Here is a 70,910-nt window from a genome sequence, read left to right on the forward strand (position 1 = left end):
CATACATGAATGTTTAGTGCTCTTTATTACTTTCAGTGAAAATTGAATGATTTTTATACAATCTTGGTATGCCCCAATCCATGCGGTTGTGGAATCAGTATAGGTCTATGGATCTAATCAGGCCAAAGGCCTTGATACCTGTCTTTAGTACCAAAAAAAAAGAAGATGAAATAGAAGAAACAATAGTAAACATGTGGTGTATGATACTCTTTCTATTTTTATCTAATCAATGTATATTTAGGTTCATATAACAAATAAATAAATAAACAATAATAATAACATGCCCAATCTTTCAACCTTATCTGGAGCAAGATTTCATCCGAAGTTTTTTTTTTGGGGGGATGGAAATTCCATCCGAAGTTGAGACAAGAGTTTAAAAGCTCAGTAGAATTTGTTTATACAAGCCGCAAGCTACTAAAAACAAACTCAAAACAAAATAAAACAAAACAAGAATTGATTCTATTGTCAATGAAAATGAGATGCATTACTTTCATTGACAATTCCACATGCTATTTGATAGTGTTGGGAGGTTTCACTGAGGTAAAGGCCAATTCTTCTTCTTTTTTTTTTTTAATATTTAGAGGGTGCAAATTCAATCCAATATTCATGTAATAAAATATGAAGGGATTTTCTTATTTACACTTCTAAAGGTGTCAAACAATTTATAACCTTAGTTTTCGCCTTTATAATGTCACACAATTTCTTTTTTCATGGGGGTAAATCTTGCATGTCATTTCACATAAGTGCTCGAAAAATGTTAAAAATAATGATGACTTTTGATAATGATGTAATGATAGAATGATTTCAAATTATTTTAAGAACATTTTTTTTTACCCTTGACTAAAAGAAAAAACAAGATGCAATCAAAAGAAGGTTACAAGTTCTAAATATACCTATATTCCCAAATATAAAGATAGTTATTTCCATGATATTTATTTTGTCACTATGTCACGTCTTATGAAAAATCTAATTGCAATAAAAAAAAAAAAAGGCTGATATAATGATTGAAAGTGACTTCCAATTTTGTAAAAATACATGAACATAAATTTCATTGTAATAAAATTTAGGGGAAAATGTAACTTCATGGCCTCAAGATAAGTTTCTTTTGATGGTTTATAAAATTTTCATATAACTGAATGACGGGTTTGGCTACATGGATCGTGAGTTGGCTTTATCCATGCCTGGTCTTGGATCCATGTAGCCACACCATTTAAGTTGGCGAAACGCTTGGTGGTTGTTGTTGTTGTTGTTGTTGTTGAATGATGTGGGAATTATTGGATAGATAATGGATGGTTTAAATAGGTCACTTGTCAAATTTGGAACTCAAATTTAATCAAATATTTCCGTGTGTGCTGTGGATTTTGTCATAGTCTTGGATTTTAATGCTCCATTTTATCATGATAGAAAACTTTGTTTGAGTTGAAACTCTACTTTTGAGTAGAAAACATAGGTTTCTAACATCTAAAAAGACTAGAAAATGGTATTTATATAAAGGAAAAAGGTTGGGCATACCTAGGTGCCCAACATGTATCATCATCTCTTCTCTTCCTTTGGATAAGACCCTCTTCCCTTCCTATGTTCGGCCCTATGATTGATGCAATACCATGTGATTGATGTATACTGCTAAGCTTATCGAAATTTGACGACTTGCCCAACCCTCTCCGTTATATAAATTTTGGGCAAGAGAACACTACCCACTTGGCAGTCACTGCACTAACACACAAATCAATATGAAGCCACACTGAGGCATCTTCAATGCAAGGGGGTTAGCGCAGTCTTTTTGCGCTAGTCTATATCTTTGCGTAGACATAGGCAAGCTAATAGCTTTCTTTTTCTCATAAAGTTTATTACTTTGATGAGTCACCTTAAGACACTTTCCCTCCTTTAAAAAAAAATCACCTTTAACACTTAACCAATAAGATGAGTATATGGAGGACTAATTCATGTTTATTGATGTTGCAAGTGGTGATAGAATATCATCACCCCTAATATCTTTTGGAGGTAGTTTTCGTACACTCACAAAGTTAGCATCTAAGGCTGTGTTTGATAGTCAAGAGAAGAAAAGAAAAAAAATACAATTTTTGTATTTTTTTCCTTGGGTTAAGAATTTTTCTTTGCACTTGGTATGTCTTCACCCATGAGAAGATTCCCCTTTTCAAATTCAAAATTTCCCTTGGGAATTGTGAAATTTTCTTTTGCTCCCTCAAAAATTTTCTTGCCAAAAATACAAGAAAACATAGTATGAAAACAAATGAATGATTTCAAAATGATTTCCTATGTGTCTATCTCTCTCTTAAAATTCAATTTTTTTTGAATTCTTTTATTTTATTTTATTTTCTTCTCTTGGTAACCAAATATACACTCTTTTTATTTTCTCACAATTTCTTCTCTTTTCTTTTCTAGATTATTTTTTCTTTTCTCTTCTTCTCTTGGCTACCAAACATAGCCTAAGTGTTTTGGGAAAGGCAACCAAACAATGGGGAGGATACCATATAACTTTAGATGGATATACTTTTCCTTCACCCACGTTGGAGGAAACTCTCTCATATAACTTTTATCAGTTATCATGAATAAATCCAAACCCTGAAAACCCTAGTTTTGATGGATATTCTCAATCCTATTTTCTGAAAATGAAACCACGGAAAGAGAAGGGCTAACCAAGCCCTTGGAGCCATGCCCATCATGGCGTATTTGCCCTTGTCCTGTGGCAGGTCACTGTTAGTTGCCCTTGGTCCCCAGTTTCCAAAACCTCCATTTGGCCAATTTCCTAAAGATTTCACATTTCATTTTCATCTCTAGTTGCATGTCATGTATGTCCACTTCACATTTCACATTCCACAAAGACTCGGGCAATACGCTTCTTCCACTAATCTCAATCCTAGGCTCCTAATCAGTCACACGTGGCAGCCCAGCTAGTGAGGCAAAGGCAGATGGGAGAGAAACTAAGAAAGGGAGAGAGGAACTTTCCTGGAAGGGAACCCTTTATTTACAGGTAGCATATGAAGACATTCATTTAGAGAGGCCCATTTATCAAGAAGCTTGGTTTCCTTCTTATGTCACCATCCATGGCTCCTGATAATGAGCAAGGTGGTCAGGAAGAGGATGAGCTTCTATTATCCAGTGATAAGAGATTCGCCGCACACGGCGAAGCAATGATGCTTGTTCTAGTTCTTTTCTTTTCTCTTTTCCTTTCTTTTCTTCTCTTATTTTACTGTCTCAGGTGGCGCAGAAATAATCCAGATTCAGAAAACAGAAACCCACCACAGGAGAAATATCCTCTTTCTGTGTTTGGAGGAGAAAGAGATCCAAAGCCTGAGTTGTTGCGTCACCCAAAAGATAGAATTCCTGACTTATAAACCAAAGAGGAAAGAACTGTGAGGCTCCTCCATGAACCAGTCATAGAGTTTGGAAACCTGGGAATCTATTGCGACAAGGAGAAGAGAAGAAGGAAAAGAAAAGAAAATCTGACTTTTGGGTTGTAAGTTGTGAAGGAATTCCATTGTGTTCGTTTCTTGTTAGTGTGTGTGTATAATAATTCATCTGTGTATGTGTTTTTGCTGTCTTTTCCCTTTTGGAGGGGTTATCTGTGTAACGATTTGAGACTGAGTTGTGACTTTCTTTGCAGCTATATCTATTATCTCACTCTCCTTCCATGCTTCAATTCTATGTTTGTAGAAAGTTGGGAAGAATCCAAACTCAGATCAACTAAAAATAGAGATGCTATAGCCGCCAATAAGGGACCTTAGACGAAAGAATAAAAACAGCAACCCAGTACACTACAGACTACACGAGGCTCTCGCTACCGTAGGGTTTGGGAGTGGTAAACGTACGGTAAAATAGGTAAATGTACAGTAAAATATCTGCCAAAGTTTGTGGTGGTATTATGTGAATCACACCTTCATCTTATAGTCCTGAATCTCGTGATGTAAGTTTCAACTTGAAAATGTTACACTACTTTGAAAGAGCAGATCATCTGCTCGTACGAGCAGTTTAAATCTTATAGTCTTGGTGTAAGTTTCAACTTGAAAATATTACACTACTTTGAGAGAGTAGATTATCTGCTCGTACGAGCAGTTTAAATCATCTGTTTATATGGTAAATAGGTGCCATGTATCCAACCTCTTTACGGAGGTAATCTTCCGTTATTTTTGTTATTCAAAATTTTAAATCTTTTTTTTTTTTCTATTTTTGAGGAATTTGAAATTATTCAATTTTATTAACCTTTTTTTATCTCCTTTATTTGTCGAGAGTTTCAAATCGTGAATACCTTTCACGTTTCTCTCTCTTATTAAGATTCTCGACCATCACTTTGTTGATCATGTGTGAGTACATGTATGACTGAAAATCATTACAAGCATAAATATAGTAATCGAACTCATCAATCCATCTGAGTATAGGAGATTGATGGTAAATTCCAATAATAAATCCCTTTGAATATTTTCTTCCTTTTTGATTTTATTGGATTTGTTTTGCAACTTCAATTTTAAGTTTTTGGATATGTCTTTGCCCATCCATAAACATATATTTGTGGCTAGAAATAAACTTATAGATGATCTTCATCCATAGAGACAATGATCAGCACTCGACGGTGATCAGCACTCAAAGAAAACGAAGAAAAACAATACTTCAGTTACTAAAATAGGTTTGAAATTGGAGAAAAACGAAGAGAGAGAGAGAGAGAGAGAGAGACGTGGAGGATACTACTCCATTTGAGATTTTTGGACATAAAATTGAATATATATATATATATATAATGAAAATCAGTAATAGTTTATCTTAAGAGATTGTTTTTGTAATGTTCAATTCCAATTAAAGTGGGGCAAATGAGGAGAGATGGGTTGGTGAGTCCGATTACTATAACATTGCTTGTAATGATTTTCAATCACACATGATTAACAAAGTGATGATTGGGATATATATAAAGAGACGTGGAAGATATCCACGATTTGAAACTCCCCGCAAATAGAGGAGATAAAAAAGGTTAATAAAATTAAAATAATTTCAAATTCCTCAAAATAGGGAAAATAAAAAAGATTTAAAATTTTGAATAAAAAAATTAATGGAGGTTTTTGAATAAAAAAATTAACGGAAGGTTACCTCCATAAGGAAGTTGGACACATGGCACTTATTTACCGTACGAGCAGTTTGAATCATTTGCTCGTACCTCTCTCCTACTTTGAAGGGTCCAACAACATAAAACCTTTTTTTTTTTTTGGTTAACCAAGGTGTTCGGGCCAGCTTATGCGCACCTCGACTAATCCTTAGGGAGACTAACACAGTAATCCACTGCTACGGTCTCCACTTAAATCGCAGATGCATAGATGAAGAATCGAACCTGAGACCATGCGCCTATCCACACAATCCCCAATTCGCCCTAACCATCTGAGCAACCCACGGATGGGTAACAACTTCAAACCCTAAGGCCCTGCTTGTTTGACGGATAAAATGGGGTGAAAGACTATGTTTTGGGTTGAGTTTACAAAGAAAGAAAAGAAAATAATTAAATATGTAATTTTTATTGGGACCCACCTCTATGGGAAAGAGAAGAAAAAGAAATGAGGTAGAATTCTATGGGAAAGAGAGGAAATATGAGGAAGAGAGATAAACACAATAACTTTTCCATGAAGTCCTACCAAAATTGGTAGGAAAAGTTAACTACCACCTCAGCTTGAGGAGAAGTTCATAATTCTCCCAACCCTTTTTTTTCTTTTTCCTCTTCTCCGTCAAACAAACTGGGCCTAAGGCATTGGGTTGAGATAATTCCTAAGTATATGATGCACAAAACACTCAACAATGTAAAATATTCTCTAGGTCAATGTATGAAAAACGATATCAGAATATTAAAAAACACATTTATTTTGGTTGTTGAGCCATAGATATTTGAACCACGAACTTGTAGGGAACTTGTAACACAAAATGTTAGTAAAATAGACGGGCTAAGTCATGCCACTTGACAGTGTCCTTAAGACTGAAGATGCCCTCAATGGTGCAACTAGATGAAATATTGTATATCGCCCTCCAAGATGGAACAGTCCAATAGAACCCCTAGTAGTTGTGCACTCAACTGCTAAACGCCTTTGAATTGTGTTCAAACTAAAAGTAAAAACACTTAAAATAAAATTTAGTAGAGATACTAAAAAACAACAGTAAAACATGATCTCAATCCTCACAAAAGTGACTACACATTGACTTGAGTGAACTTGGTAATTGGTAATTGGTAGTTGGTGTGGACAATGCCAAAAAGTCTCTCTATTTATAGAGGAAGAGAAACTTCTAGAAAATACATGAAGATACAAAGTTATTCAAAAAGAGGAAGAGATAAAGTCTCTCAAATTAAAGAGACAAAAACTCGAATATTTCAAGAAGAGAAAAGATAAAGTCCATTAAATTGAAAAGACAAAAACTCTAATCTCTCAAGAAGAAGAAGAGATAAAAGTCTGTTAAATTGAAAATACAAATACTCTCATAAAGTTAAAGTAAAAGAGTCTTAAAGATAAAGAGACAAAGTCATAAATATGAAGAGAATAAATTAAGTGTCCTTTATAAATACATGAAAGGTCATTCAGAATACAAAAAGATAAACATATGAGAAGTCTTAAAAGAAGATGAAAAAATAGACACATGAAGTAAAAAGGCACAAGAAACCAAAAAGTAATTTGAATCTCCCATTAACTTAAATAAGGATTGATTTCAATCAAATAATTAATTCTGAAGGAAAGATCTGAGTAGAGAAAAAAAAAATTTAACGATGGCGATTATACGATTGATTTTGGCTTTGAAACTTGATATATACTAAATCCACATAATTTTATATTCATCTAATAAAACCCTAAAATAATTAATTTCATAATGAATTAGAGCAATTCTGTTAGATTTTCTATGTAATAAGGTATGGTTGAGTGGCATATGAAATTTGACATAGGTTGAAATTTGAGCTTTTCAAAAGTTGTTTTATATATATATATATATATCCAATATCTGAATCATGCAAATAAGGCCTCATGTGGTTAAGAAATTACTGATTCTATCAATCCCCCACACCCCCACCCCCCAAAAAAAAAAAAAAAGAAAAGGAAAAAAGAAGAAGAATAGAAGTGTCAAATTATGGTTAGTTTAGGCCATGAGAAAATTCTTGAGTAGGACCAATCATCCAATGCTATTAGAGATCATAAGCCATCACATTTTCCTAAAATTTTAAAGTACTTAAGAAAATTAACTTATTATTCAAACTAAAATGTTTTCCAAGTAAAAGGAGAGGTTTTATGGACAGTCATGCACAAAGCCGTTGGATATAATAGGAGTGCATTGTAACCCTTCCTCATCCACCGTTTCTCCCAGTTGTCAAGCCTAGGGTATTCATATCTTTTCGCACCTTGCTGAAAGTTGATTTATGAGTTGTAAAGAACTTATGTCCCTCGAAGATCGTACTTGCTAGTAGGTACAATAATTCATACATATATGTTCCTGTCTTTGCCCTTTGGAGACATTCTCTATGTAACAACTTGATAGCACGTGAACATGCTGGGATGTTATATAAATGTTTGAAACTAATGTTTCTTTTTTTTTTTTGGTAAAATAATAATAATGCTTCTTTCATTGTTTGGGACTGTGATATGTTCAAGTACCATCATATTGTCTCTCTTTTTCTTGCCTCTATTCTCTATTATTAGAAAATCCAAACTCGAATATGATAATTGTTTTCTGTAAAAATGATAGACATCATCTTCCAATGGTACCGTGGTAAGTTTTAACCTGAAAATGTTATACCAAACGGCACATACAATGGGCCAGCAATCTTGTCAAAGATTTGGACGATTTAAAAAAATAATAATGGTGGACCATATAATTGAATTTGGCTTTAGAACTTATGGTGAATCTTCAAATTAGTTTGACAATTATATTCATAATAAACAAGAGAAATTTTGTTAGATTGTTGATGATATGGTATGATTGTAGTGGTACGTCCATGAAATTTGACATGTGCGCTATTTAAAAGGTGCTTCTATATAATCAAGGTATGTTTTTTTTTTTGGTAAAATTATATATCCAACATTTGAATCATGCAAAAAAGGGTTCCATGGGATTAGGAAATTGTGGACTCTATAGAGAGGATAGAGCTTCTCTCCAATGATTGCACCCTCCAACGACCATCCTGGGAGGGGACCTCCTAACACTTGCCAACACCTGGAGATGTGTGTCTAAGCCTTCTCCAAGCCTTCGAAGCCCTTGGATGGGTTGTTAGAGAGTTGCTAGTGTTGAAGAGGATCCCAATCCTATGGAAGCCTTTCCGAATGAGATTGTGATAATTGTAATAATTATTAACTAGAATAAATTTAACAAATTATATAAAAAATAAACACATATGACTAGTCATTGATTGAATTAATTGATTATTGAACATCATACATCCATGAAACCCTCCCCCACCCCCTACCAAAAAAAAGTTGAATGTTAAATGATATCAAGGAGAGTGGAAGATTAAGCAACGATTTTACTGTTGCTTATCAATCCCTTGTACACGTATTACGTTTGAGTCCAAATTCAACTGTTGATTATAAAACAAAGTAAAGAAATAAAATGTTAACACAAACCTCTAGAGATGAAGCAGGATAAAAAACCGCAGCAGAAGGGATGGAGGATAAAGGAGGTGCGGTCAAATTCGAAAGATCTTTATAGACTTCTAACTGATCTAACGACCAATTCATGGCCTTTGAGCGTAATTCTCTTTTCTTGAATGTCTGCAATACTATAATTAACCATTGGAAAAATAATAAAGAAAAGACATGAACAATAAAAAAAAATATATATTTATTATCATTAAAAAAAGGGTAGCTGTATAGGAATGCTAGCGGGATACAAAGGTATTAGGAATGCTAGCGAGATACTAGCCGTAGGATTTGTTCATCCTAAATATAACCGTGGGATTGAAAGAAGAGGTCTAAACCTTCAATCCACCGTTGCTACATGCACCTTAACTCTTCCCTAATTCTAAATCCACCCTCAGTTTGACGATTCAAGCCACGTTGGAATGCTGTCGGAACGCTGCTTCAGCCATGCCGAAATGCTGTCGAAAGCTGTCAGAACGTTGCTTCAGCCACACCAGAAAGCAGCGCTCATAGGGTTTCAGGGTTTCGGAACGCTGCTTCAACCACGCCGGAAAGCAGCATTCATAGGGTTTCAGGGTTTTGGATGTCTTTAGCTTTCATAGGGTTTCAGATGTTTTGAGATCACATGATTCATATATTAGATCCACAGGTAGAAAGTAAAAAGTAGAAACTATACCAATCTTGGTTATGTTTGTATTTTTGTGTCCCTAAATGATGTAAGCAATGCCCCAACCATCCAAAGAATCAAGGGAATTGCCCCACCTCTTGACTTTATGAGGATCGACATGGAATGGGGGCTGCATTGCAAGCATTGCAGAGCTAAATTTTAGGCAACTCAATTTTCTTTACAATCTTGATGCCTGAAATAATTTGTGGAACTGATGAACAACCCGAGTCCTCCTTGCGATCTAATTCTTCTAATTTATCTTTGTCTCTGTCCAACTCTCATTCATGTTGAAGGGTTTGATTTTCTAATTCAGCTCCCTTAGTTTCGTGAGACTAGAAACCAAGTCAGCAATGGAGGAGTTGTTTAAATGTTCAATTTTGGAGCGAAAGGGGATGATATTAATAACAATACCAAGGTAGGCCAAAGAACTCAAAGCTCTGTAAATCTTTTTAAATCAATGTCTCAACTCAATCCTTTATGGTCGTTTAGTTTCGATACTTTGTGTGTGTAATGTAATACCATGTCTCAGAATTCCGTTAAAAAGAAAAACCCTCTTCCCCATCTTTGAAAAGTACAAGATAATGATTAAAGAAGGAAACCAAATGCTTCTTAAATTGTTCACTTGCAAAACCCAATCTACATTACGGAGTTGCATTCTAAGATATGTGTTTGGGAGGACACAATCACATGGAGTGTGTATTGGATGCAATTGGGGTTGCCAACGAACTCAGGACACAGTTTCTTGAAATCCAAGGGTAAAATTCCATTTTATTATCACTTTCTCTAAATTAACCCCTTTAAATTAATTGTCAATCTCAACTTTCTGGGTAGCACGAGAGACAAAGACAGAGAGGAAGAAGAAGAAGGGAAAGAAAATGAGTTGCAAAAAAACAGCATCTATAGATTAGATACACACTATATTTAATCAATGACATAGATCTGATCTATTTAATCTAACGATCAATAAATACTAACATTTCTAAGACCTTTGTATCCCCCAACATTCTTTTATTTTTCCTTCATAAAAAATATGTAAGTACAGCCGGACATGAAAATACCTAACACACATGAGGCAAATTAAATTATGGTATCTCCTGATGTACTTTCATATAAGCATGCCCATTGTATGAAAAAGGCATGCTCCGTTTGAAAGCTCCCACATTTCCAACCTCGCATAACGACGAGAGCCTTACGAAGAACGGGCCAATCCGTAGTCGGGGCAGTGCCGTACACGGCTAACGCCAAGGTTGCCTTAACGGAACAATACTACAATGGTGAGATGACCATTGAATACTTCCCTGCGACACAAACGTAACATATCTCAAGTGGGTCCTCTCCCATGTAACAACAAGATCCCAGCCGTTTATTTTTCCGGTAAATCATTTACGGGATCAAATTTCTGCCGTCGCCGTCGCTGTCGCTGTTATTATAGTCACGGTGGCGACACGCAAGCAACGTAATAGTTCTCCCGGCGATTCAAGAATCGGATTTTCCGGAACGGCAACGTCGGATTCATTGGACATTTATTACGTATTAGTTAGAGAGAGAGAGAGAGAGAGAGAGAGAGAGAGAGGGGGTTTTGGTTACTCAATTTTGACTATCCCTTAACCTAATCCTAACTTTCGACCGCGTACCGGTAGTGCTGGTGACGTTATCGTCGATCAGATGAACTGCCGACGGCTCTCTTCTGCACCTCTCACCCATTTGGTGGGGACGGTACCCGATGCTTGTCCCTTCCACCCCGTTCTAATTCTCTCCTTCGCTTCCGGCGTACCTTAGCCATCCGTACACCACCACTGTTCGAATTCCGTGTCACTTTTTGAATTCCCACACGTCACCACCACCGGTGAGGTTTTCATATTCAACAGCTCATGAAGGAGGAGGCTATGGAAGATCAGGGTGCGCACGCTACTACCAGGTCTCACCACCACCGCCACCCGTTTCCTCATAGTGGCGGTGGAGGTGGCGGTCGAGAAGATTGCTGGAGTGAAGGAGGTACTGCTACCCTAATTGAAGCCTGGGGCGATCGTTATCTCCGTCTCAGTCGCGGTAATCTCCGTCAAAAAGATTGGAAGGAGGTTGCCGATGCAGTGAACGGCCGTCAGGGCGGCATCAAGCCCCGGAAAACTGATATCCAATGTAAGAACCGGATCGACACCTTAAAGAAGAAATTTAAGCTCGAGAAGTCTAAGCCTGGCACTTCCGAATGGCCCTTCTACTCTCGTCTCGATCTGCTCATTGGCACCTCCCCCAATCCGAACTCCAACCCCAATCCTAACAAGAAGCGTTTGCCCCAGCCTCTTTTGTTACCGCCGCCATTATTTCATAAGGCTCCTTCCGTTTCCTTCACCATCAAGCATTGCAAGGATAATCTTAACCCTAACCCTAACCCCAACCCTAACGCCATCGTCTATTCCGGTGGCTCTTCGTCTAAGTCCAGGCTCAACTCCGCTGGTTCCTCTGAGAGCTCTCGTGGTGGTTTGGGAGACGATCGAGATGATGATTTTGTGTTTAATGGTGGAATTCGGAAACGTCGGAGGACAGACAGAGAAGGTTCTTCGTCTGATGCGGTTGCGATTAGGGAGTTGGCCAGAGCGATTCTTAAGTTTGGGGAGATTTATGAGAGGATTGAGAGCTCTAAACAGGATCAGTTGATGGAGTTGGAAAGGCAGAGGATGGAGTTCACTAAAGATCTGGAGTTCCAGAGGATGCAGATGTTTATGGAAGCTCAGCTTGAGCTTGAGAAGGTGAAGCGCCCCAAGTATGCATCTAGTACAGGTGAGCTCCAAATGCTATTTTCTCTTCGTTTTTTTAGAAGGATTGTTCTGTGACAAATCCGTTATCATTGTTGCTGAATTGGTTGACCTCTTTGTCTCTTGATCATTGGATTCTTTACTGTTACCGTGTACGACAGCAGTGACTTAATTGGAGTTGTCTTGTGAGCAATGTTAAAGTGCAAGAATGACTCTATCTATGGCATTTTGGACAAGAACGCCCATTTTCTTGAATCTCTCTACTCCGTTTCTTTCAACTTCCTCAACTTTAAACACCAAAGAATGATTTAAGGAGCTGCAGGGTTGTAATCATGAGTAAAGTCTCCTTCTATTTATGGACCATATTTTCCTCAATTTTCAGCAAATACCATGCCCAATCTGTGACATGTCTTGAACAAGGCAATACAATTATACAACAACAGCAATTCAACTTTATCCCAACTAATGGGGTCGGCTACATGGATCCTTATCCTCGATTTAGCTCTTTCGAAGTCATACTTTATATAAGTCCTAAGTTATGCGTGTCTTTCCTCACCACTTCACCTAGAGTCATTTTAGGTTTGCCCCCAGCTCTTTTAGCTCCTTCAATTTGAATCAAATCACTCCTCCATACTGGAGCATCTAAAGGCCTCTGTTGAAAATGGCCATGCCACCTCAAGCAACTTTCTTGTAGCTTATCATGTATTGCAGTTGAATAATACAATATACAGTTTTCCTTAAAAGACTTTGTTAGGTGTTTATTATGAATGCAATTCATTGTTCTTGTGCATCTTCTTTGTTCTTGTGCACCTTCTTTTCTATTAGACAAAAGATGGGAAATCTGTTCTCGAGGTTAGGGTCCAGAAAAATCTGAAGGGCGTTACAAGAATCAAATTGAGAGGGGCAGTGTTTTGAAAAATTGGATCAGATGGGCGAAGGCCAATCTGATTCCGGCAGATCTGGATCGGATCAATCATGTATGGAAAATAGGGTTTAAGGTTTTTTAATCAAATTTCCATTGATTCTGGGCCGATTCTAATCGATTCTGATCCAATCCGGATCGGAAACGGCAGGGATCGATCTGGATCCCGATTCTTGGTTTTTAAACCTTGGAGAGGAGTGTATACCTTGTGGATATGAAAAAGTTTGCTTAGGGTATTTAAGGAACTTCATGAAACAATTGTGAGTAGTTGGCTCCACTACTAGGCCCCTTGCAAGATTCTTGTGACTAGGAATCCATGTACCAGTTTCGCTTATGGGAGGAAGGAGTCCCTTATCCAGGATTAATATATTGTAGTGAGGGTTTATGCTGCTATTGTTAGAAAGGTTACCCAACCTTGTGTTGAACTGAGATGACCGCTAAAAGGGGGAGGGGGGGGGTGCACAAAAACTCAACCCAACTCGTTATTTTCCTCTACTCGCTCATAGGCGTCACTGACACTTAGCACACAAACACATGTAATAGTCACAAACCACCCATCACCTTGGAACACACATACAAGTACCAATAACTGATTGGTTGGCGCTGACCTTTTTGCAAACTACTTATACATATAGTCGTGTGATACACTTTGCCTCTCAACCACAAGCACACACGACTATGTTGCAAGGTCTACCCTGTATGCACACCCATCCTGTAGAAGAGACTCCATATATATCTACACATACAATCCATAATCACCCACACACATGATTTTTACTTGGTTCGGCAGTGTGCCTACATCCATGAAGCATTGCCCTCACTGGGCACAACATTATGCTTAACACTCTTTAGCAGCTACTAATGTAAGGAGCTACAACCCTGGTTTACACATCTACAATATTGAAGGTGCTACAACACCTGCCTTTAGACAACCACAACTGTTAAGGAGCTACAACTCCTGGTTTACACAGCTACAACTGTGAAGGTGCTACAGCACCCCTCTATCCAATGCTCACTTGACACCCAGATTACAATCAAATGGACTTGTAACAATGTCCCAATTTACAGCTCAAACTAGGCTAGGCATTTCATTAAAACATTGCCTATGCCTAGTACATGTGAATGGAATACAACAATAACGGGCACCTCCAATCTATGTCGATTCCCTCTTGTGCGGCTCACTCTCTTGTCGAGTCTTCATCATCACCGGAGCTTCAACCAAGTCATCCCATTCTCATTCCCATGCCACATGCCACACCACAACAAGCCTTTGCAGTGGCTTTGAGCCTCTGACACTCTGTTTGCTGCTATACCATCTGCTCAACAGATTGCCCACTGCACTGTGGATAAGAGTCTTCCTCATGCATTTGCTCATAACAGTTTTCCTCATGTATTTGCTCATGACAGCCATGATGCTGACTACATGCCACACCATCAACATGTTTTGACTGTCAACCAAGCTCAACCATCAGCCCATACTATCCAATTTTGCTCAGCTCTTCTCTTCTCTTCCACAATAGTCTTCCCTTGAGCCTAGAAGCTTCCATCTGTCCAACTAACCTTCATTAAGCTGCTCACCTCACACTAGTAAACCACTCAATGCTCTTGCATGCTTGGCCAACTCACTTCACCGCTCGCTCAGTCAAACTTGTTCACAGTCTGCTCTTGACTGAGTGTGTTAACAACAATGACAACACTATTACACTAGCACAAAGCATCCTGTGCTCAACACTTAGTGAAACTTACTGTGGGATAGTTTTCTGACATTTTAGAATCTTAGATAGGGGTAGTTGCTCCTCTAAAGAGTGTACAATCCTTGATTGATTAAAGTTAAGCATCATTTTACATCTCAATTCTTAAGTATCTAATGGATTACAATCAACAAATAGAGTTTTTGATTGGGGGATTGGGTCATAGTTGTCAAGGTGACACAGAGTTGGAGGGGTGCCTAAGCACTTAGGCGACAAGGCACCTGCCTAGGCAACGCGACCAAGTGTAATTTTTTTTATTTATCCTATTTTCAAATAGTATTTAGTATGCTACAATATACACCTTATAACATCAAAATTCAACATTAAACAACATCAAGTCATCAAAAATCAACATCAAACCACATCAAATCATAAATTATCAACATCAAACCACATCATGTCATCAAAAATCAACATTAAGTCACATCATGTCATCAAAAATCAACATTAAGCCACACCAAGTCATTAAAAATCAACATAGAACTAGAAGACAACAGAACTGAAGAAGCAAGCTATTGAAAGTTTGAAACTATCAAAACATACATTTGGTGTGTACAGTTCTTGGAAATGATCATTGTCTTGGTATATTCAATCTTTCATTTGGTTTATACTGTTATTGTAAAATATGTTCTTATCTGTAAGTAATTAAACTGCTCTCGATTTAGAGAAATGTTTTTGTTTTCTAATAAGTTTGACTAGTCCAATGATTTTATTTTTACATGAGACTTTTTGTATTAGGTAGAGCCAAGGTTCAAGGTATCGGATTTCGACCAGGTTTCGAGCCTTGGGGAGACCGAAATTTCAGTCGAAACCTGGGAAATTTTGAGGAAACCAAGGAATTTTTTCCGGTTTGGTGGAAACTTAGGTTTCAACCCTCAAACAATGTTTTTTTTTCCTATTTTTTGTGTACATCCTATTTTAGACATTTCTAACACATTCACATAATTAGTTTCATAAAATAAGAAAAAAAAAGCACATAAAGTCATACTTGTGTGGTGAACCAAAGGTTCGGTAATCATTACGTTGAGTTGTTGATTGAAATATGTTATAGGTAAATGCATTTTCAAAAAAAAAAAAGCGTTAACATGCAACAAAAAATTCGGCCACCGTGAATGCGTAGATCGGGTCCTCCTAAGTAACATATAAAAACTTTACATGATTCTATTCTATTTACAAATATATTCTATAAAAAAGAAAAAAAAAAAAAGATTTTTGGGGAAGTTGGGACTTACCTTTTTTGTCCAAGCTGTCTTTCTTATGTAGATGAAGTAAGAACCGTCCTTAGATTCAACTTTGTTAGGAAAAAAATGGAAATCTCCATTGTTTCCCCAAGTTTCACACTCCTAAGAGAAAAAAAAAAACTAAAAAGAGGGTCGAATTCTGCTAAAGAAGGCTTGGGTTTCTTTTCAAACTAACTTATATAGGATCTGGTTCAAGACCAGGTAGTTTGGTCGTTTCCCATGAAATTTCGTCGAAACATGGTCGAAACCTGTGACTTTTAAAAGTTACAGGACATATCGTTTAGACCCAATTTCGCAGGTTTCGACCGAGTTCTTGAACCATGGGTAGAGCACAAAACTAGCTTTCCAATAAATCGAAGATTGTTTAAATCTGATTTATATTGAAGGAGTTATGTTCTGGTCAATTTGGTGTATGTGAATGCTATTTAAAATCGCCCTGAATGGAATTAATTTTTTAGACGTCAAAACAAAATATTATTTTGCCACTCTTTTGGTTTTTAGTGATGTTTTATCACATTAAGATTTATGAAATTTTCAGATTCGAGAAAAAAAAAAAAACCCTAGCATTTGAAAGTTGAAATTCGCTCCTACAACCGAAAGTTTAATTTTTGTTCTTGAACTAGGGGGTTGACTTCTTATTTTTTAGGAATTTGATTTTTTAACTATTATGATCGGATTCAAATCGGGGTATTTTCTTATTTATGAAACAATATCGTAAGTAAATGAAATAACAATTATAAAACCATTTCTTCATTGGGCCGGTTTGGAAGAGTTTTACAACCTTGTGGTTCCAAGGTTCCTGAATGTTAAGAACTTTCAACACATAAAAGACCTGTGCTAGTATAAGGCGATAGCTTGGATATGTTCCTTACCTATTAGGTTGTTTGGACAGATTAGGGAACTTCCAAACATAGTCTACAAATGAGCGGAAGTTTCCTTTTCTGAAGTTTTTGGTCAGTTTAGAGTTCCTCCATGTAGGCTGATATGCAGATGAGGTTCCTAAAATTCAGGAACCTTGGAACAGCAAGGTTGTAAAACTCTTCCAAAGTGGCCCCACGAATTAAATAAACCTTATCTGGTTCTGTGAATCAGATTGAGCCAAAGAAATGGTTCTAACCATGAACTGCAGCCTGATCTGGTTCAGAAAACTGACCCAAGTTGGACCAGGTTGAACAGAAAAGTTTAGGATTTGCATTAGAACTGTAACCTAACTTCTGAGATTTCTCTGTTTCTGGTTTATATTGTCTGTTATGTGATTGATGCAGTTCAAGGAAGAATACTGTTCGCACAGCACTTCTCATGTGACACTGTTCATGTGGCACTGTTCATGAAGATCTTTTGTGGGCCCATGTGAACAGGTGATGTGGGAAAGATATGGAGCTGCTAAGATCCTTTGTGTTTCTAATTTTCTATCTAGTTGCTATTTTTATTAGTTTATAGTTTCCTTGTAATGCTATAGAATTAATAGCTAGGCTAAGGGCTGTTTTGGTATGATTTCTATTTCAATTTCATGGGGTGATTTTGATTTCGGAAGTTGTTTGGTTTGATTTTTGCACGTTATTTCAGTGAAATAGAAGTCAAAATTCACTGAAGTTCTGAAATAGGTGAGAATTTCAGTGAAATTTATAACACAACCAGCAGAAAGATTTGTTGTAGTAAATAAGAACGAAATCAATTTGTTTTAATAAAAAGGGGGAGATTAAGAAACAAAAGTACCAGCTAACTTTAGGATACCAGCAACAGCAATAGAAATAGATTGCACAGAAACATGTACATTGATCGCAGCTGAGTTAATGATTTGCCTACAAGGTTCATAAACCCAAAAGTTTTAAAACTGTATGACATTGCCCCTGGTGGCCGTATTTTTAACATCTTCCTGTTGGATTTTTGAAGGTAAGAAAGTAGTAGAAAACAACAATTGAAAACTTGAACTACCTGTAACCCTATTGGACTGATTCTTAATAATTTAGTTTCTGGTCACTAAGGCTATTCTTCTTTAAGTGCTAAAAGAACCGCATGACTCTGGCTCCTGGAAAGCTTATATGACTTTTAAGTAATTCAAATGAATTTCTAAGTTATGGTTTTTGAAGTCCAATACAACAAAGGCCCAAGACAAAAAGTCAATTCAACTTTAATAGGGGGGTGGGGTTTTGGGACTGAATATATTAAACTGAAGTACTCCATCCTCGAGATATCCTCAATTTACTTCAACGAAGAATGAATCCTGAGGGTATTATGTGCCATCTGCTGGATAGCTCCACTACCTTCTAGAGCCAGTTGACCCAAAACTGGTACCTTGTGAATCGCCTTTTTCTGAAGAAAACACATTCAGACTTTCAACTTGTGGGCTTTATAGCTCAGTGCTAATTCTTAAACCCTGTCCAATGATAGGATAAATTGGGAAAAAGAACTATCATGAAACTGAATTTATTACAGTGAAGCACTCAGATCCTCAAGATCCTCTGAATTTGCACTTCAGATGCTGAACTGAGTTTGAAAGACCTTTAAAACTATCAGTTGGAGAGGTCCACTACTTTCTAAAAAGTGACAGATGGGAGTTTGGAACATATGGGCGCTAAGTTCTTGAAAGTACTAAGCACTTGGTCTTCTCAACTGCTCTCATATTGCACCACTAGATGTTCAACGACTGAACCAATAGGGGATTTGTACTTGTATCTACGATTCTACAGGCTCTTGGGGAGAATATGGTTAGCATACAGCTTTGTGTGGCAATTTGTCATTATTAATAGAATAAGTTCTTGGGAAGTGCCAGGAATATGAGCTTTGAATGCTCTTTACCTTCAGTGACACTCAGCGGGACTTTGATCCATATAGGCTCCATTGAAAAATGGATCATAGCCAATTGTGAATGCTTGTGATGGTCATGGCAATCTGTTAGCTTTTATTGCACTGTTTGTTGAATGTAATGTTGCCAATATTTTAGGTGCAATTAGCCAATTATTGATAAATATATATTAATTAACTAAAATTTTAGATTCTGTTAAGTGATTGGGACATATGGCCCTGTTTTTCTCGAGAATGCCATATGCTGTTACAGACACAAGGCACTTCCTGCAAAATTAGTTGAATACACATTCTTTTTAATCTTATCCATAACCATCATAGGTTTTATCTAACCATCATATTTTGTGAAAATACATTAAAAAAGGAGATTAAATTTTATCCTATAGGACCTATACATGGCAATGGTTGTGTTTACCCGGGTTTCACATAATGCCTTACCTTTCAGAAAATATTTTACATCAAAGCAAAGGGAGCAGCGACCCAAAAAAGAAAAGAAAAGGAGCCAAAGATGTAAATTGAATCTAGTCCTTCCCCTATTCAAGTAGATAAGAACTACAGAAGTAATATAGAAGAAAGAAGAATTGGTATGTTAGTGCCGAGGAAAATAAAAAAGCAAGCCTACTGATGAGTGCTAAGTGTCAAATATATGTCCAAGCAAATGAGTGTGCTAGGGAAGCCTTTAACCTTGCAAACTTTTGGATTAATGGATGCAGAATTTTGAAATAGATCATAGTTTTATACAAGGCAGCTGTTTAAACTGAACATGATCAATTTTTAAATAGAAATGAACTCATTTATCAGTTGAAACCTTCGTTGTGCTTGTTTTCCTTTTCATTTTTTTAGGTTGGGGTGCGCACCGCCCCAACAACAACAACTCAGCTTTTTCCTAACTAAATTGGGGGGCGGGGTGCGCATTGCCCCACGGTCTCTTAACTGTATTTCGCTGCAGCATTTGATTCCATTACTGCATCTTTCTTCTTCTTTTGTTTTGTAAAGCATCTTACTCTCTTTCATTAGTTTCTGGGTTGTTGCTTTTTTTTAGAGGGATCATTGTTTTGTAGTTTTAAGTACCTGGTCAGATGATTTGCTTCGCCTTCAATCCCCTCCCCCCTCCCCCTTTTTAATAATCACTGATGGGACTTTGGAGGATGTACTAAGCTATTCTTCCATATATTATATAAATCTTTGCAATTGCAAGATGAGATCATGAGGACAATATCCTATTATGTTATATTGCCGCTTCTTATCCTGAATGTCCACTAAGAGGCTAATAAGCATTTTCTTGTACTCTTGACATAAATTTGACAGGGAAGAAGTTGTAGTTGGAGATAGCTTGAGATTCACCATCTTTGAAGATGAAGATGAAGATGACATGCAGGTCTTACATGAAAAAAGTCTCTTAAGGTAGACCTTAACCCTGCAGTATAGAGTTGGATGGGATATTATCTGTAGATTTTGAGTTACTTGAGACAACATGCCTTTATGGTGGTACTTGTACATTCGTCTTTATCACCATTTGGGTCTCTCTGTTTTTTTTGAGTGCAAGTTTTGTATTGCTACTTGGTGTCAATTTGATGATACATCAATGTCAACCCTATAAGAAGCCTGATGATGTTGTGGTAACATTTTGTCCCTAAGTTGTTTTACTAACGGGAATATTAAGTTGTAATTTGCAGCATTGTTGGAACTGCTTCAGACACCAGTAATCACTCCATCTTTGTTTTTTTTGGGGGGGAAGGAGGGGTGGGGTGTGTTTAGTTGGGCCTTCGTACCTATAAGTCTATAACCTATCTACTGTAGTAACTTATGAACAGTCAAATCAGTTTCCAGTGTTTTATTTTAGGGAGAGAGGGTTTTCCGAGCAAGCAGCATAGAGAATTGCATCAACTGAAGTGCGACAAATGGTATCATATATGGGATGGCAGTGAGGTCATTTCACGTTAGAAGGAGAGATATACATGGAAGTGCTTGTGTATCCTGTCCCAGTGGTTCAAAGAACCCTTTCCCTTTATTTTATTTGATTAGATGTTTTCTTATTTGGTATGTTAGGTAGCCTTTAATATGTTAAATTGCAACTGTTTTTCCTTGTCATTTCTCTATTGGTAAATTTGGTATTACACTTTCATGACGAGGTTAGAGAAACATAGAGTAGATGAATCAGTAGGGTTTGTCATTTGATGTAGAACCCTGTTTAGGCAATAAGTGGGCACACCCTAATGAGAAGCTTGTGCTTCCTTATTATTTTTATTTTTATTTTTGGTTGCCCAAGATTGGTCTCCCTTGTTTATGCACCCCGGGGGAAGATGATCTACTTAAATTCCAGCAAAATATGTACACATTACTGGTGGTTTGTATAGCGTTCTCACATTCTCTCTCTTCTTGACATGTTTTCTCTTCCCTCACTTGTGGGGTTCCTTTTTGATGAACCATTGTGAATCTGTGATGTCCCTTCCAATGCCCTCATTGGTTGGACGTAGAGATTCCATCACTTCCCAGCTGCATGTAGACCTCTCCCATAAATCTTAGGATTGAGGGTGTTATGTTAATCTTTTCTATTAGTTGTTGTGCCTGAATCATTACATTCATGTGGGGAGAGAGAGAGAGATCTGCAGGAAAAACTAATTAGCTGTCCAGTGGTCATGATTAGGCCACGTTGTGGGGTGAAACCGAAGACCATCTCCTTCCATGTAATCCAAAAGCTCCTCAAGGTCGTTTTGCTTGGAAATTTTCGATCTTTTATGTTACCGGAATTTGATTAGTTATTATCCTGAGGTTTGCTCAACATCCTCACCCCCTCCCCAATTTTACAGCCTGTGACTTGCTTCTTGGTAGTTGGTTTGCTTCTATGTTAGTGTCAAGGAAGTTTCCATTTCAACAGAAAAAAGAGAGTCGAAGGAAGTTCCCTCTCTCTATTTCCTAGTATAGAACTTTCATAAGAAATGGTTTTCTGAGTCGAAGGAAGTTCCCTCTCTCTATTTCCTAGTATAGAACTTTCATAAGAAATGGTTTTCTTTCTCAGTCATTATATCTTGTAAAGTATAACATTTCACTATTTTCCATTTGACAGTACTTGAGTTAGTTCATGTTCTAGAGGATCTCATATACATCTCGATAAACAAATTTTAGTTCAAAATATACAAGGAAAGTTGTTCAAAACTCTAACTTGAAGTTTTAGTAAAATTATCAAAATATAATCAAATAGAGATGGATAGAAGGATATAAAATGACATCTTTTGTAATTTTATGTATTTTCTTTACTCATTTTAAGCTGAAATTGTACTATTAAAATGCTTACCTAGCCTTCTATCACATTAACTAATCTATGTATTATTATGTGGCAAGTAATGAAAATGTTATACTTGCTAGACATTATGATGCTTAGAAGGATCCAAGAAGGAATATCTTTCCAAGAAACAAAATTCAACTTTCAAAGGGATCATTGTAATATTGTAATATAGAAACTAAATTACAATTGCTCGTTGCAATGTTCTCCAATGTCCTATGTGCATCGTTTGGTTGGGTGGACCTAGGGATGTGTGAGAATTCTTCCAACAGTCTGATGCGCGTTGAAGATCTGGATCCTTAGATTCCTAGTTACTGGTGGTACAGATGTTGACTGAGTTCTTACTCTTTTTTTTTTTTTTTTTTTTGGCTAAACGAGATCTGACTACCTGAGGGTAGCAAACATTATATAAATCCAAGTACTAAACATGATTAACAAAAAGTGGAGGGGATTGATTCCAGATGAAAAGACGGGGGTGGGGGCAATGGTTCTTAGCACCAAAAGTGGCTAATTTGATCACTGCTATCCTATTAGCCTGCCGACAAATATGTACGGATTTCAAAGAAATAACAAGACCATACAAATCAAAACAGTTAGTGATGATTGCTCGAAGCTACAAAGGATCCCAAGCAATATATGTAAAGTATTGATAGTAGTTTGCTTTTGGTTCTGGTCGTAGTAATTGAGGGCAAGATTCTTAGTAGCTTCAAAAAGAACTTATAACTGAGTGGGATTCTTTGTGGTTGGATTCATTTAGGAAGGTTGGTAGCAGCATTAAGATTGAGCCTAAGCTGCCAAATGATGATCCAGTCAACTGGATTCAAAGAGAGCAGGTATACTGAAGAGACTAAAAATTCCATTTACTGTAGGGACCAGATAAAAAGGAGTTTTCAATGTCACTGAGGGGTAAGGGAATAGATAAAATAGCCAATGCTATGTCATCAGGCCACTAATGATGAATGATGTCAACTCACCAAGTGCTTGTAGGAAAGTGAATAAGATCAGCAACCGTTAAGGGAGTCTGTTGCTGTAAAGGAATAGAAGCTGCTGAAGGTACGATCAACTTAAGAGGTAAAATGGTTAGAGTGAATTGGGAATTGTGGATAGACACATGGTCCCAAGTTCGATTTCCATCTGTGCATTTGCGATTGAATCATGTAAAATTTACAATGTTTATTTATCCTTCCTATTAAAAAAAATAAAATAAAATAAAATAGGCATCCCATTGATACAATTTCAGCTTAAAATGAGTAGAAGAAGTAGTTAAAATTATAAAAACTGTTATTTTGTATTTTATTCATTTCAAATATTATGGCATTTTGGTAATTTTAATGAAAATTTCTTTGCTCATTTTGGATTAAAACTTTACTATTGAGATGTGGGTCTTTTGTCACATGGATTAATCCATGTATTACTAAGTGAAAATGGTGAAATATTATACTTCACTAGGCATAGTGACGCATAGAAGAACCCATTAATCTTGGCTATCGATGTAGAGAATGTCCATTTTCACAAGTTCCCAATATGGGTACACCAGAGAGGCAAACTTGGGAGTCATACTTGGAAAAAGATTGTCTTCAACATGTTGGATGCCACACTGGGGCAGCCAACAATTAGGAGGACCTTGACAAGATGAGGGCCCAAAGAACCCAATGCCTTGGAGAAGAGCCGGATCCTTGTACTAGTCCTAGAACATCTCCTATGATCTACCTCTAGGCATTATTAATAGATTAGTGTGAGCAGACAATAGTCTTGCCCACCTCACTATAAGAATGTCAGAGAAATTTATTTAGGCCATCTAGGGTTGGGGTTTCCAATTAGGTCTAATGGCGGTTGAGGAAGAATAAGAAGGAAGAAGAGTGTCTTAAGGAATGCGGTTGGGCTCTCGCTTCTCCTCTTATGTGGGTGGTAGTATATCTCTGTTCTCTATTATTTTGAGTTTCATCATTTTAACATCAGTACTTGTGAGACTTGGATCCTGAACAGCACCAGCTTAGAGTTGGTACCATGTAGCTGTTCTATTTAGGTTGCTATAGAGAGTTAATAGTGTAATGTTAGAGGCCCCAGAATGGAAAGTTATAGAAACTATAATTAGAACAGGACCCACCTACCTTCAGATGCGTTCTTTCTTCCTGAACCTTCCTTCATTGGATGCCCTGTGGCAGAGAGAGAGAGAGAGAGATGCCTTAAATGATTTACCAAAGCACTCTTTCATTACGTTTACCAAATTATCCATGACCAACTGACCAGCCAATTAAAAATTACCATTATTGATGGAATGGAAAAATCAATTGTTTTGCCATCCTCTTGTGAGGGAGATACTTTGAATGACATTTAAGACAGTTTGATTAAATTTCACTCTTTTCCTTCGAACATCGACTACTTTATGTTTATTATCTAAAAAGAAAAATGAAAAAAAAAAAAGAAGAAGCAGAAGAAGAGGAATGCAAGAATTTTTCTTTAAATTTAAATATCCCTTCAATTTCACAGAATTGATCTTTGATGAACAAGGGATAAGCCCATTAACCCAAACAATGTGAGCGCGAGAGAGAGAGAGAGAGAGAGAGAGAGAGAGAGAGTAAATAACTAATGAGGTGGTCATTGAAGAAGATGAAGAGGACCATGGCATTGAAATTCCGAGGAAGAATTCCGATCAAAACGAACTCTGCTATCAGTTGTGGTCTCCTGATCAAGCATTAGATAATCCGGGAGAGGATCTGGTGGAGGAGGAAGTGGAAGAGGAGGAGGAAGATAGTGAGTGTAGAGGGCAAGACGAGCTCTAGCAATGGCGAGGTCGTGTTGGAGCTGAAGCATTTGGTTTTGTAAGATAGCAATGGCACCAATGCAACCGTAGACAGGGTCTCTAAGCCTCAATTCTGCTTCGTATGCCAAGGAATTTACGGTGTCGGCACGCTGCAACTCCGGCACCTCTGCGAGGATTTTGCTAACGTTGCTGGCTCCAAACACCTTGTGGACTCTGGCAAACTTACGTGACTCGTCGGCCCTGAAGTAGGGAGCGAAGATACAAGTCGGACTACATTTCCTCTTTAGGAACTTGCAGGCTGCGCATGAAGAGCTTGATCTCAACTCACCCTTCATATTCATATGCTCTCACCTCTCCTGTCCTTTTCTTCCTACCTCTTAGCGGTCACCACCACTCATCTTTCTTTCATATATTTGTACACCACATTTCCAAATCATCACCACTTCCACTTTTATTTTTATTATATTCTCTTCTATGTTTCTTGATTAATATCATAAATTATGATTACAATGTTCATCTGGCCTATTAGCTCAGTTGGTTAGAGCGTCGTGCTAATAACGCGAAGGTCGCAGGTTCGAGACCTGCATGGGCCATTTTTCTTTTGCCATTTTTTTTTTCTATAATCGAGCTTTGTCTGGCATCGTGACTTTTACTAATCAGTCACTTCGATATTTTGTTTTTTCTTTTGCCTTTTTTTTTTTGGTATAATTGAGTTTTTCCTAACATTGGGCTTTTACTAATCACTCATTTTGATATCTTCAATTTTTCTTTCGCCTGTTTTTTTGCTATAATCGAGCATTGTCTAGCATCGTGACTTTTACTTATCAATCACTTCGATATCGAGATTTAACTAGTCGAGTTTACTAGTGCGGGCTTAGATTTGACAAACTTATTTATAATGATACTAAAACAAGGGTTAGCTTTAATAGTGTACCTTATCTAGGGTTTTCTTGGATTACCTTGAGTTAGGTCGTAGGATCCAGACCTCAATGGATGATAATTTGTTTTATATTCTTCAAAATTTTTTTTTCTTTTTCATTTTCCTATCACTTCACTAGAAAAGTTGACACTATAAAATGGGCTTGGTTTCATCTATAGGGTTTTCATGGGATCCATACCTATTGCCATGTGACAAGTCGAATGGAGCTGAAATTTTGTTGGATAGGTACACCTCAAAGTCCCTTGTTCACATGTCAAGTCTCAGCCTAAGCAAAATTGACAAGTGACCAAATAAAGAATAAAAATTTTAAGATTACCTAGAGGGGGCATGCCAATATTTGGACTAGAGTGCATCCCAATATATGATGAGCTATATGACTAACTTCGAATATAAAATTCAATGCGTGACTAATCCAAACCATTTCATAGATATCAAATTATCAAAATAACTATATCATCTTCCATATGGTAGAATGAAGTGGACACTCACAAACTGCACAAACCAATAATCCTCTATCTAGGCAATAAAAAAAAAAATACAAAAACTAGTCAAACACATAAAAAGCCAAAAGGAAATAGGGATTGCATAGGGAGAAAAGGAGAGAGAAAGAAAGCAAAATGGTAATCTGAGGTTATAGACAAGAGCTGGTGGAAGAATCTAAAGAATCCAAAGTAGAACCCACTTGAGGGTGAAGAAGTGGTTGGGAGGTGAGGGATCAAAGGGTGGTGTCGTTTTCCAACAGCATTGCAAAAAAGAGAGGTAAGGAAGAAGCAGCCATGATTACCATACAATCACATAACATCCATTAATGGAGATTGCTCCTCCTCTTGCTTTCGGTGACCTCACATAACACTTAACCATTAAACAGAGATGGCTCCTCCTGTTGCTTTCGGTGAATGTGTTAATGTGTTGGCAATGGAACTTGTTAATAGTGTTTCTTAACTGTACCAGTGTAACTTGACTTTCGGTGGAACAGTATCAACTTTGGCGTTTCTGGTCTGTAGGACAATTCACTCCTACATCATCTTATATAGTTATATAACTTTATTTGGTGGCAAAAGTTGATTGGGACTGGTCATCCTAATATGCTTATCAAGGTGGCCCATAAAATTTTGGTCATGTGACATGATGGTTTAGCTTTTCTGACAAATGGATAGAAAGTTATTGCGATTGAATTGGTCACATATCAAATTTCAGCACCTAATTCAGTTAAATATCTTTTCGTGTATTGACATGTATACTATATTTTCGAGTAGTTCTTATATTCATGTAGTTTCTTATTGTCATTAGATTTTCATAGTTTTATTTTTTAACATGATAAATTCTATTTGGGCTCGAACTTAACACATGTAGGAGAATAGAGGTCTGTCTGCTTACGAAATATGGGTTCCATCCAATTCTACCATATGGCAGAAACTTGAGTTGAGAAGCTTATCAACCATCAATCTTGTGACTAAATGCAATATAGGTGTTAGTTGGGATCGAATCCCACCTTAATTTTATGATTATTCCACTCAGCAGTGAATTTACCTCATCTATTTTATTTTATTTTTTGTTATCCTTGCTTGAATCCTTAGGTGGCATATGACTTAATTATTATTTGGGCAAGAGAACACTATCTCTTGGCAAAAGTACACACTAGTGGGCATTGACCAATGGGATGACATGCGTGAGCATCTTTAACATGGGACAATGGCAATCTCTTTGCACCCACTGTGTCTAAGCGTAGACACACACCGGGAGGTAGCATTCTTTCTTTCTTATTATATTTTGTAGGGTAAGACTTCATACATTATAAGTCTCCCCAGGCTGAACCCTACAAAGGCAAGAGCCTTGTGCACTGGGTACCTCTCTCTCTCTCTCTCTCTCCCTTTTGATGTACTTGAACCTGCTTGCTCTTTTATCTTGTGGCTGCATGGTTACCTTTGGGGGTGGGGGAATGGTTTAGGTAAAAACACTGATGGGAGTATATTGATCAGTCATCTAAGGTCGAAAAAAGTGACATGATCTGTCGCTGCTGCCAACATCTCAAAAAGGACAAGGCATCTCCTCTCCAGAAGCAAATATTTTTGTCTACATTTTATTGTCTCGTGTCAAGGATCGAAACTTGTCTAGTGAGAAGTCCAAATTTTCCCCTATCCTCATCAGGTAGTTTAGCTGGCAAAGACCAACGAATCACAATTAAGAGATAATAAGTTCAACTCTTTTGGGGCTTACCCACAAAAAATAAACTTCATATTCCAGTTCAGAGAATGTGTGACTCTACTCTCTTAAGATAAACAAAAGACCATAGCCTGGTATAAGTTTTGTTCTCAAATGCTCTGGTGCGGGATGAATTGAAGGTCCTCACCTTAGTCAATTCTTGCATAAAGTGACCCTGTGTCTAGCGCAGGGGTCTCTCACGGACAGAAAATACTAACCTTTTTTTTGGTGGGAGGCCTGGGGGGGTGGTTCATTGATGTTTTACAAGAGCTGGACCAAAACGCACCATAATTTCCCTAGTCCATCCTGATTCCTGATGCATGAAGATTTGGGCATCAAAGACAATTTTGCAAAAGCAAATTCAATTACACTTACTGTACAGTGACACAGGAATGCATTTTAAAATTACACGGGAATTTCGGGAACTCCATTTCAAATGGACCAGATTCCCATTTTCCTTGCTCCGAGCATCAGAAAACAAGGTTGCCAATCAATACTGATGTCAAAGGGACTGTGAGGTTGTCATCCAGCTCTGAACTTATTGGAAGTGATTCCACTACTGCTGTGAGTAGAGACACGATGAGAAAGCCAAAAACCATTTCCCAACTTCTGTGAACCAACCCAAACAAGGAAAAGTAGTGCATATACCTGTAGCAAAGTTCATCATAAACAACCCAAATATCACTCAATCGCCATATAAAAATGGAATGAACTAAGTTGTAGAATACTGTAAATCACACAAGAAAATTACATGATAGAAGCTATGAAACCAGCAGATGCCATTGCAATGCTCCCAGCAAAGGACTTGTTCCTGTTATAGGGAAGCTTCAGGCTTCCAAACCGCCTGCCCACAATGTCCGCTAAACCTGAAATGGAAGAAACCCAGAAGTTCTGCATAAGTCAACAAAGGCGAGTCATAAGCAATATCAATGGTAAACCCAAAATGGTCAACAAATCCAAAAGCTTTGCATCAACTCAACAAACGCAAGAGTGCCAGCTTAGTTTTATGGACAGACAACTATATGCAAAAGATATGCATACTATTACTATTCACAACACCATAAAATAGATCCTAGCTACCCACTGAAACATAATCAGTTGGTCTTCAAAAGTTTATTTTGTGTAGTTGACCATCCTTGAAGGAAATTATAGCTACAAGAGATACTTTCAGGGTAAGCTGCCAGCTATGATAATAATTAGAACAGAAAAGAAAAAAAAATAATAATAATCTACTCAGCTCCTTCCATAGACACCACACCATGAGGCTACCATCTTCAACAAAAAATATTAAGCTCAGAACCGGGAGGGGCCATGTGACGGAGGACCCTACATCCATCTCAGAAAGTCAAGTTCAAGCCCAGAAAGGTAAAGTAAAGTAACTTAAAATGAGTTTACACTTCAAAGTAATAAAAATTATAGAAATGGCACTCTTGAAACTTGGAAATTGGCATTCAAGCCCAATGGTTAAGTTGCACTATTGCAACATGTTGCTCACAGGTTCGAAACTTGGAAACAGCAAACCTGCGAAGCAGGGGGTAAGGCTGCGTACACTTGCCCCTCCCAGACCCTGCAGTAAGGGGAGCCTCGTGCACTGGGTCGCTCTTTTTTTAGAATTAGCCAACTTAGAGCTTTGGACATGAAGAAGGTAGGCAGGTTCAGGTACCTAAGGTCAATGAGGCAGGAGTTCCAGAAATTTAATAAAGAGATAAATACAAGACTATTTGGCTCATAAAAATCAAATACAAGTGGCAGATTTACAAAACCTGCGGCTAACGGGCCCAACTAGAAGAGAGAAGATAGAAGGCTTGCAAATTAGGAATAAATTTAGGGTTTCATCACCCCCTAATTATCTACATGAGTGTGATTTTTTGACTCTTACTAGAATTCCTAATTTGATTGTAATTCTGATTTTAGAAACTCCAATGAATGCTTAACCCCTCTCCTAAATAAACAAAATACTAATCTAAGAAAAAAACTCAAAATAAGACAACAATTTAAGTAGAATTTGAAAATAGTAATCCCATCACAAACACACACTAAATTAAAATGTTGGAAAGGTAACTCAATAACCTTTAAAACAACACCAAAATCACACTAAAAGAATGAACTTTGACCTTCCAAAAATAATCCTAAAGAAAAGTGACAGTAACTAATTTCTTGTGATGCAATATTCCCAATCACCAAAAACTAAACCATGTTTTAGGAAATGATTCTTCATTAAGGGATGTCCCCGCATCATTCCCAAATTTTTGTAGGCTATAATATGCATTAGCCACATAATCTGCTGCTTCCTTCTTATGCCTTTTGGAATGGCAGGTTGCTGTTAGCTTGTTATATTGGTAGGGAGCTCACTAGATAGCTTATTTAATGAATCATTCATAGATCCCTATCATCAAATGTAAAATATCTTGCTCCTTTAGTCAAATGCCTGTTTACTTTGGTAGCCTTATCCTTCAGTTTATTAATGTGGAAATGATTTGAACACCACCTATGGTCAAATCTGTTACAACTTACAATATTGAAAAGATAAGTCCAACAACTATGGTTTTAGAGCAGCACATATCTATATCTTGACTTTTTTAGTCTTCCCTCATTCTTCCACAAATGTGCAAACTAACTGAAATTCTAGCCAAGTTGTCAACACAATTAAACTTACAAGGAGTTGAAGTTAAACAGTAGTAAAGAGTTGAAGTTAACAGTAGTACCATCTCCAGCACATAGATTGCAAATTGCTGCGATTGCTATGGGGGACGTCCGCCAATAAATTGCACAAGCCAGTGTTATAGTGGCAGCATAGTATAATGGTCCCTTCAGAAGTTCCCTAAGGCATTCAGAAAGGAAATTTGGAATTGCAATATGAGAATTTAACTAGTTGTCAGTCAGAAAACCCGAGAAATTTAAGAAAATCCAAAATAGTTGACCTCTGTCCAGACCAACCTTTACAGAGCACCTGACTCAGTTAAAGGTGTTAGAAGTCATCATCTAATGGCCCAAGAAAGAAGGGTCTCCAATGATGAAAACCAACCCAACTGATGAATCCAATCTTTAGCATTTCATTCCACAGGAACAAAGAGTAAGCAATAGGTTGAATAAGAAAAAATGTCTATCAGATGATTATGATTTCCCAGTTAAGCCAACTCCTAGTATTGAGATCCTGGTTGGTCGCACAGTATTGTAGGACCAGAAAACTTTTTGACTGCACACTTGATCAGAAAGTACAGGCATAGATGAAACCAACAGAGGTTTGGCATGCAGACATCCAGACTTTAGTATTGCTCTAAGTTGTTACCTGTAGTCTCCATTTCTACTCATGGACTTGACGATGGCCTCATCTTTCAATAATCCAAGTCCTAACAAAAGCATTCTTATGATATTTACACCAGGTACAAGAGCCGCTAGAACTGCTGCCTGGTGTCCAGAACTGTAATGATTAGACATAGCTGATTTATCAGGAAGATGCACTAGAAAATTATGGGGAAAATTCTCTTCAGCCATATAGACTACCTGAACAGTGGCCAGAAAAGCATGAAGACGAGACCAACGCTTATATGCACAAGCTTCCGCGAAATTTTCTATAGAAAACCAACAAACAGTGAGAAACTTCGAAGCATAAAATAAATAAGTAAAACATAAATGAATGAGAAAATGGGAAATTAAATAAATAAACCCACGGTTCTCATATCAGAAAAAAGTTATAAGATTGTTTGTTTCATCTCTTTTTTTTTTCCCCCTTATAAGATTCAATTGCCCAGCCCCTTTCCACCAAATATGTAAAGAAGTCCTTTTCAGGGCATGTAAAACAGTACTTAGATTTTAAGAAATTAAACTAAATTGATATTCACTTCTACAGAAATCTAACAATGTCAAGTTACGTAAGAGATCCAGGAACATGCAAATATTTATCCTTGAACTCTTCAATGTTATAGTCCATTATTAATAATCCATGAATAAAAAAAAAAAAATGGTTATCACCCGTTGCATTTGTATCAGTTGATTTTTCCCCCCCCCCCTTCTAAATATGCTCTTGTGCAACAATGAATAAATCTCAATAATTACAAATAATTTCTTCACCATCGTGTATCCTACATCAAACCATGCTTGTGGTGTAGTAAAATCAAGATGCTTACAGTTTAGTCTTGTATTGTTAGCTGGAAGATTTATACATGAGGCTTTGCCATTGTGGGGTCTGCGGAGGGTCATAATGTACGAAGCAAGAAAGGGATCAGGGGGCTTTATGATCGGAGAAAGGGAAGGGGCATGGTTGGTGTGTCATTGGGTTGTGGGGGGACCCTCGTCAATCAAAAGGCTTATTGATTTGATTGAAGACTAATACAGTTAGCTTAGCTAGCGTTCCGGGAGAATGACGTCATTTAGTCAGTTCATAACAATCTCTATATAGCAAGGGGCAAAGCTTCTACGACTGCTTTCCCCTCATGTAGTCGTCTAGGAAGGGGGGAGACCCGCCGAATTAACATCAGAAATCCCCAACATGAACAAAGACAAAATCTTGAATTGCGTATAAAAACAAAACGAACCACTTCTATTACCTCTTAGCCAGGATTTAAATCTATCTCCAGAAAGCAAGCTGAGTAGTTCTCACTTTGTCTAGTGACCAAGCTTAAAGAATGCCGTAAAATGATCACAAAAACTTCAAACCGATTCGCCACGTGAAAGCGAGCCCAACGGAAGCGAAACATTGTTCGTTCCCTTTCTTCAAGTAGGTAAAGTAGGCATACAAACCACCTTAGTTTTGCCTTAGACTCTATTGGAACGAAGCAAAGGAGGCTGAATGGAGAAAGGAAAGGGACACGGGCCTACATGGTCCTAATCAAATGGGGTAGCCCTAGGAGAATATGATCTCGCAGCGAGAAAGCCAGCATGCAGCATATTCTACAGAGTCCCTTTGGCTTTAGCTATGCTCTCCCTTCCTTCTCGTTCCCCACGAGTTGCAATGCTCCTGAAAAAAGCCTTTTCTCGGATGAGATATCCAGTGAGAGACCTTCAGACCAAAGCATTGCCATAGCATAGCACAGATACCCAATCCTACAACTTGATCAGTCTCCCATGTCCAAACGTCCGGGCATAACTTTAATTAAGAAGTAAAGCCATCATATAGCCCAACTTGTGACTAGAGCTACCAAACATAGATACCCAAGCCATACCCCGCTTTGTAGAGAGGCTGTTTCACGACTTGAACCCACGACTACCAGGTCACAATGGAGCAACCTTACTGTTGAGCTGAGATCCACCCTCTTAGTCAACAAGAGAATATATCATTAAATTTAAACCACTCCTCGTTTGTTCCAGTGGAAAACAAGGTCCAAAAATGGCATAGTTTAATTGGCTAAGCAAGGGATTGGGAGGAATCAGTGGTGGCCTGGGCATGACTTACCAGTGGAGAAATAGATTACGTTATGTTTTTGTTTTTGTTTGGGGTTTTCTAATTAGTCTATGTTTTGGGGTCTAGGGTTTCTTTATTTGATTGCACATTTCTATATAGCAATGAAATTTCAGCTATTTAACAAAAAAAAAAAAAAAAAAAGGAAATTTTTCCTTGGAAGCCATTTTGCACTTCTGTAATGAGAAATAATTTATCAACAATCACAAATATACCTTCAGTCAATGGCATCGCCTAGTCCCTCCCAGTTTCAAAAACAAAAGAGAGAAGAGAAGGTAATGTATCCAGAACCAGAAAAACTTAGTCAGGACTGTTGGGGATTCTTTACCATAGAATTATATGAATAACCTCATTGATGTTAGAATACAAGAATCATAAACCAATCATAAAAGATTAACCATGGGTGTAGTCCTTATACCAAGAACACACAAACATATAGATTTACCCCATACATGATAATCAATGGGAGTAAAAGAATACCTGTGTGTAATTTTAGAAATCCCATAAGTATTGATCACATAACTCTCTCCCATGTGCTTGAAGATTAGTCCCATGAAAATTATAACAAAGAACTACACAATGGAGTCCCAGTCGCTAAGATCTTCTGCAGCCTTTCACATTTGGCATGCACTATTCCTGTGGGGGAATCCGTGCTTCCAAAACCATGAATGTGTTAAAGTGACAGCTTCAGGGACCTTTAGCTTCTATTTATAATATAATCTCTAAAATCCTAATTCATTCCCACAATGGATTGGGCTAGGAGTTTCCTAATCAGAGTGGGTCTATAATTGCTTGGGCCCAATGGATCAATTAGTATCAGTTAAGCCCACATAAAAATCCTAACAATCTCCCATTTGGGCTACACTGATACTAATGTCTTTCTATTGACACCTGACCAAATAATCCCAGGACTAAACACCACTCAAATAAATTTTGATTCAATCAATAATCTCTACTGTTGAACAATTTAAGAAAATACACCTCAATATATGGCATATAACTATCTAATGTTACAAACAATAAAAAACTATCAATCCAAATCACCTGGAAACATATATATATATATATATAAGGAATTGATATCATACCTATGATCACATGAAATATACATTTTCTTATAGGTCATTTTCTGAACTAAAGATCAGCCTACGTTGAAAACCTCACAGGTAGTAAACTTTGATATTAATCAACACTTAGGCAAACCGCCATTTTCTTGAATTAATATCTTACTTTGGCATACCGCCATGGCTAACCGCCACTTCCATAGATTTAGGTTAAATACCACCATAAATCACAAACTTTGACAAACCGCCTGTGGTTCATCATCACTACCATGGATTTATGTTAAATACCATCATAAATCACAAACTTTGGCTAAATACTACCATACATCACGAATCCTGACGAAATACCGTCAATTTCCTTAACTTATCGTCAATTACTTTGACTAAGCACTGCCAATAAACCTTAGGAGGCACAACCTTTAAACTTTGGCTTTTGCCACCATGATATCTTTGGTTAAATGAGATTATAAAACTCCCACTAACCAAGCATATCAAAACCTCAATAATACCAATGTCAGAAAACATGGCTCTTGAGCACTTTGTCGATAAACTTGGGTGACATCACCTTTGGGCAAATGTCACATTTACCTTTGGAAACACACAAGTGAACTGAATGTACTACTTTGGTGGGTTTCACTCATTCCTATCATGTTTCCACATTTGAGATGAATATATGTACAGAAATGTATGCTTTAATGTGTTTCTTACACAACTGAAGACAACACAAACAAATGAAGCATAAATGTACATAAATAATTCAGAGAACAAGATTTAAGATAAAATCATTCCAAAATTACTCTAAAATCATTAAAAAATTAATAGGGTAACAAAATAACCGGGCTAGAAAATGAAATATGCACACCAAATAACCGGGCTAGAAAATGTAATATGTTCAACTAGCAAATAAACTACACAAGAGTCACAACCATAACTATGTTCCTATCCTTTGGGCTAAGAATGCACTGGTCCTCTTGCAAATCCAAATTTACTGTGAAAATACAATTATTTTTGTCACCTATGGGCTTAGACGCCTCTAGGTTATAGTCCTTTCCATACATGTATTTTCTTTAACTTGGGTGACATCACCTTTGGGCAAATGTCACCAACTTTGCTGCGCTTGAAAAAACTATAAAAAAATAGGATGCACCACTTTGGTGGATTCCACCAAATCCTTTCATAGCTTTCTAGAAATATATTGTGCAGCATAAAATGTGCGGAAGCTCACACCCAGTTTAATTCTAACATATTTATCCATCATAGGGTGTTTCAAACAAAACATACAAGTACAAAATGACATGAATATGAATTTATTATATATTTCAGCCATAAATAATTTTTCAATATCATGATAATAATAATTCAATACAAAACTCAAAATAGTTCTTTTGCATGAAAAACAATATAGTACACTGAATTTATCCTCCCACTAGCAATTTAGTATATTGAATTTATCCTCCCATTAGCAACTTAGTATATTGAATTTATCCTCCCACTTGATTCGACCAGTCATAAATTAATCCATTTCTTGGATAACACAATTCGTTAAATGTGACATACATATAAACTTGTTCACATAGGCCCAAAAATAAAAGAAAACAAAACATTTTTATCAATTAATGTTCATAAATAGGTTTTCAAAGAACAATAGCAGTGTTTGAGAACTTGGTATTGGATTGATCAAAATCGATACTAATCCAACCCAACAAATCCAAATTGATCCAATCGGAATACAAAATAACACATTAAATAAACCTATAACCTATAGTCATAGTCATGAAACACTCATCCACCCTATTGCCATTAATCAACTGTCCAATACCTTTTAGGGCAAAAATCTTTGCTTTAAAAACATATTACCAAAGTATTGATTTGGTTTTCCTAGTATAGAAAACTAGGTTTTTGAGGCATATATAGACCTCCATATTCTTAAGCCACTTTTAAAGACATTCAGTTTAATGGTTCAACTCAAGGAAGAATAATTCATTCAATATATAATAAATGCATGTAACATCAATAAAATTAAAACCAATATTACATCAGTAACCATTAAACGTAATCAGAGTGTCAACCGAACTACATTCTCAACCTTTGGGTCTAGAATGCACTGGTCCACTCAAAAACTACAATGACTGTGGGAGTTCTTCAACTTCGAAAATTACTGTCACTTTTGGATGAATAGCAACTTCTAGATTAAGGTCTACCAAGAGTACACTTGTATTTATGCTTATTTTTTATAATGTCGCCTTTGGGCAAGCATTACCTAATTCCTGTCAACAGTTTTCTATGTCTTTGAAAATAAGACAAAACCTTTTTGTTGCAAACCTACCTATTGTAGTAATCTTAGATTTTACCACTTTGGTGGTTCCATCCATTCCACTGCAATAGCTTGCAATTACATTTGACAGGTTAAATTTGTGGGTTATTTAAACATGAACTAAATATCAATTTACATGTAAAAGAACAAGCATGTAACTATTAACAAAATAAACATTACAACGCTCAATTATCAATTACTTCAAGAGTGTCAACCGGAGCTATATTCCTGACCTTTGGGTCTGAAACATACTGGTCCACTCAAGTTTCCACTATTACTGCGAGACTTCTTCTAACTTTCGAAAAAATACCGCCATCTTTGGATGGATAGTATCTTCTAGGTTGAGAAATCCCTATTCTATTTTTCACTTGCTTTAATTTTAACTTCTCTTTAATAATGACACCTTTGGGTGAATATTAACAACCTTGCTACCAACCATTATTCTGTCTTTTCAAACAAAGAAGAACTTTGATTTATATTCTATTACAATAAGGTTGAACTTTATCACTTTGGTGGATTCCATCCAATCTTACTGTAATAGTCTACAAATTCATTCCGGCAGCTAAAAGTGGAATTGTTTAAGCATAATAAAAAATATTCATAAACAAAAACATGAACTATCATTAGTCAATAAATAAGTTAATAAATAAGTTCACATGGTGACATGCAAGTAATATATGGGCTAGTTTTCCTTTTATTTCTTACAATTAAGATAAATATGAATAAAAATCACAAAACTCCCATACTTTTAATTTTCACAAGACAGACCATAAAAGTTAACCAAAAGTATGCTCATAATATATCAAAACGAAGAGCACGAAAAACTAGACTCAACACAAAAAACCAGGGTGAAAAATTTCTCACCGTTTGCCTATACGAGCCATTTGAAGTTGCAGAAAAATGGGTCAAAATCAATATGGTTTGCCAAACCAAACTGGTTCGGCCCAAGTGGTCTAACCCGGTTTGGACATATTAGTTCCGGGTCAAATCCAGGTCTTCGGGTCAAGAATCCGAGTCAAACCTGAGGTCTTTGGGTAGGGTATCTGGGTCAAAATTCAAGTCGAATGGTCAACGACTCGATTAACCTTTGCCAGAATCAAACAGGGTTGGTAATGGGTTAACCCACTGCACCTTCGGGTTAACTCGGAAACCCTACCGAGTTAACCCGGCGATGACTCGCCAATGCAGTTTTTTTTTCTCTCTCCTCCAGCGGCGCGTGCCGACATGTCCAGAGGTTTCCAGTGACGTGCGACATACCGCCGCGACCGTCTTCTTGTCCTCTACAACTTTCGTGGAGAAAGTTTTTCGATTCGAGATCTTTAAGTGATGGTAAAATTACGATTTTCATGATTTAGAACCCAAATCTTGTACAAAATCAATTTTTCTTGATTCTAGCATTATAGGATTGGTTCTGATACCAATTGTTGGGGATTCTTTACCATAGAATTATATAAATAACCTCATTGATGTTAGAATACAAAAATCATAAAAGATTAACCATGGGTGTAGTCCCTAAACTAAGAACATACAAACATAAAGATTTACCACATACATGATAATCAATGGGAGTAGAAGAGTAATTTTAGAAATCCCATAAGTATAGATCACGTAACTCTCTCCCATGTGCTTGAAGATTAGTCCTATGAAGATTATAACAAAGAACTATACAATGGAGTCCCAGTCTCTAAGATCTTTTACAGCCTTTCACCCTTGGCACGTACTATTCCTGTGGGAGAATCCGTGCTTCCAAAACCATGAAGATGTTAAAGTGACAGCTACAGGACCTTTAGCTTCTATTTATAATATAATCTCTAAAACCCTAATTCATTCCCACAATGGATTAGACTAAGAGTTTCCTAATCAGAGTGGGTCTATAATTACATGGGCCCAATGGATCAATCGGTATCAGTTAAACCCACATAAAAATCCTAACAAAGACCTTAATGTGTCTGCTACCTGCATCCTCATGTAATTGCATAAGCTGATGTAGCTACTACTGATTGCATAACGAGGAAAGAAAATGATATTAAAGGCAAAATGGGGGAGCTGTATCCACCAAGAAAAGCATTCAAACTGCCCGTTTCTCACTAATCCTTACTCCTCAGCTCCTTTATACTGGAGGTGCTATTTGTTTTATAACGCAAGAAGATTCTGATAGAGAACGTCTGAAAGTAGGAGAATAATCCACTGAATAAGCAGAAGCAGGTGCGACCATTAGACGAATTGGTTCTAGATATCTGCAAATTGGGTTGGGATACCTAATGGGCTAGTCTTTGTTTGGGACTAGTGAAGCTCTAATGCTCCTATTAGTCATCTTATGTTTAGAAGAATTATCTGAAGTCAACATCCCAAAATAAGGAAAAGAAATCTTAAAAATCCAACTACACAGATTTCAATATTTCATGGTCTTACATCCCAATCCAAATGGTATTCATCAAAACTAATCTAGTATATGAATTTGAAAAGCAGTTAGAAGAATTCACATAAATAGATGAAAGAGAAATAGGAACCTGTTCGAGGATCCCAAGCTTCGCCATTTCACCCCAAAATCGAAGCAGGGAGAGAGCGACGCAGCCCGTGAGGGTTGCAAGGCAAAGATCTCTCGTGACCGGGTTTTCAGGCAACATCGAAGCGGTAACTGAAGTCTGATCCCGGCGAACCCTTCGGACAGCTGTGTTGTTAGATCGTTGACCGAGACTGTCACCGGAGGAAAAGGCAGAGGGTCTACTTAGATTCAAAAGAGTGAAGGAAACTGAGGCTGGAATGGTCGAGGGGTGTCGCTGAAAGCTGAAGAACCGAATTGAAATTGGGGAAGATATTTTACTAACCTTGGCGGCCATTAAAATCTTGGTTATGTTCTCCACCCTTGGGCGATTTCCCACTCCAGTAGACCAAGCTTGATCGATCCTGACGATCCATTATTTAGTTGATGACAAATTTGCAAAAGATGTGATTTGACGTTTCGAGGAACTTGTATCAGATTTACAAACCGCCAAATCTATGTATACGTAGGTTTTGAAAATTTTATTCCGAACAGAACTCTCTTTTGGGGGAGCGTGGTGCCTGCGCTAGGCACAATGAGGATGAAATGACCTCTCCACTCCTTTAAAGATTAAAAATATCAATTTTATTGATGTTCATCAACAATTTCATTGGCCCGTGCATACGCAGCCCCGTTTCCCCACGTGAAACACATTCTATTTTTTTATAAATGGGGTGAAATAAACCTACTTGCGTGGCTCTATGCCCAGACATAAGGCCGGGCAGGGGTAGGGATGTATTTTTAATACCCACCCCATGTGTCAAGGCATGGAAAACCCAATGTATAGGGTTCTTTTTTCCTTCTAAAATGTTCATTTTACATTTTGGAAGCTTCCCGTAATGTAGAGGTTTGTAAAATCCGTTTAATTGTGTTTAATTGAATAGAAACTATTACTTACAAAAAAAAAAAGGATAGAAATTATTAGGAATATTTTACTCATTTAAAAAAAATTATTAGGAATATTTTTTTTATTTGAGAGAAATAACGCTATCTCTTAGTGTACCTTACACGCCATACACTTAGGGAAGTAGAATCAGACTATGAAAAGAAGCCTATGACTTGGCTTCACTCCCCCATATGTGTGGGCATATGATACACTAGGAGATACTGTTCTTTAACCCATTTTTTTAATAAGCTCGAATTCGTTGAAAGACAAATAGCTCCCTCCAAAGGAAGTTGGCATTGTATAATTTGTGTGGTAGCTTAAGCCACCACTAGTTAGTTATGTGGCAATGCATTTGGCATTCTATAAGCTTTTCCAAAGAGCCTTCCTTGGCCAAATAGAAAGTCTCCGAGAAGCGGTAGGTCGCAACAACCATCCTTTATAGACAATAAACATTAATGAACTGGTTGTCTCATCCCATACTTGAATTGCTAACCACTGCATAAAAATCCTTTGTGAGGAGGCTGTGAGCAACAATAATGATTTAATGGTTAGGGTGCATGTCGGAGTCTTTCTAACCAATAGATCCTCATTATCACTCCCTGTTCACCGCAAAAGATTTGAATCCATAACCTATAGGGACCCTTCAGAGAAGATAGGAAGCAGTGTAGGAAGCATTGAATGCAAACAAAGTGGGTTCCTTGACTACTCCATAGGTGCTAATTTATCTCTTGAATGGAAGACAATTACTAATCACAATCTTGGTGGAAATGTTTAGGGCAGTTTTGTCCAAGTAAATTAAAAAACTAAATTGAAAAATCTGAGCTACCCTTAAGAACTCAAAACATCTCTGCTGCTCTCTCGTGGACTCGTGGGATGTGTCATTCTGTCCTCGGCGTCCTCGCTTTTATCGTTCTTCTTCGATCCTCTTTAATGGCGTCCACCAGCTCCTAACTGCTCATATGCCGAACTTGCACCGTATAAAACCTCTACTAGCCTATGATCAATCTCCTTCTGTAAGTCCTCTTGTCTTGTTCTACCTTGCTGCAACCTCTTCTTAATTTTTATTTGCACCTTTTTAGCGATTCGATTTCTAATTTTGGATTTTGGGATTCACATTTAGTTAGAAAATGCAAACATCAAAATGTTTCAGTTGAAAATATGCATTCAGTTTGCTTCAACGTAGTTTGTGATAAAAATTCGACTGTCTGGATGTTTCCTCCTTATACCTTCAGTAGGTAGAGCTTGATTTCAGAAAGGGTAGAAGCTTGCTTTAGACCTAGATTGGATGCTCTTGAATGGGCGGATGATTTTCTGCTTTACAGTTTTCAAATATAGTGAGCAATTTATTGAGGCGGTTAATGAATTTTCTTTGAAGAAACTGAAGGTTTCTACTCTGGTGAACTTTAATGTGGTCAGTTCTTGTTGCTGCTCTTTGTTATGCTATCTATTGGGTTGGGTTGGGTTGGAGTGGGGTGGGAGGGGGGGAGTGCGACGCCCTGATTTTCATGACTCCAAAAAGAAACTTTTGAACGACTCAGGTTATATGTTAGAATTAGATGGTCTAATTCCTTAACTTGGTATATGATTTTGGTAAAGAGGGTTCGTTGGCCAGCTTAGGCTCGTAAATTCTGAAGCTAAGGCAGTATGACATCTTGAATGGGTATCAGTTCTTGTAGTAGGATGTACATCCTACCCCTGGCCTATTATCTCTTACTCTTGTTGACAAGTCAAAAGTGGATTGCTGGTGTTGTCCCATTTTCAGTATGTGAATGGAAGGGATAGTTTAGTTTGGTTAATAGAATCCTTGGATTTCAATGAGCTCTAACGTCACCTCTTTTTTTTTGGGGGGGGGGGGGTGGCAGTGGGGTGGGTAGGTTAAGGATGGTTATTGGCATTTTAGACAGAGTCACCTTTGTTTGAGCAGGTTTAAGAAGCTCATAGTTCAAGTATCAGAATCAGATGAGCTGGATTGGCCACTGCTGATCCTTATTTGGGTGTGCTGGATCAGATAATCCAATAGTAACATTCATTTAGGAGAGTCAAGTGTTGCTTTTGAATCTTACAAATTAGACCAGCCTCAAGTTGTGTTAAATTGGGTATATCAAAATTGACTAGGCTTTAAGTTGAGCAATTTGGGTTAAGGTTTTAGGGTTATTGATGAGGAACAATAACCTGTAGGACAGATTATTGAACACAACTACACAGGACAGAATTACAGTGAGACCAGAACATGGAAAATGCGATATCTCAGAACGTGATGGTCAGATGGGGTTGAGATTATAATCAAATAGAGCTCTAGAGGGGTTGTTTAAGCCCTCCAAATATCTGGCTGATCCACTGGGCAAATCTGCTAGAACAGTAGGTAACATAAATTAGGAACTTTAAGAAAACAGAATTTAGAAACAGAAAACAATAAGTAATATATCACAAACCAGAGATCAGATGAACCTCCAGATCTGGTCAAAAGAATAAGGTCTTAAGAAGGAGAATATTTGATCAAAGTTTGAGCCCCATCCAATTGCTGGATTAGGAGAAATAATATGGCAAAGCATGAGACATAATGGGATGAAGAACCAGAAACTGTAGGGATGAGAACAGACCAAAATCCTGCAAAAACAGTAACAACTATATATATATATATATATATATAATGTATAAGTAAGTTTTCTTTCATTTCGCTGGGAATTTTCAGTTAATGACTTATATGAAGTGTACAGACGTAGAAATCCCACACAAGAAATAGAAATCTGTAACTGTCAAGAAAATCACTTGTTTTCTTGCTTTTGAAGTTCTAATTTTTTATTCCACAAAAAAAAAAAGGTTATAATTTTTATTATTTTATTTAGCTGTTTATTTGGAATTTACGGATGCATTACAACCTATCCATATGTTTAGTACATGTATACATTAAAAGTATGGTACGTTAGGTAGACAGCCGGTACCTTATTATAGACTGTCTTTATAAGCTTGTGGCTGATTTGTAGTGGTGCATCAGGTTGACAACCGACACTTATTATAATTATCCATAACCCGTCATTCTTTTTTCATGGATCCTTGCTCTCGTCCTTGCTTGGAATCTTCATGTAGCTTACCCTATTAAGTTGGGATAAGGTTTGGAATGTTGTTATTGTATATATATATATATATATATATATAGAGAGAGAGAGAGAGAGAGAGAGAGAGAGAGAGAGAGAGTAGCATTAAAGAGGTAATAAAGAAAATACAAAAGGAATAGATATTAAATAATGAAGGCCATGATAGGAGAGAAGGTGGTTGCTGGAAATTGACAGAACGACAAGGTAGAAGAAGGAACGATATGACCGGGCTTCACCACCTTGGGTTGCTTTTGTTTCACCACAAGGGGTGCTGCTCTATTGAAGAAACACATATAGGTTGAATGCCAAAATCGTGGGCTGTAGTAGCCCTCCTCTTGTATTAATAAAATATGAAGCATGTGTCACAAAAAATAGAAAGTTATTGCTACCAAGTAGCTTAAAACTAAAAAATAGAAACTTCCTATAAGATCTAAGTTTCCATAACATCAAAATAGAAACTCCTTTGTTGTTAATGGCTTAACAACTAAAACTAGTACAAAAAATAGAAACTGTGAAAACATGGCAACTAAATAGATATCCTTCATATGTGGCAACAACAGGGGCCCTCAAAATCTGCCACAGTTTGTCCTCTATAGCTGCTGGTTGGTGCGTGCATATGGGGCATAATAGGGCTTGAAGATGGAATTAAGTATTACCAATATATGGGCTCATGTATGGGACTTAAGTCGATGGCCTGAATGGGCTGGCCCTTTTGGTTCTTTCTCCTCCTATGCTGGCCTTGTACTGTATCTGCTCCCCGGATTGAAGAAGCTAGACCTCGAGTTTTAGTAAGTTTAGGAATAACTTAGCCCAAAGTAGTATTCTGCCCACTCAGGATATCTAGGAATAAAATCCTCAAGGCATGGTTCTCTCTCCTCGAAGAACTTGGGTGGAATTACAAATCTGATGTGCTCCACCTCAGGATCAATCTCAGCTGTGGAGGGCGTATTTGTAGAGTTCTTTGACAACTGTATTGTCAACATCAACCTTTGTAGTAGTGCCAATCACCTTGACTACTGTAGTGTCGCGCACCTCGTCGGTGTCAGTTGTAGTTTTAAGACATGTAAGGTTGACTCCTTAAATATCCTCACCGTTATCATATGCAACATCGAAGTCATTATCCTCTTTAATGGTACTAGAAACCAGGGCATTGAACTTCTATCGCACAGTACAGAATTTTGCAACAATTCCATACTCCTTACAACTAAAGCATCGAGTGTTGGGGCTACTGTCCATAATTGTCTTCTCTTTGTTGTTGGTTGTCGTAGTAGTTCCAAAAGATCGTCTGGTAGAGGTAGCAGTGGTAGTAGCACGGCCTATGGACCTATCCAAGACAACACTGACTGTAGACCTCTTGCTATCTTCTCCGGCTTGAAAGCCAAATTGTTTCATGAAAGTCCTCAATAGCTCCTCCACTCGTAAGGCCTTCTAAAAGCAACCTTGCAAGTTAGATATGTCAGCAACACCAATCCTATCCCCGATGTCCAGCCTCAATCCCAATTTGAAATGGGATGTCAGCTAGTCATCATCCTCCTCGATGCATGTTTGACACTAATGCATTGAACTGGTCCATGTATTCAGCTATTCAGCTACAGTCATTGCGCCTTGCCGAAGGGAGTTCAATCTATCATGTAGTTGTGACTTGAATGTCTGAGGCAAATATTTGTCTTTTAGTATTTTCATCTCTCCCCACGTAACATCGGTACCAATGGATGCATCAATCCTCTGTAACCTCCTCTCATGGTTCCTCCATCATCCACATACGAGGCTGATCATCTTGGTATGAGCCAATTGTAACTTTCGGGTTTTCTGAACTTAGAAACCCCATTTTCTGAAAACCCTTAATTTCTCAGGTGACAAGGAAAACCCAATTAACTAATCTTCTTCGTTTTTTCTGATATGCTTCAGATAATTTGGTGATCACACTCACAATGGAAGCAGGAGAGGGTGGTATCATTCCGAAAAATGTTATAGATGCAGTGAAGAGAAGCCTTGTGAATGTGGAGGAGCTTAGAGTCCACTTACTTGGGTTCTTGGCTCTTTGTGAACCAGATGTTCTTGCCGAAATGGCTCCTCTCCAGCGAGCTCAAGCGCTTCTGATGCTCGCTAGGGCTACTTCGACACTATAAATGTATGCTCGCATACCCAATTTACCTTCTTTTATGTTACTTTAGAGGCATATTGTTTTTTCCCCTAGTATTAATGCTTGAATCGTCTCTATACAGTGTGGTTGAGGAGTAGCGGAGTTCACCCAGATATTCTTCCAGTTAAAACAGAACTCGTACGATTTTTAATTAGTTATTATCTTTGGTTTTTGTGCTCCATTTAAGTTTTATTTGTTAGTTTGGATTAACAGGTCCCTGTTATCTGTTTTTCTGTTTGTAGGAGAGCCTAAGTTTGTACCATGATAAACTAGAACGGTGTTTAGATTTGAGCAAGGGTATTACTTTCATTGAATCTTACTACTTGTTTGAATTTATCAGGTTTATTCTTAGTTTTTTAGTGGTTGAAGAAGCTTTACTATGTTATTGCAGCACCATTGCGGCGTTCCACTAACTTGAATTATCAGGCGGCAACTCATTTTATCAAGCAGTCTTTGCCTTGTCTTACGCCGGGTAACTGGAACTATTTGAGCTATTGCATGGTTGCTACATTCTGTTATGAAATTATTTTGTTGAAGTGTAAATTTTATTTTGCAGTGCAAAGGAAAAATATGAGGGACATAAGTACAGGAGAGGGGGCAAAGAGTAAGTTCTCTGAAGGTAGGAGTTCCCGAAAGAAGAGGAAATGCCAATCATCTGAGAAACAATCTATTCGGGCTGCTGCTCAAGAATTTCTTGAGAAAGCAGCCAAGGAGCTTCTTGGTAATAACAAAGGTGACATGAAAGGGCCTCTGTGGATGGAGAGTTTGGATAAAGAAGACATGCCTATGAGTTGATTCTCATTTTTTTCAGCTTGGTAGGTTTGAATTACATGTTTCATTCATAACATTGCACACATTTTCCTTTGGTCTTTCCCCCTTTATATTTAACCCGAGTAGTGGAATTCACATCCTTGTTGCGAAGGTTTCAGAAAAAACTGTTCTAGTTTGAAAACTATAACAGAATGTAGTGCGGATTATGCTATAAACAATCCTCAATTTTTTTCAGTGATATCTGATAGCTAACCTGTCATTTGGATGGAATATCATGTCTGACAGGTATTGGGAATTGCCACTTAACCCAAACTGGATATTCATTCTTCAAATTTCTTTTGATTAGTGATACTCATTCTTCAATTACTGTTAGTTTATTGCGATTCAAACATTTGGTTGTATGTTCATCAAAATCTGGAAAATAATTCCTTTTTTTTTTTTTAACTCCTGTATGTATATATTGTTGTCATTGTTCTAAAGTTAAGTAAAGCACTTTATATTGGCACTTTCATAAGCGTGAAGTTGCTTTCTGCTGTGTAGGAATTTTGACGACGACTTATTTGGTTTCTTTGTTAAGAGACTTTTGATGTGGTATGGCATTTCAAATGGTGGCCTTTGAATTCATTGTCCAAGGAGGAGTGCTATGATGCAGATTGAAGGAGTTAAAGGGCATAGGAGTAGACAAAGAATTACTTGGAGAGAAGTGAGGAAAAGCTTTGGGTTGGCCACAAACATGGGTTTTTACAGTTGAGAGAGAGAGAGAGAGAGAGAGAGTATTCTATGTTTCCTAGCCTTCGATGACAATTTTTTTTTTTTAAGTTGTTGATAACAAAACTTTATCTAGAAAAACAACTTAGTGCACAAGGCTCCCATTACTGCAGGATTCGGGAGGGAAAAATGTACATAACTTTTTTTTTTTTTTCGATAGGTAATTTGTATGTATTAAGGAAAAAGAAAAATATAAAAGTACAGATTAAGGCAATCCCTACAACCTTTTTTGGGCAGACCAAAAGAAAGGTTGAGAGGTCCTTAAATCAAACAGGACAAACTTTGTAACACAGTTCATCTAATATAGAAAGAAAAGCTTTAACAATTAGGAAAAGATGCTATGAAAGAGTTAAGTAGTCCAATTACGGGAACGAAGAAAGTACGAGGCATTTTCCATGTGACGGTTCTTCTGTAGAAAGCTTTTCACTACTGAATGGGTCAGGTTTTTAAAGACTTCAGGGCCACCGTCCTCATTTGATTCTAATGTTTCCTCTGAAAAATCCAAATGTATATTATCTGTATTATCAACTTGATGGGTCACCTCTTCACTGTGGTTTAATTCAACATGATCTATCACCTCATTACTATGATTCAATTTTGTCTCTTCTTTCAAAGAAATAACGGAATCTACAAGATTCTTAATTCCCTTGAAATAAGTTGCATTTGCTATAGATTTGGGAGTCAAATGTATGCAACTTTACATGTAAGAAAACTTGTTTACTATAAAAAAAAAAAAATGTAGATTCCGTATTCGTTACGATGTCACGGCCAACTCAAATAGTTGCAAATTTATTCATGAAAGCCACCTAGTACTTGGCAGCTCCCAGAATTAAGGTGTTCAATCTTCCATCTTGCATTAATTTCAGAATTAAGACTTTAATATTATATATAATCTTAGACCTTCGGACTAGCATTTCCATATATAGCTTCATAATAATGTAGTCAATGGTCAAATATATTCGGCTTCATGTATAAATAATGGAGGAAGAGGGTTATCCACACGTTTGGTTAAGCAGCCAAAACCTGATTAATTAAAAGAATTTAAGTGTCGAATTATCCATCATAGGAACATGGGTCAACCTCCAACCAACATATATAGGGACTTAGGCCGGTGGAATAAGACTAAGAAATATTAGTGGTTGGCTGGTCGTTTTTAAGATTCTGAATAAAGTATAGGATATCAACTACATTAGAAAGTTAGAAATTGTTATGAATTTGAATCATCATTAGCCAATAATATGGGTAATATTTCTACCAAATTTGGGTTGTCTACGAGAACTGCCTCCCCTTAGGGATGGCCAGGGTGCCGTTATACCTAAGACATATTCCTTTCTCATTATTGTTAGGGAGAGGGTTAGGGGTAAAATCAGTTTTTGGTAAGATAGCGGCATGCACTAGTCATAGGGTAGGACATAAAAAGGCAAAGGGGGAGGAGAGCGGATGACAAATGTTGAGCAATTTGGTGGCATGTCCAATCATTTTCCCTTATTGTTATTAATTATAATAGAAATATGGAACAAAGTTTTCCGTCCGAGAGCAGCCCCTATGCCACATATTTAGGGGCACACAATGACACATGGGCCGCTCTTGGAGAGAAAAACCTTGGCCTAGAAATACTATTGTTACAGTTGTTCCTCAGTTTACCTATGCATATGCCTGTATTTTTCTTCATACACAAGCTTTATGTTTTTAGAGCATGAATAGTTTTCTAAGAATAACACTAAGAATGTCTAAGATTGCATATTGCTGTGTCTAGGCACAAGGCCGCTCTTGGGCAAAAAACGCTTGCCCTAAAAATATTATTATCACAATTGTTCTTCCTCAGTATGTTTGTCCCTGTGCCTGTGCATTGTGTGTTTTTCTTCATACGCAAGCTTTATGTTTTTAAAGCATGAATAATTATCTAGAATAATGATAAGATCCTAATACAAATGAAAACAAAAGCTTTACCATTGACTTTAGTGTCGTGGATCACAAATGACAAAACACTAAAGTTGTTAAACTTGCTGTCCTAGGTTAGTAATAAAGGAGGAGATGGATAGGTTTATACTAAAACATTTTCAACTTTGAGGTTCTTTGACCTTCTGTTTGAGTGCTTTTAGAGTCCTTTTTGTCTCAATGGAAAATATTTTACAAGAGTTCTATTACAAGCAAAATAAAATTGTGCAGAAATATTTGAAAAACACACAGTTTTTATTATAAGTTGTGGTATCTTGATCATTTCTATAATGCCATTAAAATACTATCCTCACATATGGCTTGATCTTTCTTTCAATCAACCACACTCAAATGTGTCTCCATAGTGCTATAACCAAAAAAAGGAACATATGATAAAGATAATCAAAATAAGTTTTAAGAAAGAGGGCCTTTGAGCCGCTAGGCAGAGTATGTTAGCATCTTTATGTATCTCTCTCTTCTTCATATGAACTGATCTCGCTACCTTCCTATGTATTATAATATTTAATGACATCTTATTAATGTGTTCCTCGTATATATTTGGCTTGCTCAAAGAAACATTTCCTAAAGTTTTATAACTAAAAATTAATATTTCAAAATAAAATTTCATTTTGAAACAAATTGAGCCTAAAATAAAACTATATGAATTTATATGACTTCCATTCTTCCACCACTCCCTATATCGATGAATACTACTAGAATGAAAAGGAAAAGATCATAGACTACCAACCCATCTAATTAAGATTAGCAAGAAATTGGATGTTTAAACTTCTAACTTTGGGATTCTCTCTTGCTCAGACATACATATATAGCTATAAAAATCTGAGTGCTTATGGACTAGTAATCACATGAATCTGATTCCCTTACACACACACACACACACACATATTAATAATGGGTATCCAGGCCTTCAGCTTAATTAGTCCCACGAGCCTATACTAACCCCACAGCCGAATGGATGAGGCCATACAAGGGTTTAATGAGAACCATTCAACTTTCACCGAAAATAGTGAAAAGCATTAAACACCCTGTGTGAGTGGCCCCATAGCGATAAGAGGAGTCAAACTTAGAACCACACGCTTCTTGAGGCAAAGGTCCCTTGCAAACTCTATTACTCCCTTGGGATTTCTCCTCACACGAGGTCTCCTTCCTTCCAAATCTTCTTTTCCATGTGAAAGAATCTTTGCCTTTTTCACAGTCAATGGTCAAACATGATTTCCTCTTGATTGGAGTGGACCTCACCCTTCCGCTTCCTACTAGAGTTCATCATTATCAAGCCAACTGGGATTGAGCTCTAATTGTCTTTCCTTTGCCGCTCCTCTAGAGCCCTCTCAAACCCATTAGCTCATCGACTACTCTCTCTCTCTCTCTCACACACACACATAGCCTAAGTTCTTATTGACCATTAAATCACACAAAACAACAATTAACTGATTAAAAGGATGAAAGAAAACACAACCTAGAGTGGGGGGCTTCTTGAATGCCAGCTTCAATTTTAATTAATCTCCCTTGAACTTGAGTAGTTAAGCCTGTTAACCACATCCCTCACCAGAGAAGACAAAATTAATGGAAAAATAGGCAAATTAGCAAGTCTATTCCACTACTCTCTAGAAAGGAATACAATGCACAGAAAAAAATAAAGTTTACATTTTAAAACCCTAGCTACCACAACTTTATGTAAAAAATAATAAAACATTGAAAGAGAAAATGCCACAAGATGTCAATATACATACTAAAACGAGTTTTATGGATTACACAATAACCCAATAGCACCCATCTTTTATATGACATTGCACTCTCACAAGATTCATTTAATTTTTTATGACAGCAGAGCTCATTCGTTTCCAAAACTAAATCTGCCACCATTAATGCCTTCTTTCTCAATGATCTTTAATGGCATTTTTCTGGATTTTACCCATTACATACATGTTTTACTAATATGATGCAGTAAAACAAAGAAGAATCTTAGGTAACTTTAGAAGATCAAGAGGGAGAGCTTTTTAATCTCAAAAAAAAAAAAAAAAAAAAAAAAAAGGGGTGAAACTATTCTTGGGAATAATTAGCATATAGAAATGGAAGACAAGTTTGGGAATAAGTACCTTATTACTTATAATGTCTGAGGATACACATGACAATGATCTATGATTCTATTTTGAATCTTAATAGACAATCACTAGAATGCTCCCATTGATAAAGTCAGATCCAGGGTACTTGGCATTCTTGATTTCATCCTTTCTTCTCCTTCCAACCCCTTTGATGTCTGGCTTAGATGATCAATAGAGTATCTTTCATTATTTGATGGAGGGGACAACAAAAACAAAGATCCACAGCTTTCTTCTTCTTCTTCTTCTTCTTCCTTGTTCTGAGTTCTTCGAGAGTCCATTATTTGTCTTGAGGTTACATTGAGCGACAAGTTCAAATCAAGGTCACAGTTGGGTGTCAGCTTCCTTTTTAGTACTGCGTTTCTCTCCTCTCTGGTCACCCTCCAAGTTGTGTCTTGGTGGATCCATCTCTCTTTGTCATTTCCTTGCAATCTGGTATCATATAAGTTTGGATTGATCATAATGGTTGTTCTGGATTGGGTCTGGTTGGAAAGATGATCATTACTCAGTTGAAATTCATGATGGATATTCTGAGTTCTCTTGGTAGTTTGTCCACTTAATGAACTATAGAATCCAGGTCTCTGTCTCAAACTTACACCATTGCCTTCATCAGGGTAATTACTCCAGTGCCCATAGGCAGTACTCCAAGAAAAATCACTAAATCTGGAGAGAAGGATATAAATATATAGAACTATGATGTTAAGCTCTTCAAATTTCCATATTTTCTAACTGAGAAAGATAATTCAAAATCTTTCAATTTCAATACCTGAAATTTGAAATAATCCCTTCATTGTCATGACTTTCTATCATGGGAAGTAGTTGATAATGGCTGTGGATTTGTTGATCTTTAGTTCCCATGAGATTCCCTTCATGGGTTATAACTGTCATGAAAAGGTAACATTAGCACAAGTAATTAATACAAGAAGGAAAAGATGTATACTGAACCAGGCCATGAACTCTTAAGTTACCTCCACCCTGATCATCCATCTTCTTGCTTCTATACATCTATTGCACAAAAACAGATCAATGCAGCATAAAAAGTGTGATTTAGAGAATTCTGAACTCATAATAGTAAAGCAATCAACAAGAGCAAGCTTATTAGGCTCTTGGTTGATTTTCTAAGAGCTGGCCTTGGTGCATAGCGGGTTATCGGTTGTCCCCATCCTTTTGTATCTTCTTCGGATTTCCCTAATAGCTTGATTAAACTGTGAGGATAGGCCGTTGTTTTATTGTGGAGATTTCTGTACCTATTTCTTTCCTTCAATTTTGAGGAAAAAGAATTCTTGGGCTTCGTTGAATATATTAATTATTCACCAAAAAAAGAGCAACCCAGTGCACAAGGCTCCCGCTATTGCACAAAAATTACCTGTAAATGACTCTTAACATGAGTGATGCTAAGGCCCTTGATGTTCATCAGCTGAAGTACTAGTTTAGGAGTTGCTTCTGCACCAAACAATGAATAAGAGAAATCCGAAGAGGACACAAAAGGATAGAGAGAACTGAAAATCAGTTGAAGTACTAGGTTAGGATAATTTGCAAAAAACTTACTTTCTTGTCCCCCAAGTCTTTCCACGGCATGAACGAAACAAAGGTGGAGATCAGGCGTCCAACGCAGCCTTGGTACCTTGGATCGCACATACTGTCTAACACTGCCGGAACTTCCCTTATTCTCACTCTCCTCAACACTGCTGTTGCTTGAGCTCACACTGTTTCTAGTCCTTCCACCCTCATCGTCTTCGTCGCCATCCTCTTCTTGATTCTTCTTTAAGGGTTTTTCTTTCAAATCATCATCAGGGTTGTTTTCATTTCTATCCATCTTCTCTGATCTTCCCATTTCAAGACCCAAATCTGCAGCTTTCCTGAAGAAAATTAGATAGATAGGAGAAGATAGACGCAATAGTGATGGGTTGAGGAGATGAGAATGGAATTCCTACTACTTATTCTTGACTTGATGACACCATTCTATTAATCTTTTAACAAATAGAGAATATTCTCAAATATTATATAGCTAGCTGCACTTGTGAATGGTATCATGCATGCATGCAAAGCATAGATGTGCATTCATGCATTCATCATGTGTGTAAAAGATATATGATTGGGACAAGTTTCTGTTTCTATATTGGGTGGTGAAAATCTGGGGTAGTAGAGAACAGATCTCTCTTAAAGTCTTTAACTGGGTAGGCAAATTAGTTAAGGGTTGGGAAGTTTGTGCAGGAAGGGGATCACGTTTGCTGGACCTTTTGATTCTTTCTGTCGGTGGTGATCACGGAATCATATCTATAGCTCCAATCCGTATTTCTTCTCTGTGACAACCACAAGAATAAGATAGTAAAAATCACAGAAGGGTTGGGATCTTGAGACTCAGAAGTTTTCTATGGTCCATTAGGATAACAGGGTTGTTTATTCTCAAGCGATTCCACCAAAACCCTAAAAAAAGAAAGACAAACGACAAATGATCAAAGAGAAAAATAGATATCTTGAGGGTTTTCGAGGAGATTCTTAGCTAGAGTTTCAAAATCGAGAACATATTTTAATATGTTTTGTGTTGTCCCCACGGTTGATTTCAAAAGTTCACCTCTTGGTCTCATGGTGAAAAACTTGTCAAGTAGGGATCTCCTTGTGGTTCCGTTTTCAGGGTATATATATGGATCTGGTGAGGGCCATTTTATCATAGTAATATGTAATTTTTTGACGCATACATTAGAAAAAAAAAACTCAGTTTATGAGGTCCTCGCTACCATAGAGTCTAAGAGGGGCAAATGTACGCAATCTTAGCCTTTGCTTCACAAGAGGGTCTGTTTTCAAGTGTTAATTAACCTTGAGACCAGCATGTTGCAACTGAAGCATTCACTAAGGGATTCAGATCCTCTCTAGTGGCATCGGAGGCCCAATGCTCACCGATGGCTGGGCAACAGGCTCGCTCACTAAAACATGTCAGGGTGTGTGCCTGGGTTCTCCCACCTGTCGGATGCGCACTGGACCTTCAGTAGCACAAGAAAAGATTTAGTTCTTTCACTAAGACACATTAGATATTTTAATTACGCAAATAACATGATGAATCTATTAAACAAGAAAACCATTATCAGAGATCCATATCGTTTAAAGAAGATGATCCTCAATCCTCTGATCTTTTCTGTTGATCTTGTTTGTTATATTCTTTATTCAATAGTTAGGTTTTTAGTTACTAATGAATATTGCTATCAATTTATAGACTGATAACATGGACCAATCTTGTAATACTGAATAACTAATATTTCTCTCATATTTAATAGGTATAATTGCTGATAGATATTATTTTAAGACAGTTAATTGCAAAACCTATTACCCATTAAGGGGATGATCACTTTCTACATTGGACAACATCGATCCAACCACTTGGATCAGTTGTACTAAACCCACTACATGAGAAAACATTACAAATCAGAGACAAAAGTGACAAATTAACCCAAATTACATTTTATTACTATATATATATATATTTCCCTTTTCTTGGGAATATTTCTTTGACAATAATTAGGTAACAAACCATACATCACCTTCTCTATTGAAATAGTGATCAACAAAGAATTGCAGTATCGGAATTAAGTCTTTTGTGTGTGTGTGGTTTTGACAAGTTATTGATCTTTCTAGATTGGGTAGTTTTAAGTTTTAACATGACACATATATAATGCCAAAAGTCTTTAGGTAACATTGTAAAAAAAGTCAAAGTTTGTGATTTCGGGAAAAATATCTTTCTGATCTCCTACTAAACTCAATCTTTCTGGACGAAAGTTGAAAATTAGGCATCTTATTAATTCCACGGTTGACGATTCAAATGTTGCACTTTCTATGAAATGGGAGGATAACGTATCTCAATTATTGAGACAGTAAGCCCTGACTAATATTTGTGTTTATATGACTATCATCATCTGAATAGAAGAAAACCCTAAAAAAAGTGATGATAAAGAGTGGTTCCTACTTCTTATTGCAGTTCACATGTTGTGTTTGAAAAGTTATTATATTTTTTTTTTTTCTTAACGGGAAATGGGTGTTTCATGGTAGTGATTGTAACCCTCTAGGCCGAAGTCCTCATAAGACGAAGCAGTATTTTCATAAGATCAATGAGCGATAGTGAGGCGTGTCTACTCGAACCCATAATCAGCTGAATAAAAAAAAAAGATGAAGATCGAATTAAGGGCTATATATGAATCTTTTGGGTTGGGCACTTGAGAACTAGCTATGTATGCTCAGTAAAGTTATACTTACTAGGGTTGCTCAGGTTCTATATGGCTATGTCCAAAAAAATCAATTCTGATGTTTGTTTGGAATAAATTTGGAATAGAACAAGTACGTGATGTCCAATTTGTTTGTGTGTGTGTATTTTGTTCAGAATGAACCGGGTGAAAAATAAAACACGCATTTTTTGGTCGTTGGAGAAACAGATTTGATGTTGTTTTATAAAAAAAAAAACGAAAATTACACTCCCCTCTCTTGAACTTTGGCTTAATATCATGTTCCCCCCCCCCCCATGTACTTTCATATATAGCAACAACCTCCTCTCTAGTTTGAAGATTCTATCAAACTACCCTCAAGTGACTAATGTTGTTAAACTAGCCTGTAAAAAGACCATTTTACCATTCTAGGTAATATACCTATATTCTCTTCCTTCTGTCTTTTCTTCATCATTTTCAAATCACGCTCACGCCTAAATCGCTCGGTATACTTCACAAACTGTTCTCTTGTCTCATTGTTTCTATTAAGCAAACTATAAATCACACCTTGGCATAAGTAAAGCCTGAAATCATTTGGATCTTCCATTGCCAATTCTTGGTTAATCTTTAAAGCTTCATCAATATTCTTATGAAGAAACTGAAACTGGGCAACAATTAACTTCACATCGCGAGCTTCAACACTCTTCTGCTCCTCCCCTGCAACTGTTAATGCTTCTTCAAGTCATTTCAGCATCTTCCCCTTCTCCACAATGATCCATAAGTAACCCATTCTCGAATAATGCTTCAAAACTTTGAGGGTTTAATGTCAAAATCTCTTCATAAATCTTTCGAGCTTCATCTTTCTCTCCCATCTCATTCAACAACCTCGCCATTAAAATATTCCATTCCACCTCCAACAGTTGAGCCTCAACCAATCTTCTCATTATCTTCAAAGCTTCCTCGTCTTCTCCGTCTTCTAACTTCCTTTGCAAGAGAAATTTCAAGGCTTCAACATAATCAACCAGTGATTCCTTGGTTTCTTTCTCTTTATACACTTGTTTCTCCTTCGTCAGTGTCGCCGGAGAAGGCCAAGAGGCAGTGATTTACAGGGAGAACTAGTTCTCCGACGATGTTGACATCACCATGGTGGATTAAGAGATCAAAATTGTAATCAATCATTCCATCGATAGAGTTCTCGACAGGTATGATGGAACGATCAGCGGCTTTATGCTCGAAATCCTCGAAGGCGTCTTCCATGTGGTCGCAGGGGAAGGCATCACAGACTTGGAGAAACAATAGGTAAACAATAGTTGTCACAAGTATGATGGTACGATAGGAGGCTTTATGCTCGAGAGCCTCGAAGGAGTCTTCTGAGGCAGCTTCTTGGCAGTAGGAGCCTCGAACGCCTTGGTAGGCGACTCGGACTAGTCTGCCGGAGAATCCTACACACGTAAAGGGAGAGAAAGGTGTTAGTGATTCTAAATCCTAGAATCATTTGAATGACCTACAGTGTATAGAATACAAGAATGAATAATAGAAAAAAAATCAATCACATACCCGTTGAGCGTGAATGAAGTCCCTAAATTAAGGTTGACGCTTGCACCACGAACTATGATAGAGAACCACATAATATGGGTCCTTCTACTGAGATCTTTTGCAGCCTCTTACTCTGGGATCTTCTCTCTGTCTCTACACTAGCTCTTGTGAGAAAGCAGTGCTCCTAAACTATTATTATGAGAGTAACGACTGTAGGGACTGTTAGTATTCTATATATAATAGAATTCCTAAACCCTATTCCATTTCCACAGTAGAATATGGCTAGAAGTTACCTAATTAGAGTGGTCCTTATTCTCTTGGGCCCAATAGGTCAATCAGTATCAGTTAAGCTCACATAAGAGTCCTAACAATCTCCCACTTGTGCTACACTAATACTGATGTCTTCCCATTGACATCTGGCCAAATAATCGCAAGATTGAATACCACTCAAAACAAACTTTGATCTAATCAATAATCTCTATTGTTGAACAATAGTAGAAAATACACCTCAATATATGGCATATAACTATTTAATGTTACAAACAATAGAAAATTATCAATTCAAATTGCCTGGAAACATAGATATAAGGAATTATATCATAACCGTGATCACATAAGATATATCCTTCCTTATAGGTCCGTTCCTGATCTAAGAATCAGTCTACCTTAAAAACCTCACAGGTAGAGAACTTTGATATTAATCAATACTTAGGCAAACCGCCATTTTCTTGTATTAATATCTCACTTTGGCATACAGCCTATAGTTAATAACCACCTCCATGGATTTAGGCTAAATACCGCCATAAATCATGAAACTTGACTAAATACCGCCATTAATTGTGACATATCAAAGTAAACCACAATAATCATACAATAATATGATGAGAGAGAGAATATAAATGAACACTATATTGGAAAGTAAACATGCTCAATATAGATTGTGCTCATAATGTATGATCTAACAAAATAATGCTTATTACAATACCACTAAGGATAAGTAAACTCCCACTAAACAAGCATATCAAAAGATTCCATCACACCTATGTTAGAAACATGAGTCTTAAAAATTTCCACCGGAAGAGCTTTAGTCAGAGGATCAGCAACCATCTCTTCAGTAATAATATGCTCAACAACGATCTCCCCAGTGTTGATCTTCTCACGAACCAGAAGATATTTAATCTCAATGTGTTTGGAGCTGCTTGATCTCTTATTATTCTTTGCAAAGAAAACAGCAGAAATATTGTCACACCACAAATGTAAAGGCTTAGAGATGGGATCTATAACCTTCAGTTTAGATATGAAATTCCTCGGCCACACTGCTTGCTTGGTAGGCTCATAAAGTGCCACAAACTCAGCTTGCATAGTGGATGAAGCTAAAATAGTTTGTTTGGCACTCTTCCAAGAAATAGCTCCTCCTCCCAATACAAAAATGTATCCAAAGGTAGACTTTCTATCATCAGGACACCCACTGAACTCCAAGTCAGAATACCCCAAAATTTCAAAATTTTTTGATTTACTGAACACTAGTTTGAAGTCCTTTGTCCACTGTAGATACTGCATGACCTTCTTAGCTACAGTCCAATGAGCCAGACTAGCATCAGATTAAAACCTGCCAAATACACTGATTGCAAAGGCAATGTCAGGGCGAGTACAAACTTGTGCATACATCAGACTTCCAACGACAGAGGCATAAGACTTGTCATTCATTGAGCTCCTCTCAATATCATTCTTTGGACATTATTGCTTGTTCAACTTGTCTCCTTTATTGATGGGTACTTCACTACCAGAACATTTAGAAATGTTAAACCTCTTTAAAACTCTATCAAGATATGCCCGTTGTGATAGCCCAAGTAATCTCGATTCCAAGCACATAACAAGCTTCACCCATGTCCTTCATTTCAAAGTTTTCTGAAAGAAAACCCTTGGTCTCCATCAATAAGGTCTTGTTGCTACTAGCTAACAAAATGTCATCCACATAGAGCACAAGAAAGATGAAACTACTCCCACTGAGCTTCAGATATATGCACTGATCGATTAGATTCTCTACAAAATCAAAAGAAGTCACAACTCGATCAAATTTCAAGTACCATTGTCTTGATACTTGCTTTAACCCATAAAGAGACTTTTTCAACATACAAACAAAGTCCTCTTTACCCTTTTCCTTAAAACCTTCTGGTTGTCTCATGTACACTTGCTTTGATAGCTCTTCATTCAGAAATGTTGTTTTCACATCCATCTGATGTAACTCTAGGTCAAATGGGCAATAATGGCCATGATAATTCTAAATGAGTCCTTTAATGAGACAGGTGAGAAGGTTTTCTTGTAATCTATCCCCTCTCGCTGAGTAAAACCCTTTGCCATGAGTCTAGCTTTGTAGCGTTCTACTCTACCGTAAGAATCTGCTTGATTTTGAAAATCCACTTGGATGCAATAGCCTTACAATCATTTGGAATTCGCACTAATTTTCATACTCCATTGTTGCTAATGGATGACAGTTCTTCCTTTATTGCTTCTACCCATTTGTCTGAATGCTTATGATTAACTGCTTGAAGAAAAGTAACAGGGTCTTCTTCTTGTCTTATGTCAAACTTACACTCATTCAAATAAGAAACATAATCAAAGTGCAGAGAAGACTTGCACACTCTAGTAGACCTCTTTACAGGTTCAGGTTGAAGACTGCCAATATCAGCGGTATCAGGAGGTGATGGTGGGTCTGCAATAGTAATATCTGTCCCAACTTGCAAATCATTTTCAATTGGAGTTTGAGTGACTATATCATCAGTCAGGATGGGATTGAGATCAAGAAGTGAATTTCTCAACTCAACAGGTGCTATCTCAGGGGTGTCATACTCCCCTTCTTCAAAAGAGAAATTATAAGGTGTTCTAGATTCTTCAATGCATTCAACAAATCTAGCATGAGTAGTCTCTACAATTTTGTGTCCTGGGCCAGGATAATAGAATCTATACCCTTTAGACCTCTCTGGGTATCCCATAAAATAGCAACTTGTAGTCCTTGAGTCAAAAACTTTTTCTTGAGGGTTAAAGACTTTGGCTTCTGCCTAACATCCCCACACTCGCAAGTGTCTAAGGCTAGGCATTCTGCTACTCCAGAGTTCATAGGAAGTCTTATTCACAGACTTGCTTGGCACTCTTTTGAGAAGATAAACAACAGTTTTAAGTGCCTCTCCTCATAAGGATTCTGGTAAGGTGATATTGCTCACCATAGAACAGACCATGTCTTTTAGAGTACGATTTCTTTTTTTCGCTACTCCATTCTGCTGAGGTGTTCCAGGCATGGAATATTGAGGAGCTATCCCATATTCTTACAAGAATTTTGCAAAAGGACCAAGCAACTACTCAAAAGCACTACTTCTCCCATAATATTCTCCACTCCTATCGGATCTGACCACTTTGATCTTCTTGGAGTGAAAAAGGTCAACTTCAGCTTTAAAAATCTTGAAAACATCTAGAGCACTAGATTTCTCACTGAGAAGGAAGATATACCCATATCTTGACCAATCATCAATAAAAGTTATGAAATAACGGTGCCTAGTGAGTGTAGGGACAGGAAAATGCCCATAGATGTCAGTGTGAATGATGTCTAATACTTCAATACTGCGAGTAGTATCATTTTTCCTAAAAATTGTCATCTTTCCCCTAATCCAATCTATACAAGTTTTCATGTCCTGAAAATTAATATTTTCTAATATCCCTTCCTTTACCAATCTTTTCATCATCTTGGTTGAAATATGGGCCAACCTTCTATGCCATAACATAGAGGATTTCTCATCAATCAGAGAGTGTTTCACTCCCACATTCAGAACCTATGAAGAATTACAATTCAATCTATAAAGCCCATCAACAAGAGTACCACTACCAATAGAGACTGAATCATGTAATAAGCAAAAGCTAACTTAATTAAAATTAACAGAATAACTGTCTAAACAAAATCTATAAACTGAAATCAAATTTCTCCTCATAGAGGGAACATAAACAACATCCTTCAAATCAATAAATAAGTCTTAATGAAAAAACAATCTAATAGTTCCTATGACTTTCGCTTCAACTCTAGCTCCATTGCCCACGAACACTGTCACTTCATCCTTGCTTAGCAACATCCTGCTTAGGAACCCCTGCAAGGAATGAGTGACGTGAATAGATGATGTAGAATCTAATCACCATGAATCAATTGGTACATTAATAAAGCAAGATTCAAAACATACTAAGGATAGATTCATACCATCATCCTTCTTTTTCTCAAGGTAGGTCTTCCTCTTAAAACAATCCTTCTTCATGTGCCCTTTGGCCTTACATTAAAAACACTCTATGCCACTCATGTCTTTTTATCCCCCAGATTCTTTGAAATTTAATTTTTCCTTCTTGTTCTTCCCTCCTTCCTCCTTTAAATGGAGTGAATTTTTCTTTCTTAAAGAACTTCTTGATTCCTTTGCTAGGTCCTATAGAAGATGAAGTCTTACCATGAGTAAGATTGACACTTTCAACTTTGGTCCTATTAGTTTCCTCTTCCTGGGTTACCATAGTGATCAATTCATCAAGACCCCATTTATCTTTCAATGTATTATAAGTAGTCTTAAGAGTCTTATAGCTCTTAGGTAGAGAGTTCAAAGCAATGGTGACCACGAAGTCATCATCAAAATTAATATCTGTACATCTGATCTTGTTTCCCAAGGAAACCAGTTCTAGTATATGCTCTCTAGCACTTCCTACTCCATTAAATCTAGCCCTAGTCAATTGGCTTATGAGATCGTGAGCCTGTGATTTCTTAGAGCTATCAAACTTAGCTTTTATTGCAGTCAAATACTCAGAAGCAGTGTCCTTTTTAGCAATACTATCCTTGATAGACTCAGGCAAAGCACTTTTAATAATAGCCAAGGACTTCCTATTTGTAGTGACCCACTTGTCATAATCCCCTTTCTCAGTTTGGGTACTGGTTGCAGTAGGTTCAGCTGGTTTGGTGGTTCTAGTACATAGGTCTAGGTCCTTGAGAATCATGTAGACCTCTAAGTCTTCCATCCATTTATTGAAATTATCCCTAGTAAGCTTAGGAATATCAAGCACACCAAAACTAGAAGACATCCTATTGAATGTTTTAATAAAGAATATTCTATTCAACATACAGAAATATATGTAAAAGAATGAGCATGTAACAATTAGCAAAATTAAACATTACAATGCTCAATTATCAATTACTTCAAGAGTGTCAACCAGAACTACATTCCTGACCTTTGGGTCTGAAACATACTGGTCCACTCAAGTTTCTGCTATTACTACGAGACTTCTTCTAACTTTCAAAAAAATACTGCCATCTTTGGATGGACAACAACTTCTAGGTTGAGAAATCTCTATTCTATTTTTTCACTTACTTTAATTTTAACTTCTCTTTGATAATGTCACCTTTGGGTGAACATTAGCAACCTTGCTACCAACCATTATTCTCTATCTTTTCATATAAAGAAGACCTTTGATTTGTATTATATTACAATAAGGTTGAACTTTACCACTTTGGTGGATTCCATCCAATCTTACTGCAATAGTCTACAAATTCATTCTGGCAGCTAAAAGTGGATTGTTTAAGCATGAATAAAAAAATATATATATTCATAAACAAAAGCATGAACTATCATTACCAAGAATAAATAATTTCATATTCTGATATGCAAGTAATGTATGAGTTGATTTTCTTTTATTTCTTCCAATTAATAGGAAAATTATAAAGAATCATTAAACACCCATACTTGTAATTAAAAGTGGGATTGTTTAAGGATGAATAAAAAAAAATATTCATAAACAAAAGCATGAACTATCATTACCAAGAATAAATAATTTCATATTCTGATATGCAAGTAATGTATGAGTTGATTTTCTTTTATTTCTTCCAATTAATAGGAAAATTATGAAGAATCATTAAACACCCATACTTGTAATTTATAAAAAAATAGACCATAAAAATTGACCAAAATTAAGCTCATAATATATCAAAATGAAGAGCAAGAAAAACTAGACTCAACACAAAAAAATCAGGGTGAAAAATTCTTCACCGTTTGTACGTACGAGCCATTTGAAGTTGCAAAAAAAATATATATATATCAAAATCAATCTAGTTTGCCCAAACCAACCAGTTTGGCCAAGCAGTCTAATCCGGTTCGAGCATATTAGTTCTGGGTCAAATGGTCAACGACCCAGTCAACCTTTGATCGAGTCAAATAGGGTTGATCATGAGTTGACCCACTGCACCTCCGGATCAACTCAGTAGGGTATCCGAGTTGACTCGGCGATGACTCGTTGTCGTAGATTTTTTTTTCTCTCCTCTGATAGCCGATTTCTAGCGACGCATGGCAGCACTTCTAAAGGTTTTTGATAACTTGCGGTATACCTCCACGATCATCTTCTCGTGCTCTACAACTTTCATAAAGAAAATTTTCCCATACGAGACCTTTAAGTGAGAGTAATACAATGATTTTCATAAATTGAAACCCAAATCCCATTTTTTTTTTTAATAATTTCTTGATTCTAGCACCATAGTGTAGGCTCTGATATCAATTGTTAGTGATCCTAAATCCTAGAATCATTTAAATGACCTATAGTGTATAGAATACAAGAATGAATAATAGAAAGAAATCGATCACATACCCATTGAGCGTGAATGAAGTCCCTAAATCAAGGTTGACGCTTGCACCATGAATTATGATGGAAAACCACGCAATATGGGTCCTTCTACTAAGATCTTCTGCAGCCTCTTACTCTGTGATCTTCTCTCTCTGTCTCTACACTAGTTTTTGTGAGAAAGCAGTGCTCCCAAGACATTATTATGAGAGTAACGGCTGCAGGGACCGTCAGTATTCTATATATAATAGAATCCCTAAACCCTATTACATTCTCACTGTAGAATAGGGCTAGAAGTTTCTTAATTATAGTGGTCCTTATTCTCTTGGGCCAAATAGGTCAATCAGTATTAGTTAAGCCCCACCTAAGAATCCTAACAAAAGATCCAGAGAGCTATGGATGAAATGGATTTGTAGCTTATTTGAACAAACGTTCGAGATCGGCGATTAATGTTTCATGGCCAAAAGCGGAGGCGATCTTCTCCGGTGTTTGCAGCACAACGGAGGATTTAGGAGATGGGTTTCTGTTCCGTTGCTAATTTAAGTTGGACTTAATCACAGCTACTCCTCTGCCGTCACCGCCACCACCAAGAGATAGGCCGAACAAAGAGAAGTTGCTATTGCAATTCTGACGAATTCATAGCCGGATCTTGGACTGATAGAAAGAGGAATCCTAAGCGCCATCGTATACCGTCAATCTTCCGAATGCCCAAGTGGGCGACGATGGTAGTCAAGATAATAGTTTTAATGGAATTCTTGAGCCTCCAGATTATAGGAGTTTCCTAGGATACAGGGTTGGTAGTCGATGAAACCCTCATTGCAAAACCCCTAACCTTAGCCCGAGAAGTTGGTGGTTTTGGGATGGAGAAGTACCAGAAAGGGGAAAAACCCAATTCATATTTCCTTCATTCATATGGAAGGGTGATTTGGGCAGAAAATTGACTACTTCAGTGATGATGTCATCACTTAATAGGGATATCTAACAAAAATGGTACGTTTGATAGAATCTTCAAACTAGAGGAGAGGTTGTTGCTATAAAGGAAAGTACATGGGGGGAACTTGATATTAAGCCAAAGTTTAGGGGAGGGGAGTGTTATTTCCTCAAAAAAAAAAAAAAAAATAGAAGGATAAGTGTTTTTTGTGCGAAGGGTCCTACGTTCACACACAAGGGCGCACAAGCCCAGATAAGGGCATGATGGTCATTACACGCCCTTATATCTATGACGAAAGGGCCTCTCACGAACAGAAAACTTTACCTAAAATAGAAACGCAAATTTGTATAAAAAAGCAAACCCAATAGGCTCAAATCTCGAACTTAATTTTCTCTATTCTCTACCATCACCACCACAGAACACAATGGCAATCCATTGCAGTCCATATATGGGAAGGTTGTTCTCCTAAACAGACCTATGTTTTGCCAATAAAATATCAAATTTTAACTTTAAATAGAAAAGTAGAGAAGAGGAAGATACTGAAGAAATTCTGCAACCTGTGAGTGGTGGGTTTTATTAATTACAGCACTAAGAATTGTGTCCTTTTCTGCATACATGTGAGGACTTCAGAGCCTTTTCTTCTGTGTGTAGGAGTTTTAATGTGAGAAAGATTAGACACCCTTCAACCCTTACCTGTAAAGTCAACTCCTAACAATCCCTCATTAGTCTTCTTTTTCATTTTTTTTAACTTTTTATTTACCGCATGAGAATACGTGCATGAACCCTATTAATGCGGATCTAACCATTGTACATATATATATATATATATATATGAGAATGAGCATATTTGTCCCTTTAGGATTATATTAAAACCATCACCATCTTGGTTGATGATCTGATCCCATGCATCATATATGTCCAACATGCCATGACATGCATGTGCCATTGCCATGTCCTCATATGATCATGGCATGGAAAGCTTAACTTATTATCCTTCCTACCAATCTCTGCAACTACTCCATGGTAGGTTGGTGAAGGTATACAAGTCTTTACCCAAAAAAAAAAAAAAAAAAGAAGGTATATAACTCCAAATAGTCCAAATTAAGGCCTTACAAAATGGCATAAAAGAAACCGTTTCATTCTGAAATCTAATTTTTTTTAACCTAAAAGTTAATGACGATGGATGTAGGCATAAAGGTTTGCGGCAAAATTTATTCATCTATTGTTTATGATCCAAGCTTGCCCATGTCTTGAAAAGAGTTATCATTTAGGGGAAGTGTTTTCTATGAGGGAGTGCAGTTCTTGCACGTGCACGAGAGTCAATAAAAATGAATGCAGAAGCATTCATATAGAGTAAAGTCATCTTCCTTTTCATGGGGGCAAGTCAATCATTTTACTCCCCCCTAATGTGTTTGGGGTGCAGAGGCCACCCTCCTCTATAAAAAAGAACATTTTTCCTATCATTTATTGAGATTGGATCCGCTGCTTGTGTAATCATTTGGTCGTGCAGGTAAGTATTCAACACCTATCCCTTTTACTTATAAATATATCAATTTTTACCATAAAATGATAAAAAATGGGATAAGTGTTGGATACTCACCTGTACAATTAGATAATCATACGAACAACGGATCCATTCTCTCATTTATTATTGTTATTTCTACGGAAGACTTTTGCTCTGCAGGCAACATTTGGAGAGGATTCCCTACATGGGCATGTTCAGACCTCAAACCTTTTAATATGGACTTATAAACTGGTGCTAAGACCTTATGGGTTCTCCAGATGTACAAAATTTCAGCCCAAAAACTGAAACATTGAAACATTTTCACTTAAAAAAAAAAAAAGAATCAATAGATACGGATGATCGAGTTTTCTCATACCCATAGAAGAGAAAATATCCGTTGTTGGTTGTATGATCACTTGATTGTATAAGTTATCATCTAACACATCTTTTATACTTTCAAATATATCATTTTTAACTCTTGTAATGACAAAAAGTGGGACATGTGTATGTTGACTTGTACAATCAAGTGATCATACGAGCAACCGATCCAATTTTCTCTCGAAGATGCATGCATGTGAGAGGTTGGAGGGAGTCGAGGAGGATTTTTATCTACTCATATTAAATTACTCTTTTCCTTTTTTGGTAAACTCATATTAAATTACCCAATCAATCATTTTGAGACTCTGACCGAAAACTGAAGAAATTAGCTGTCTGGTTCAAAGTAGCCCCCGGGGGCTCCTGGTGAACCAGGATGAAAACCAGCCGGGTCAGGAAGCATTCCAATCGGACCAGAGGAGGGGAAATTCCACGGTGGAAACGGAAGTAAAAGGTCATGGTAGAGAGGTAGGCGACCAAAATTCCGGCCCCGGAATAGGGTTTCAGAACTGAAAGCCTAGTTCAGTTTCCGCCGGTGCTAGGAGAGGAACGCCGACAATGGCCGTTGTTCATGGCTTAGCTTCTTCATTCGACCTGAAGTTTCCTTTTTCTTCTTCTTCAAGTTCATTTCGGGGTAAACGATTTGCGTTTCCTCCTTTTAGTTCCAGTGGTTGGTCTTGGGTACAGTCGTGGTCTAGGTTTTCTATCAGAATCTGCAAAGAGAAAGGTTCGAGCTTTCTTGTTCATAATAGGGCGCATGGAAATGGGAAATTCAGGTTGTTTGGATCGGTTAAAATGGATCAGTTTTTAACGAGTGACGACGAAGATAAAATGAGTGAGGGACTGTTTGAGGCGATTGAGGAATTGGAACAGATGATGAGAGAGCCCGCCGATGTTCTGGAAGAGATGAATCATCGGCTTTCCCCCCGTGAGTTACAATTGGTCCTCGTGTACTTTTCTCAAGATGGGAAGGATTCTTGGTGTGCAATGGAAGTGTTTGAGTGGCTTCAGAAGGAAAAACGGGTCGACAAAGAAACCATGGAACTCATGGTTTCGATAATGTGTGGTTGGGTCAAGAAGCTGATCGGAGGTGAGCAAGATGTTGCAGATGTTGTTGATCTTCTTGTGGACATGGATTGCGTTGGCTTGAAACCCAGTTTCAGTATGGTAGAGAAAGTCATCTCTTTGTATTGGGAGATGGGGAGGAAGCAGGAAGCAGTTTTGTTTGTGAAAGAGGTTCTGAAACGGGGAATTGCTTATGCCGCCGCGGACGAAGGGGAGGGCAAGAAAGGAGGCCCAACTGGGTACCTTGCTTGGAAAATGATGGTGAGCTGCTTTAAATCACAATTATTTTTAATATACTGATTAAAATTAGTGTGGATAGTCGCTTGATTCCTGCATAGTTTCCTCTTTGATTACAATTTTACATGCTTATGTCAAGGAGATGATTTCTTGCTTTTTCACGTTTATCTCAAAGGAAAAGGAAATTCTTGTGTGAAGTTGAAATAGTGTGCCTGATTCTTTTTGATCTTGTCGCTTTTCCCTTCTCTGCAGTGGTAATTTCTTGACTGTTCATTGCAAATTCAGGCTTTCAGGGTTAAATGTGCTTCTTCCTTTTGATGGTTGCTTGGGTTGAACCTGTAATCTCATGTTTGTGAATCAGGACTTTGACAAATTGAGCTATAGGCTCCAATTTGACAGTATTAATATAATATAGTTTCATGTAATTGCTTACATACATCAGTGAGAAATACTAGTAGTATTTGATTAAATAATTAACTTGAATCATCAAGAGCAGAATCCAACTTTGTGGAGCAGTAGAGATCGCAGGGGGTTTGCTTTAGGTTCGTAAAATTTAAGGGAATAGTTTGGCAATAGGAATGAAAGTTGAATGTGATCTATTAAGTACACTGCATATAAGAACATACTTATGCTAAATTCATATGGGGCTAAACGGACTAAACTGATGAGATTGGCCATTTTGTTATGAAAAAGGAAAGTTTTGTTGCCTCCAACAATACAGTGGTGGCATTTTAAATTCTGTTTTGTGAATGAAAACTTATCCCCGTTTAGTTGGTATAAGGCTTAGTTGAGTTCAGTTGAGTTGTTGTGAATTAAGATTTTCTATGTTTTCTTTATGAATCTCCCCCCCACCCCAACCCCCAACCCCCAACCCCCAACCCCATAAAAAAAATTGATGTGGTGTTGCAATTTAGTTTTTCTAGTTTTATCTTGAAGGATGCTTTATTATTTCCCCTGTCTATTCTCAGGTGGAAGGAGACTACTGTGGTGCAATTAAAATGATGTTTGAATTCAGAGAGAGTGGGTTGAAGCCAGAGATCTACAGCTACCTAATTGCAATGACAGCAGTGGTCAAAGAGCTTAATGAGTTCTCAAAAACTGTACGGAAGTTAAAAGGTTTCGTGAAGACTGGTCTAATAGCTGAAATTGATGTAGAAAATGTCAAACTTATCGAAAAATATCAATCAGATCTTATAGGAGATGGTGTCTGCTTGTCCAATTGGGTGATTCAAGAGGGAGGCTCCTCATTTTCTAGGGCAGTCCATGAAAGGCTTCTTGCCATGTATATTTGTGCTGGTCGAGGACTTAAAGCTGAAAAGCAGTTGTGGGAAATGAAGCTCATGGGGAAAGAGGCTGACAGAGAGCTTTATGACATTGTATTAGCCATCTGTGCTTCCCAAAAGGAGGATAGTGCTGTAGGGCGGTTGCTTACTGGACTGGAGGCTACAAGCTCATTACGTAGGAAGAAAACCTTATCATGGTTGTTGAGAGGCTACATTAAAGGCAGGCATTTTGAGGATGCTTCTGAAACAATAATAAAGATGCTTGACCTAGGCTTGTATCCTGAACAATTGGACAGGGTAGCTGTAATGCAGGGACTAAGAAAAATGATCCAGCGGTCAGGGAATGTTGAACCTTATCTCAAGCTTTGCAAGCGCCTTTCTGATGCAAATATGATTGGTCCTTGTCTTGTATATCTGTATATAAATAGGTATAAACTTTGGGTCACAAAAATGCTGTGAAGAAATTTGAGGGAAAACTATGCTAGCCTGGAAGTCAAGATGTCTAATTGTGAGAAGGTCTGGCTAATTTGGCAGTGAACTCAAACAATTGGAGCCTTTCTTTTGGCAATTTTTGTGTATATGATAATTTCTGTATAATTCGTGAACAATAGAATGATTTCCATAGTTGTAGAGAATAGCAGCTTACGAGTTAACGTCAATGAAGTTGTGGATATTTTGTTCCTGGTTTTGTAAATAGTATATACTCAAGTACTTCAATCATAATCAATTTCCTCTTCAAAACAGTCTGATGTGTCACCACATATGCTACAGGTATGCTCCAACATCACCTCTCCCCCCCACCCCCTTTACATTTTTTTTTTCCATTCAACTAGTAAAATATATATCTGACACAGGACTGGTGAGTTGCCTGATTACCCTGCCGTTAGATATCTCTCTACTTCCGTGCTCTCTGAATAATATCATAAAAAATTTCTGAGGTTGTGTATTATTGCTGGTTTGATCACTTTGATCATTAAGAATTGACATTCTTTTGCTTGCTGTCTGTTTGGCATCTGTTTTTATATCCCATTGCAGTATCTTGTACATTATGATTGAATGCAGAATTAGTGGTTGACATGATTAAGATGTTTTATCAATAGTTGTCAAGGTGTTGCCTAGTTTCCAGTCGCCCTTTGCTGGAAGGAACCTTGGTTGCCTAGGCACCTTATTGGTGTTGCCTTGAATTTTTTGTCCTCCTCCAACTCCTAGGATCACTTAGGCGCTGAGACAACTATGGTTTTATCACCAAAAAAAAGGGAGGGGAGATGACAATTCTCTCTCTAAGATCTAAGGATTGTTTATCTACCCTTTTTTTCACTGCCTAATCAGAAAACTATTTTTGTAATAAATGAATGTCCACAAAGATTGAGTAGAAATACTATGCAATTGAATCTGAATTTGAACTTGTCGAGACAGGACGGCAGAAGGAATTCTCTGTAGTCCATTCTACTATCAATTGCAATATAGTCTTTCTGATGCTTGGCAAGAGTCCATTCGAAATAGAAGACAGGACAATATGGCCTTCCCTCCCAACCCCCCCAAGCCCCCTCCCCTAAGCATAATGATGGGTTCATGGTGAGACTTCCATATGTTTATAGGCCTAAACATATGTCCTGGCTTCATGCAAAACAAGTATTCAGAAGATGTCTCAAGGATGGGTTGTTTCAGCACTATGCAGATTGAGTAATTTGAAAAAAGAATAAATATGGTGGTCAAGTATGGCTGGTGGCACTAAGGGAACCCTGACCCTAATTACGGGAATTAGGGTCTTCTGCCTAAGGCTGAATTCGGGTAGAAAGAAATAAGTTGCTTAGGGTGATAGTGTAGGGGCTGGAAAGGAAAGTCTACTATTCAGAATGTGAAAGCAACAGAATTGTATATGGTGAAGTGTGATTGTTCAGGTATTAGGACAGAATTAAGTTCCTCGCAAACTAGGTTTAGAAGAAGGATATATTATGGTAAGAGTGAGAGTCCTGATGGGATAGATTAGGATAGAATTTCTTATATTTATTCTAATAAAAAGGTCATTTGATATATCCTGTTTCATAAGAAAAGGAAATATGTCTGCAGAAAAGTCCCATAGAAATGATTCTAATAAAGGATGTTTGTCTAGTTTATATTTATCACACCTATTTAAATTTTAAAAAGAAATAAAAAAAAATATTTTTTTAATTACCTAAAAATTTTCGATC

At 37.3% G+C, this 70,910-nt stretch overlaps 6 protein-coding genes, 1 non-coding gene and 1 pseudogene across 9 annotated transcripts; 4 read left to right on the forward strand and 4 right to left on the reverse strand.

Moving 5' to 3' along the window:
* The first annotated feature begins 10,447 nt into the window (after window positions 1-10,447).
* On the forward strand, window positions 10,448-20,451 carry LOC122089912 (trihelix transcription factor ASIL2-like). Of its 2 annotated transcripts, XM_042659684.1 has the most exons (3): window positions 10,448-12,051; window positions 17,206-17,298; window positions 20,054-20,451. In XM_042659684.1, exons 1-2 carry the CDS (start codon window positions 11,145-11,147, stop codon window positions 17,292-17,294), a joined length of 996 nt encoding a protein of 331 aa, XP_042515618.1. In that variant the 5' UTR covers window positions 10,448-11,144; the 3' UTR covers window positions 17,295-17,298; window positions 20,054-20,451. The 2 variants fall into 2 exon arrangements, with proteins under 2 accessions (XP_042515618.1, XP_042515619.1); XM_042659685.1 differs by lacking the exon at window positions 17,206-17,298 and having other exon boundaries at window positions 10,455-12,051.
* A 4,022-nt stretch (window positions 20,452-24,473) lies between these two features.
* On the reverse strand, window positions 24,474-25,186 carry LOC122089914 (LOB domain-containing protein 21-like). The gene has a single exon (XM_042659688.1). It carries the CDS (start codon window positions 25,131-25,133, stop codon window positions 24,627-24,629), a length of 507 nt encoding a protein of 168 aa, XP_042515622.1. The 5' UTR covers window positions 25,134-25,186; the 3' UTR covers window positions 24,474-24,626.
* Window positions 25,187-25,311: 125 nt separating this feature from the next.
* Window positions 25,312-25,385, forward strand: TRNAI-AAU. Its single transcript has one exon. It is a non-coding gene; the product is annotated as a tRNA-Ile (tRNA).
* A 2,876-nt stretch (window positions 25,386-28,261) lies between these two features.
* LOC122089913 (probable phytol kinase 2, chloroplastic) lies at window positions 28,262-39,707 on the reverse strand. Of its 2 annotated transcripts, XM_042659687.1 has the most exons (7): window positions 39,539-39,696; window positions 39,221-39,407; window positions 31,439-31,506; window positions 31,224-31,355; window positions 30,640-30,755; window positions 28,686-28,800; window positions 28,262-28,582 (listed from the first exon to the last, which is right to left on the reverse strand). In XM_042659687.1, the coding sequence occupies exons 2-7, from the start codon at window positions 39,335-39,337 to the stop codon at window positions 28,405-28,407; spliced, it is 726 nt and encodes a 241-aa protein (XP_042515621.1). In that variant the 5' UTR covers window positions 39,338-39,407; window positions 39,539-39,696; the 3' UTR covers window positions 28,262-28,404. The 2 variants fall into 2 exon arrangements, with proteins under 2 accessions (XP_042515621.1, XP_042515620.1); XM_042659686.1 differs by having other exon boundaries at window positions 39,221-39,707.
* A 5,266-nt stretch (window positions 39,708-44,973) lies between these two features.
* On the forward strand, window positions 44,974-47,243 carry LOC122089530. Its single transcript, XM_042659276.1, has 8 exons — window positions 44,974-45,013; window positions 45,142-45,287; window positions 45,340-45,364; window positions 45,459-45,514; window positions 45,619-45,673; window positions 45,768-45,848; window positions 45,933-46,191; window positions 46,688-47,243. Exons 1-7 carry the CDS (start codon window positions 44,974-44,976, stop codon window positions 46,169-46,171), a joined length of 642 nt encoding a protein of 213 aa, XP_042515210.1. The 3' UTR covers window positions 46,172-46,191; window positions 46,688-47,243.
* Window positions 47,244-50,964: 3,721 nt separating this feature from the next.
* LOC122088064 (putative Myb family transcription factor At1g14600) lies at window positions 50,965-52,924 on the reverse strand. The gene is made up of 5 exons (XM_042657201.1): window positions 52,522-52,924; window positions 52,340-52,416; window positions 51,942-51,978; window positions 51,740-51,854; window positions 50,965-51,636 (listed from the first exon to the last, which is right to left on the reverse strand). Exons 1-5 carry the CDS (start codon window positions 52,805-52,807, stop codon window positions 51,045-51,047), a joined length of 1,107 nt encoding a protein of 368 aa, XP_042513135.1. The 5' UTR covers window positions 52,808-52,924; the 3' UTR covers window positions 50,965-51,044.
* Window positions 52,925-53,250: 326 nt separating this feature from the next.
* On the reverse strand, window positions 53,251-56,420 carry LOC122089531 (annotated as a pseudogene).
* A 10,114-nt stretch (window positions 56,421-66,534) lies between these two features.
* On the forward strand, window positions 66,535-69,398 carry LOC122088432 (pentatricopeptide repeat-containing protein At2g30100, chloroplastic-like). The gene is made up of 2 exons (XM_042657703.1): window positions 66,535-67,459; window positions 68,404-69,398. The coding sequence occupies exons 1-2, from the start codon at window positions 66,692-66,694 to the stop codon at window positions 69,175-69,177; spliced, it is 1,542 nt and encodes a 513-aa protein (XP_042513637.1). The 5' UTR covers window positions 66,535-66,691; the 3' UTR covers window positions 69,178-69,398.
* Window positions 69,399-70,910: the final 1,512 nt, after the last annotated feature.

Source organism: Macadamia integrifolia, chromosome 9 (genome assembly GCF_013358625.1).
Source record: "Macadamia integrifolia cultivar HAES 741 chromosome 9, SCU_Mint_v3, whole genome shotgun sequence".
Taxonomy (NCBI): domain Eukaryota; kingdom Viridiplantae; phylum Streptophyta; class Magnoliopsida; order Proteales; family Proteaceae; genus Macadamia; species Macadamia integrifolia.

What these genes read in the sequence shown, in the direction of transcription:
- LOC122089912 (XM_042659684.1), top strand. Translation starts at nt 11,145, where the DNA reads ATGAAGGAGGAGGCTATGGAAGATCAGGGTGCGCACGCTACTACCAGG. An exon ending in CAAGTATGCATCTAGTACAG is followed by an intron (nt 12,052 to 17,205) that starts GTGAGCTCCAAA and finishes TGATTGATGCAG; the next exon opens with TTCAAGGAAGAATACTGTTC.
- LOC122089914 (XM_042659688.1), bottom strand. Translation starts at nt 25,133, where the DNA reads ATGAATATGAAGGGTGAGTTGAGATCAAGCTCTTCATGCGCAGCCTGC.
- LOC122089913 (XM_042659686.1), bottom strand. Translation starts at nt 39,550, where the DNA reads ATGGCCGCCAAGGTTAGTAAAATATCTTCCCCAATTTCAATTCGGTTC. An exon ending in AGCTTGGGATCCTCGAACAG is followed by an intron (nt 31,507 to 39,220) that starts GTTCCTATTTCT and finishes GGTTTTCTATAG; the next exon opens with AAAATTTCGCGGAAGCTTGT. An exon ending in CAATCTATGTGCTGGAGATG is followed by an intron (nt 28,801 to 30,639) that starts GTACTACTGTTA and finishes CTTCCATTTCAG; the next exon opens with GTTTAGCGGACATTGTGGGC.
- LOC122089530 (XM_042659276.1), top strand. Translation starts at nt 44,974, where the DNA reads ATGGTTCCTCCATCATCCACATACGAGGCTGATCATCTTG. An exon ending in TTCCAGTTAAAACAGAACTC is followed by an intron (nt 45,515 to 45,618) that starts GTACGATTTTTA and finishes TTCTGTTTGTAG; the next exon opens with GAGAGCCTAAGTTTGTACCA. An exon ending in GTGTTTAGATTTGAGCAAGG is followed by an intron (nt 45,674 to 45,767) that starts GTATTACTTTCA and finishes ATGTTATTGCAG; the next exon opens with CACCATTGCGGCGTTCCACT.
- LOC122088064 (XM_042657201.1), bottom strand. Translation starts at nt 52,807, where the DNA reads ATGGGAAGATCAGAGAAGATGGATAGAAATGAAAACAACCCTGATGAT. An exon ending in AAGACTTGGGGGACAAGAAA is followed by an intron (nt 52,417 to 52,521) that starts GTAAGTTTTTTG and finishes TGTTTGGTGCAG; the next exon opens with AAGCAACTCCTAAACTAGTA. An exon ending in GGGATTATTTCAAATTTCAG is followed by an intron (nt 51,637 to 51,739) that starts GTATTGAAATTG and finishes CCTTCTCTCCAG; the next exon opens with ATTTAGTGATTTTTCTTGGA.
- LOC122088432 (XM_042657703.1), top strand. Translation starts at nt 66,692, where the DNA reads ATGGCCGTTGTTCATGGCTTAGCTTCTTCATTCGACCTGAAGTTTCCT. An exon ending in ACCTTGCTTGGAAAATGATG is followed by an intron (nt 67,460 to 68,403) that starts GTGAGCTGCTTT and finishes GTCTATTCTCAG; the next exon opens with GTGGAAGGAGACTACTGTGG.